We start from the raw sequence: 72,089 nt of genomic DNA, 5'->3' as shown, positions 1-72,089 counted from the left end.
GAGGGTGAAAGAGGGTGAAAGAGGGAGAAGGAGGGTGAAAGAGGGTGAAAGAGGGTGAAGAAGGATGAAGGAGATTGAAGGAGTGTGTAAGAGGGTGTAAGAGGGTGAAGGAGGGTGAAAGAGGGTGTAAGGGGCTGAAAGAGGGTGAAAGAGGGTCAAGGAGAGTGATGGACGCTGAAAGAGGGTGAAAGAGGGTGAAGGAGGGTGTAAGAGGGTGAAAGAGGGTGTAGGAAGGTGAAGGAGGGTGAATCAGGGTGAAAGAGGGTGAAGGAGGCTGAAGGAGGCTGAAGGAGGGTGAAAGAGGATGTAAGAGGCTGAAAGAGGGTGAAAGTGAGTGTAAAAGGGTGAAAAAGGGTGTAAGAGGGTGAAGGAGGCTGAAAGAGGGTGAAGGAGGCTGAAAGAGGGTGAAGGAGGGTGTAAGAGGGTGTAAGAGGGTGAAAGAGGGTGTAAGAGGGTGAAAGCGGGTGTAAGAGGCTAAAAGAGGCTGAAGGAGGGTGTACGAGGGTGAAGGAGGCTGAAAGAGGGTGAAAGAGGATGAAGAAGGATGAAGGAGATTGGAGGAGGGTGTAAGAGGGTGAAGGAGGGTGAAGGAGCGTGAAAGAGGGTGAGAGAGGGTGAAGGAGTGTGAAGGAGGGTGAAGGAGTGTGAAGGAGTGTGAAGGAGTGTGAAGGAGGGTGAAGGAGGGTGAAGGAGGCTGAAAGAGGGTGAAAGAGGATGTAAGAGGGTGAAAGTGAGTGTAAAAGGGTGAAAGAGGGTGTTAGAGGGTGAAGGAGGCTGAAAGAGGGTGAAGGAGGGTGTAAGAGGGTGCAAGAGGGTGCAAGAGGGTGTAAGAGGGTAAAAGAGGGTGTAAGAGGCTAAAAGAGCCTGAAAGAGGGTGAAGGAGGGTGTACGAGGTGAAGGAGGCTGAAAGAGGGTGAAAGAGGGTGAAGAAGGATGAAGGAGATTGGAGGAGGGTGTAAGATGGTGAAGGAGGGTGAAGGAGCGTGAAAGAGGGTGAGAGAGGGTGAAGGAGGCTGAAGGAGTGTGAAGGAGTGTGAAGGAGTGTGAAGGAGGGTGGAGGAGGGTGGAGGAGGGTGAGAGGGCAGGGTGAAGCAGGGTGAAAGAGGGTGAAGGAGGGATGAAGGAGGTTGAAAGAGGGTGGAAGCAGGGTGAAAGAGGGTGAAGGAGGTTGGAGGATGGTGAAAGAGGGTGAAAGAGGATGAAGGAGGGTGAAGGAGGGTGAAAGAGTGTGAAAGAGGGTTAGTGAGGGTGAAGGAGCGTGAAGGAGGGTGAAGGAGGATGAAGGAGGGTGAAGGAGGATGAAGGAGGGTGAAGGAGGATGAAAGAGGGTGAAGGAGGGTGACGGAGGGTGAAAGAGGGTGAAAGAGGGTGAAGGAGGGTGGGGGAGCGTGAAGGAGGGTGAACGTGGGTGAAGGATGGTGAAGGAAGGTGGAAGAGGGTGACGGAGGGTGAGAGAGGTTGAAAGAGGGTGAAGGAGGGTGAAAGAGGGTGAAGGAGGGTGAAAGAGGGTGAAGGAGGGTGAAGTAGGTTGAAGGAGATTTACCAGGATGCTGCCTGGTTTGGAGGGTAGGACTTATGAGGAAAGGTTGAGGGAGCTCGGGCTGTTCTCTCTGGAGCAGAGGAGGTTGAGGGGAGACTTAATAGAGGATTATAAAATGATGAAGGGGATAGATAGAGTGAACGTTCAAAGACTATTTCCTCGGGTGGATGGAGCTATTTCAAGGGGGCATAACTATAGGGTTCATGGTGGAAGATATAGGAAGGATGTCCGAGGTAAGTTCTTTACTCAGAGAGTGGTTGGGGTGTGGAATGGACTGCCTGCAGTGATCGTGGAGTCAGACACTTTAGGAACATTTAAGCGGTTATTGGATAGGCACATGGAGCACACCAGGATGATAGGGAGTGGGATAGCTTGATCTTGGTTTCAGATAAAGCTCGGCACAACATCATGGGCCGAAGGGCCTGTTCTGTGCTGTACTGTTCTATGTTCTATGTTTTATTTGAAATTCCTCATACATTTTCAGCGTGAAGTCATGTGTCCCTTCGCTCTGCAGGTAATCTCTGTGTTAACTCCGTGATGATACATTCCCAAAGACATTCATATGTACCCTGTGGTATCCCCTCTGGGATACTGACATTGCAAAATCGCTCATCTTTGAGTTTCTTCAAATTAACAAACACATGACGGCATTGATTGAGGTTGTGGAATATATTTAATGCTGATCACGTTAATTGATTTGTAACATTAGGGGCTATGTTACCCACCAAAGGTATTGTCATCTAAAACACAACTCTCAAGATCCCATATTGCCTCAGCGTTATCTTTCACCTGTCTGTGACCTTTCAATTATTCAATTCCAAATGTTAGAGTGTCTCTCCGGGCTGTTCCACTCTCTCCTGGGATATAGTTACCCTCTTTAACTCTGGGAATACACTGAATCCATTCAGGTCCTATAATTGTGACTCCAATTTCAGATTTAATCTGCAGTAAATTCAAAAACGTGGACCACAGCAACAGAATCTATCCCCTCCAGCTCCATGTTTCCCAGCAGCCCAGATGAGATGTCCCGAACCGGAGCACCAGTCAGGCAACACAGTCTTCGGGACTCTCAATCCTGGCCACAGAGAAAAGTGTCTATTCCCCTGATGAACTATCCCCATTTATAACTATATTTCCCTTTTCTCCTCCCTCTTGAATGTTCCCTGAACCCCCGTGCTATTGTTCAGTTGCTCAGCCTCCTTGCAGCTCCCGCCCACGTCCGCACAGGGAGCAAGTGTCACAAACCTGTTTGTTTCATCATTCGAAGGACATGAGCGTCCCTGGCTGACCAGCATTTACTGCCTGTCCCTAGTTGACCTTGGAGAGCAGTTGAGAGTTAAACACATTGCTGTGGCTCTGGAGCCACATGTAGGCCAGACCTGATAAGGACGGCAGATTTCCTTCCCTAAACGACGTTAGTGAACCAGATGGGGTTTTCCGACAATGGAGAATGGTTTTATAGTCATCAGTAGATTTTTGACTCCGGATATTTTTTAGTGAATTCAAATTCGACCAGCTGCTGTGACCAGATTCGAATGCGGGTCCCCAGAACATTAACAATATTGGGAGCCCTTCCTGAAGCTATCACGTCAGCAGGAACTGCTCAGAAAATTCCCTGAGTGTTCCTTCCAAGGCCTTACTCACCTTACCGCTGCTTCCGTTGGTCCCATGTCACTTTCTGAACTGTAATGTCTGGGGGACACCTGCCCGCACTGGACCTGTCGTAAGGGACCGGGCAGTAAGGGACACAAGATACAGCAATATATCTCCACCCACTTCCCTAAACTCCCACACTTAGCCCAACTCTCAGTGCTTCACTCTCTGCAGCTTGCACTCTGTGGAGCTCTCTGAGTGGGCACATTTCACAGGCCTCAGTTCAGTAGTTTATATTTGCCCGTGTCCAACTCATGAACCTGATTGAAGTCATTGCACCCCTCCCACTCTCGGCCTGAGTAACTGCTGAGGGCTGACTGCCTTGGAAGCCTTTTTTGGAGTTCCAATGCTGGGTCCGGTTCCTGCTGCTCAGCGTCGGGAGTGGGGTTCAGCAGACCGGAGCTCGCCTCTTCCACCATGAGTGTTGTGGCCCGAGTTCCCTTTATCGGGTGACAATGTGATCGAGAGGCTAAACCTACTGTGTCCATTTCAGACTCCGAGGTTCCCACTGGCGGAGATGGAGAGCAGGAGCCGGAGTGCCTGGGATTCTTTCCAAAGTTCCCGGTGCGCTGGGAATTGATTTTTCCTGCACGGCTTGGGGCTTCATGGCTTGCAGATGATTGAAGCATTCCCATAGGATGGTATCTCCCAAGCGGACTTGATAGGAAACTGGCCCTGTTCCAGACTCGACCGTGCCTCATAACCACGCGGATCCATTGCCATGATTCTTTACCAATAACCTATCACCTGCCTTTAGGTGCCTCTCCCGGCTGGTGGGATCAACACTGGGTGTCTTGATGCCTTGCGAACCTCCCACCCGTGGGAATATCAGACTCAACCCTGGGCAGAGTCATCTTGTCATGACCAACTCTGCTGGGGCTATTCTGGTAGTTGAATGGGTGGTTGGGCGGGGGGTGGGGGGGGGGGGGGGGGGGGGGGGGGTGGGGGGGGGGGGGGTGGGGGGGGGGGGTGTTTGGAGGGTGTTGTCCTGTAATTGAAGATGAATCTGGATGGTTTGGTGTCCAAGGAGGCTGTGGGATGTTTTTTTGAACCTGCTTTTACTATTTGGGCCGCTCTTTCTGCCAGGCCGTTGGATGATGGGTAATATGACACTGTCCAAACGTGTTAATTTCTGTTCAACTTCATCTAATGTACAAATTCCTGGCTGATGAAGGGTGGTCCATTTTCAGAAACTAACATTTCCGGGATCCCGGGTGTCAAGAAAGAGGTGTGAAGTTTCTCCACTCTTGTCCTTGTGTTTGAGTAACTCACCCTGTGTACGGCCATCCATTTTGAATCAGCATCTACCATTACCAGGAACATAGACCCCATGAACGGACCAGCACTGTCCATGTGCAGCCACGTCTATGGCCGTCCTGGCCATTCCCAAGTGTGAAGAGTAGTGACTGGTGATAGTTCTGCCCTTGTTGATATTGCCAACACTGACCCACGAGCAAATATCCGTCCCCATACCTGGCCACCAACAGGGCAACTTAGAGGATCTTCAGTTTGCCACTCCTGGGTGGCCATGGTAAAGTTCACCATGGGATGGTGACCCTGGCTCAGGATGACACTCTTGAACCCCATAAGCGTGTGCCATCTTCCACAGTCAGCTGCTCTCTGCCATTCCAATAAGGGTGCAATTCAGGCTGTAATGGCCTTTTGGATTCCCCCATCAGCACTAGCTGCTTCAATTCATTCAGGAATGGGTAATTTTGCCTCCACAGCCGAATATTATTGGCAGCCACTGGGAGAGTTTTGAAAAAGTTCATGATTACCATCTCTTCCATTGTGGGTACGACAAGTGTCTGTTAATCGTAGCCAACTCAAGGCATTGGTGTCAGTGACTCAGCCTCCTGGATAATGGTAGGCAGACAGTAATAAAGCCCACAGCTGGATATGGGCCAATGTTATGGGCTGCACCGCCATGCAGGTACTTCTGGAATTTCTTTCCCCGAACTGTCACCATTGACAAGGTGTCACAGTGGTTAGCGCTGCTGCCTCATAACGCCAGAGACCTGGGTTCAGTTCCTGGCTTGGGTCAATGTCTGTGCGGAGTCTGCACATTCTCACCGCATCTGCATGGGTTTCATCTGGTTTCTCCGGTTTTCTCCCGCAGTCTGAAAGACGTGCTGGTTAGGTGCGTTGGCCATGCTCAATTCTCCCTCAGTGTACCCGAACAGGCACCAGTCTGTGGCGACTAGGCGATTTTCACATTAACTTCATTGCAGTGTTAATGTAAGCCTACATTTGATACTTTATAAATGTTAAAATTCCTCTGAGTATGAATGGTTGAATATCGCTGGGAAACCTCATCTAGCTGTCAGTAAAAGTGCACGCGAATAAGTTCATAATTGGAAACAAGAATCCTCCTGCCAGCTTTGAAGCTAAGTCCTCAATCAGAGGGATTGGGTATTTATCCAGCTGTGAGAAACAGATTACCGTTTGTTTAAAATTTCCCAGTACAAAGTATTTGTATTCACTCTTGGGACTTGGGTGTCGCTGGCCGGCCAGCATTTATTGTCCATCCCTAGTTGCCCATGTTCAGAGGACAATTAAATGTCAACCACTTTGAGTCACATTTAGTCCTGACCACATAAGGACGACAGATTTCCTTCCCTGGGATATTGGTGAACCAGATGTGTTTTTCCGAAAATCGACAATGCTTTTATGGTCACCAGCTGATTCTGAATTCCAGATATATTTATTCAAATTCCACCATCTGCTGTGACGGGATTCGAACCCGGGTGCACAGAACTTTAGCTGAGTTTCTGTATTAATAGTGTCGTGATAAAACCACCAGTCCATCACATCCACACCCAGAGTGTACACACCCTGACTTCCGGTAACCTAGACACACCATATTATATACGTCTGCAGGGCTCCCGGATTGGACAGCATTAACTGTCTCAATCAGGGAGCTCATATTCCAATAACTCCACCTGATGGTTATCGTTAAAGTCATTAAGTATGTCTCTCTCTCTGTCTCTTTCTGTGCATCCCTCTCTGCATATGTATCTCTCTCTCTCTCTGCCTGTTTCTCTGTGTCTCTTACTGTCTCTCTGCATCGCCCTCATTCACTTTCTCTCTACACTCTTCCTTCGTGTCTCCTCCTCCCTCTCAGTCTCCCTCTCCTTCTCTGCCCCCCTTTTCTTATTTCTGTCTTTCTCTCTCTCTACCTTGCTCTGTCTTTTGCTCTTGCTGTGTCCATTGTACTCATTCAGTCTGTTTCAAATTCGCTGACGCTCTCTGTCTCTGTTTCTCTCTGCCTCCCTTTCCGTCTTAGTCTCCCTCTCTCATTGCATCCTCCCATCTGTCTCCCTTTCTCATTCCCTGTCCATCTCCCTCCCCATTTCCCCCAATCTCTGTCCCTGTTTTTCTCGCTCTGTGAGAGTCCCTATCTATCTCTGTCCTTTCTCTCTGTCTCTCTCTCTCTCTGTTTCTTTCACTGTATTTGTTAGAAACTCTTTCAAAATCTGTCACGCTCCATGTATTTATGCCCTTCCCTCTCTCTATCATTCTCACTTTTGCTCTCACTGCCCTCTCTCTTTATCTGTCACTCTGTCTCTGTGAGGCTGTTTGTTATTTATAGTTTGAAAGTCCAATAGGAAGATTGAGGGGTCTTGTAGTTGTAGTTTCCTCTCAGGTTCTAATGAGTTGAAGAATTGAAGTAAGGGGATATTTCAGCAGATTTATTAGCTGCTGCCTGAAGTGAGTCTGTGTCACAGACACAGGGGAGGCAGTAGTGTAGGGGAGGCAGTAGTGTAGTGGTATTGTCACTGGACTAGTAATCTAAAGATTCTGTGTAATGCTCTGGTAGCCTGGGTTCAAATCCCACCTTGGCGGATGGTGAAATTTTAGGGCGGCACGGTAGCACAGTGGTTAGCACTGCTGCTTCACAGCTCCAGGGTCCTGGGTTCAATTCCCGGCTCGGGTCACTGTCTGTGTGGAGTTTGCACATTCTCCTCGTGTCTGCGTGGGTTTCCTCCGCGTGCTCCGGTTTCCCCCCACAGTCCAAAGATGTGCGGGTTAGGTTGATTGGCCAGGTTAAAAATTGCCCCTTAGAGTTCTGAGATGTGTGGATTAGCGGGTAAATATGTGGGGGTAGGGCCTGGGTGGGATTGTGGTCGGTGCAGACTCGATGGGCCGAATGGCCTCCTTCTGCACTGTAGGGTTTCTATGATTTCTATGATTTCACAGCATAAATGGCAGTTTGTACAACAACTTGTGAGTTGCAGCATGAAGCCCAATTCCAGAACAAAATTATCTAACTATACCGACCCATAGCCCAAATAATACATCCGACGCCATATAGAATAAACCATTAATGTCGACCATAAGAAGATGAAATTGGCTGAGATAACAAACAGTAAAATGATGGATTTCCCGCGACTCTCCATCTCAGGGTCTCTGGGATTCTCCCCACTGCTGTGAGCTCGGAGTCTCCTGCGGGCTCTGCTGCTCACGAAAATGTGTCTGACGGTGAAAACGTTGAGCAGCAGAATCAGGACGAACGGGACACACGGGGTTAGAATGTTGTGGAGGAACTCGATTGTTGTCCAGACCGGAGAGAACACAACATCCATTGTGACCAAACAAAACCAGGGGTCGTTCACCAGCTGATATCCATTGAATAACATAAAATACCAGAAAATGTTCTTTAAACAGCTCAGCACCGTCACTGTTCCCAGAACCACAGCCGCCGATTTCTCACTGCAATATTTACTCTTCAGCTTGGGGCAGCAAATGGCCACAAATCGATCAAAGGTGAAAGTGACGGTGAACCAGACAGAACAGTCAGTGGCTGCATAAAGCAGGACGGCGTGGATGTTACACACGGGGAGCGACAGCAGGAAAACAAACTGTTCCCGATAAAGAATGGGAATGTGTCTGAATATCAGGTCGAGGATAACGACCAGCAGATCCCCCGCTGACATGGCCACCAGGTAACGAGTGACACATTTGGACAGACCACAGTTTCTGCTCGTCAGTGTCACAATTGTGATTATGTTCACTGTCAGGAAGGGAAATAAAGAATAAAATTAGACAGGATTCAGGGAAAGAAGTTACCATTTGGACTGAGGATGGGTTGAAATAAAAAAGAATGTACACACATAAAATCACTGAAATCTGTTTTTAAAAATCCAGCACGTCTTTTGCAGTGTGAGAGGAAAGTGGAGCATCCGGAGGAAACCCACACAGACACGGGGAGAAGGTCCAAACTCCACACAGACAGTGACCCAAGCCTGGAATTGAACCCAGGTCCCTGACGCTGTGAATCAGCAGTGCTAACCACTGTGTCACCGTGCTGCTCCATGGTCGCAACACAGTGGTGTACATTTGGGAGAGAACTTTCCGGAGAGTCCACAACATTGACCCTCACTCAGCTACAAGGATGAGGGAGTAAACCCTGACAGAAAATCTAGACTGGAGTCCTGTAGATGGTAATCTGTCGTCTCTCAGACAGTTTACTGACAACCCCTGCAACAGAGCTGGTATCAAAGAGGGCTGGTTTGACCCTTGCTTCTGGACAATACTAACAATTGGCAGAGGGAGATCCTGATGCCTTGACAGCACAGAATCTCTATTATATTTACACAGAACTGTACCCTGGAGAGGAGATCACAGCATTGTGGCCACTGTTGGCACAATACAGGAAAAAATAGTAATCTCACACTCAATTGGCACAGATCACAACTTCCAGTGTTTGCTTTCAAGAGTGTGAGAAAGCTTCAAGGTTCAGCGAATCGCTATCGTCCATAATACTCAGTGCGATTACTGCTGTCCCACTGTGGTCGACTGGACCAGTGCAGCTGCATGAGTCCTCTCTCGGCAGGAAGGTTGCCAATCTATGCACCAGGTAAAACTCAAACAAAGGCCAGTACCAAGGGAAAGCCAAGCAGGCTGCCTTAATGCCTATCGTCCAGTGACTCTGATATCCAATATTATGAAATGCATCAAAAGGTTAGTCATGGCATGAATCAGTTCCGGCTTCCCAGATTGCCTGGATCCACGACAGTTCACCGACATCCACAACAGGTCCACAATGCCATCTCCCTGGCCCGTCAGTGAACCCTGGAACACAGACTCGTGTTTACCGACTGCAGCTCAGCCTGCAACACCATTAGTCCTCCGAAACTCATGTCCAAAGTCCGTGGCCCTGGGCTTGGCTCCTGCCTCTGCAATTGGATCCTGAACTTCCTAATCCATCGACAGCAAAATTAAGGACAATCAACAACATCTCCTTCACAATCATCCTGAACAGCAGTGCTGATAGCGGTTCATTGAGAAATCAGAATGTGTAAATGGCAGAACAAAGGTGCAGACTGTCAAAGGACAACCTGAGGCATGTGGCTGATGGCCCTATGGGGTGGGGAGAGAAACAAGATGGAAAGTGAGATTTTTAAGTGGGTGAATAAAACTATGGATAAAATGAATATTTAAAATAATAATATAAAATGATAAATAAGATAAAAAAATAAGATAAATAATTCCAACGGTCTGTGTGGAGTTTGCACATTCTCCCTATGTATGCATAGATTTCCTCCAGGTACTCCGATTTCCTCCCACAGTCCAAAGATGTGTAGGTTAGGTGGATTGGCCATGCTAAATTACCCCTTAGTATCCCAAGATATGTAAGTTTGGGGGATTAGCGGGGTAAAAACATGGGGTTACAGGAATTGGGCCCGGGTAAGATGCTCTGACAGAGAATTGATGCAGACTCAATGGCCGAATGGCCTCCTTTTGCACTGTAGGATTCTATGAGAAAGAAATAAAATAAATGGAAATGGAATGGAGGAGTTCATGCTCTGAAGTTGTTGAACTCAGTGTTCAGTTTGGAAGGCTGTAAAAGTGCCTAACTAGAAGATCAAGTGCTGTTTCTCCAGTTTGTGTTGAACTTCATTGGAACATTGCAACAGGCCAAGAACAGAAATATGTCCTGGATCCTGGAAATATGCACCCTTCTCAGCCATGGTCACCACCATTTACATTATTTTGTCCTTTTGTTTATGACATCTTTGTCAATTACACTACCCTGACCCTTAGAGTATAAATCTCATCTTATTTTCTTTGTCTTCAGCTCTGACGAAGGGTCATCCAGACTCGAAACATTTACTCTATTCTCTCCCCACAAATGATGTCAGACCTGCTGAGATTTTCCAGCATTTTCTGTTTTTATTATGTAATATTAAGATGTTTGGGATGTTTGTAAGGGCATGAGAGCAGGATGGTGTGTTGAAATGGTAAGCGCCAGGAAGGTCTGGGTCCTGCTTGCAGATGGACCGAAGGGGTTTATGACTGCAAAGCAGTCACCCAGTGTACGTTTATTTGGCGTAGAGCACACTGGGAACAGTGAATGCAATAGATCAGATTAAAGGAGATGCACGTGAAGTGCTGCTTCAGCTGAAGAGTGTTTGGGCCCTTGGATGGTGAGCAGGGAGGAGGTAAAGGGGCAAGCGTTGCATCTTCTACGATTCCATGAGAAGATGCCATGGGTAAGGTGTTGGGTGTGATGGAGGAATGGACCAGGGTGTCCCGGAGATCTCTGCCGAATGTTGACAGGGGGAGTGAGGTGAAGATGTGTTTGGTGGTGGCATCATGCTGGAGTTGACAGAAATGGTGGAGGATGATCCTTTGAATGCGAAGGATGGTAGGATGAAAAGTGAGGACAAGGGGAACGTTATCCTGGTTCTAGGAGGGAGTGGAGGTGGTGAGAGCAGTCCCATGGGAGATGTGTCAGACACAGTTGGGAGCCCTGTCAACCACAATGGGTGGGAAACCACAATTAAAGAAGGAAGACATATCAGCACAGCCATTTTGGAAAGTGGTATCACTGGAACATATGCAAAGGAGGTGAAGGAACTGAGAGAATGGGAAGTTCTTACAGGATGTGGGTTCTTAAGAGCTGTAGTCAAGGTAGCTGTGGGAGTCATTGGGCTTGTAATGGATACTGGTGGACAGTCTATCAACAGAAATGGAGACAAAGAGGACAAGTAAGGGAAGTGTCAGGGATGGATCAAGTGAAGGTGATAGAGAGGTGGAAATTGGAAGCGACACTGATCATTTTTTCCAGATCCAGATGAGAGCATAAAGCAGCACGAAAATAGTTGTTGATATTCCAATGGAAGAGCTGTGGGAGGGGCCGGAGTAGGACTGGAACAAGGAATGTTTCACATACCCATACTTTTACATACGCTGCCCTCCACCCTATCACAAACCTCCTTGATGAAAGATCATCGAAAGCATTAACTCTGATAGATGCTACCAAAGTGTCTTCAGCAGACTCCTTCTATAGTTGCCAACTGTGATTAAACATATGCCTGGAGGTTTCACCACATAACGGGCCTGATTTTAACATCAAGTTGCGCCCATTTTCGGGCGCGAAAACTTGGTAAAGTCAGGCATGAGGCGAATAGCGTGATCCGTGCCCACCTCCACACCGGTTCCCCCTTTACCAAGGCGTGAAAATGGCCGTGATAGGGCCCGCACCCAAAATGGACCCGACGGCCATTTAAATGGGGCTGCACCCCAACCTTGCTGGCACTTCCCCCTTTACCACCGCATTTGACCATCCAGAATCAGCGTGAAACAGACATGCTCTACAAAAGTCCAATTCAGACGCTCCAGTTAGTGAGGAGGTAAGTGCTGAGCATCCGACAGCTCTCTGCTTGAGATGGGGGTGGGGGGGGGGGGGGGGGGGGTGAGGAGGGTGGGTCCAATGGCTCTCTGCTTGAGATCGGTGGGGGAAGGGGGGGGAGGTCCGCTGCCACTCTGCCTGTGATCAGTGAGGGGGAAGGTAGGGGAGGGGCCCGCGATCGGTCTGGGTGGTGGGGGGGATAAGGGGGCCAGTAATGTTGTGGGGGTGGGGCGATGTCTGTTGGGGACAGGGGAGACATTATCCGACCCAGGAGTGATGTGGCATTCTATAATTTTTTTCTGCGCATGCGCAGTTGGAGGTGCCGATCAGAGCTGCAGGATTTCTGACATGTTAAGCCCCGCCCACAGGGTTCTGCAGCACGATTTTGAATTGCTGATATTTTTTCAGGGAGAGTGCATATGGGGGCGCCTGAGAACAGGTCTAAAAGTCGGATCTAAAACACTCCCAGTTTCAAGTCAGCCCAGCACTTAGAATCAAAATGGTAAAATAAGGCCCAACATGTCTCCATGCTCCAGCCATTACTTGGCCAATACATCCATACTTGTGATGCAATAGCTTAATCCCTACGTCAACTGGAAAGCAAAAAGATTCATTATACCCAGTTGGAAGATGCTTGATTTCAGCCAAACAGTCTTTTCCTCTAATGGTCAATACTTTTATATCTGGTAAGAGAAAAGCTCAAAGAAAATGACAAAAAAATATTTTTAAATGTTTATGATTTTTGTTCCCCAGGATTGTACACAGTTGTGCCCTTGGGAGATTTAGCTTCCAGTTCTTGGAGACTCTAGGCCAATCCTGGAGGGTTGGCAATCCTTAAGTCCATGCCTTTTGTTTTCCTTCTAACAACAGAGGCACAGTGGCTAACACTGCTGCCTCACAAGCCAGGGACCTGTGTTCAATTCTGTCTTTGGGTGGTCGTTTGTGTGGCGTTTGCACGTTCTTCCTGTGTTTGTGTGGGTTCCCTCCGGGTGCTCTGGTTTCCTCCCACAGTCCAAAGATGCACAGGGTAGGTGGATTGACCATGCTAAATTGCCCCAAGGGAATTAGCAGGGTAAATATGTAGGGTTACGGAGAGAGGGCCTGGGTGGGATTGTTGTCGGTATGGGCTAAATGGCCTCCTTTTGTACTCTAGGTTATATATAACTCTTCACTGGTTCAAAACATTTTACATTTTCTAATTTTACTCAGTCCTGATGAACGGTCACAGAACTGAAAGGTTAACTCCATTTCCCTCTTACTCTCTCTCAGACAGATGCTGCCCAGTACTTCCAGAATTGCCTGGATTTGTTCCGCAGCGCAGAGGTTAGCACTGCTGTCTCAAACCGCCAAGGACCCGGGTCCGATTCCCAGTTTGGGGTCGCTGTCTGTGCGGAGGCTGCACGTTCTCCCCATATCTGCATGGGGTTTCCTCCCAAAAGACTGGCTGGTTAGGTGCATTGGCCGTGCTAAATTCTCCCTCAGTGTACCCAAACAAGCGCCAGCGTGTAGCGACGAGGGGATTTTCACAGTAACTTCATTGCAGGGTTAATGTAAGCCCACTTGTGACGCTAATAAATAAACTAAAAACTTTTTTAAAAAAAAGTGTTAATGTAAACCTACTTGGGACAATAGTAAATAAATTTAAATCTAGGGATTCTATAACTCTTCACTGGTTCAAAGAACAAAGAAAATTACAGCACAGGTACAGGCCCTTCGGCCCTACAATGACAGTGCAGCCCCTCTGAACTAAAACCCTCTACCCTTCCGGGGACCATACCCCTCTATTCCCATCCTATTCATGTACTTGTCCAGACGCCCCTTAAAATTCACTATCGTATCTGCTTCTACTACTCACTGCTAGTTCAAAACTTATTATATTTTCTAACTGTACTCAGTTGTCCTGATGGGGCCGGTCAGAGACCTGAACAGTTAACTCCATTTCCTTCCCTCCCTCAGATGCTGTCGCCTCCTTCCAGAATTTTCTGGACTTGTTCCAACGGTCACTGAATGACCCACGCGCCGAGCCCCATTGTGGGGCTTGTCGTCCCCGCAGCGTCACAATTATGCCGCAGTGGATGCCGGGTGTTGTAGTCCGCGCTGCCTTTCCATTCGGGCAGGCGGGCGGGAAGGGACTACATCTCCCAGTGGCCACTGCGAACCTACGCGCATGCGTACCTCCCTCCCCCTTCCTCGGGATCTTGCGGTGAGGATTTATCTTTCGGAAAGGATTAGAGAGAGAAAGAGAGACGCTGAGAAATATCTATTCCCCAGCTCTCCCCCCTGTCCCCCCCGCAACAAAAAAAAGGTTGTGGGAAAATGTCTCGTCAGGCCAATCGAGGTACCGAGAGCAAGAAAATGGTAATTCGAAATTCTGCGGTTACTGAGGCCGAAAGCAAGTGGAATGGAGTGTTTAATCTGTGAGCGCTGGGCCTGGTTTGGAGCTGTTGATCTAATTCAATGTATTTCCCAATGGCTGGGGCAGGCCCCTTCATACTTTGTTCCTGACAACCGCATCTAATATGCATCGAGATACGCCTATCGTGTTTTAAGTGTTCATCTTTCTTTGATATACCTTTTTTATTTCAATTCAATCAAATCAAATCCAATTCAGAGTCTCAACAAGTTGAGACATTCCCGATCCAAGCTGACAAGACAGGGCTCTCACCTCCTGTCTTGGGCTTGATCTTTGATATATCCTTAAGTATGTACAGAATAGGGAGTTTGCCTGAGCGCAATCATCCCCATCACTATCGGTAGTTCTGCCCTCATCTAATTCAGTCTTATCTTAGCCTTGTACAGTTTGATTAAGTACAAGATATTCTTTTTGCAATCTGATAAGGGTGGCATAACATTTAGCACTGCTGCCTCACGGCGCCAGGGACCTGGGTTCAATTCGAGCCTCGGGTCACTGTCTGTGTGGAGTTCGCACGTTCTCCCCGTGTCTGCGTGGGTTTCCTCTGGGTGCTCCAGTTTCTTCCCATAGTCCAAAGATGTGTCGGTTAGGTGGACTGGCATGCTAAATTGCCGCTTAGTGAAATGAAGATTAGCAGGGTAAATATGTAGGGTTACGGGGATCGGGCCTGGGTGGGATTGTTGCCGGTGCAGGCTTGATGGACTCCTTCTGCACTATGGAAATTCTATGATAGAAGCAACTTGCATTTATTTACAAGCTTGAAACCACATCATAAAAGTGCAGGTTCAAGTGAGTGTAATCATTTTCAAGTTCTAGTATTTCGGGGCCCATACATCTTCACTAAAAATTGAAACATAATATTGCATGTAAACCTGGTTTAAGACACTTCATGGGCTGTTTGTTAACAATCAGATCTGGCCTGTGAACACATTTTTGGTTGTTAGGGCTGGGTTGCCTGGGTATGTTGTGAAATAACAAACGATGATGATTTAGTCTATTGGACAGAAAAGACTTGTTTGGACATCAAAATGTTAAAGCCATTGATCGTTTGAAATAGAAATCAAGTTTGTTTACAAATCTTCCATTGAAATTAAAGCAATTTGACTGTAATCTTTGAACATGAATCCCAATTCATTATAACTGGAGAAAATCTTGTAACCTTCTCTGTTATGTCAACTTACTGATATAAACTATAACGTGACCCAGTTAGTTTTTCTGACTTTTCTACTCCTGTATTTGCTCAGTCCAGCCTTTTTGCTTCATGCATACCTAGCCAGCATCTGTATTTTTCCTTAAACACTTACTGTTTGTCATTCAGTTAATTTTGAATTTTTGTAAAGAAAGAGGTGCATTTTAAGCTTGTCAAATCTAATGTGTCTCAAATTTGAATAATGTTTGTAGGTATGAAAGCTGATCATCAGCATCTCCATTGCAATATTTTGGGTTGAGTGAGATGGGAAAATAGCACAAAAGTATTGGCAACCAAAGACCATTGTTTGTCACTTTTTAAGGGTTTAATTTAGATCTTTTTAACAGAATGTAAATAAGTAACAAACAAATTGAATCCCAGAAAAAATTACTTCAATGCAAGTATTGTATTTTTCATAGGGTAACTTTGAGACTTTCTTCTGCCCTTTTTGGAATGTAATGTACAGAGGATGTATTATTCTTAGGCAGTCCCTCAGTGTCGAGAATGACTTGCTTCCATACTAAAATGAGTTCTCAGGTGATTGAGGAGTACAATACTCGATGTACAGTCTCTGTCACAGGTGAGGCAGATGATTGGAGGAGCAGGCAAGTGGGGTGCCTGGGTTGTCACATGCTCCTTTCATTGTCAATGCTTGGCTTTAGCTTATTCTTGGCGACAAAACTCAGTGTTCAGCTTCTTGCTAAATGTTTTTCCTCCAGTTCGGACAGTCTTAGACCAGGCAATCCGAGGTGTCGGTGGGGATGTTACACTTTTTAAAGGATGCTTTGAGAGTGTCCTTGAAGTGTTTTCTTTGCCCTCTTGCCATAATAACATTCACTTTTTCTTACAAAATATTCTGAATCTGCTTTGTGGGTCATTAACTTGAACAATGATGTCAGTAGTATGAGAAGAAGCCTGCCCACTTTGAATATACAAGGAGCCTGATGGTTATTCGTGTAGATGTAAAAGCCCTTAAACTAAATAAAATGCACTAGTTTTAAGCATATGTCTGAGATTTTTTTCTGCCCCCCTCAACTTTTTCAGGAAGATTTAGTGAATTAGAAGAGGCCTTGAGCGCTGGTGATCAGTTTAGAAAAATAAAAAAATAATATGATGCTTTCACTGTTAAATTCATATTTTTAACTGAATAATGTTACAAAAGTTTTAAATAACTGTCACATGCAGACTAATTGTGATCATTTAGCTGTTGACAATTAGATTACTATCATAATTTTTGACATTTTCTTCCCATATATGTGAATCCATATCACACATCTGTCTGTCTATTGCTGCCTGTGTGGGCATGAAACAATGGCAGTCATAGTTATAAACCAGCTGCAGCACAAGTAATTCCTGATTTTTGATCTTTTTGGAAGAATCTTCATATTTCTTCAAATGGTAAATTATTTGTTTGGAACATAGTGTACTAACTTCGATAATTGTCCTGTTTATTTTATACCTAATGTCAGTGTATATATACTAATTTTCAGGACGGTTTTGAATTTGATAACTTGCAATTTTATCATTGGTTTCACCTGAGTCTTTTTCTGCACAGGCTAATCTGTGGCTGGAATTAAAACATAATATTCAGTCCTTTTATGTTAGTACTGTTTATCGTGTTTATCTAATGTTTGTGGCCCTGCGCACACAGCAACTAAATTACTGTGGCTAAAAGCCATAAATACCTGTCAAGTTTTTTTCTTGCATAGGTTATGGAGATTGGAGGGACAAAATATTGGCACAAGTTGAAGTATGTCAGCATAATGTTTGTTTATGAACTTTAAGTTTTAGGTCATTTTCGATAAGCACTGTCCATGCACGCATGATTTAAAAAAATAAATCAAGAATATGCTTTGCTGAAATTTCTATCAGTCAAAATTGATGAACTTCTCTAAACTTCATTAATCAATTCAGTACGTTCAGAACCAAATTCTCAATGTGTTGGGGTTAAAACTGATGAGTTACCTAATTTGCTGTATGTGCAGGATTGCAAGATCTTCTGTTATATTTTATCCAGATAATATATCATTTTGATGTGTACTTCATTGTGTACAAGTTTTGCTTTGTGTGATGTCACTAAATCTCAATTCTGTCTTTTTCCTGTCTCCTCTGCCTAACGCACTCATTCTATAGTACTGGTATTTGCCATTCATTTCACCTTCTGCATCTCTGCATCTCATGGTAGGTGTTAGGAATACTAATCTCTTTGAAAATGGGTTTGCTGCAATGCACGTTTTCATTTTGCTTTGATTTGCTTCATGGCTATCCCTGTGCAATGTAGAGTTTCTCCTTAAATTATGAAATGTGAAGTGAAGTTTGTAATGAGTTCAAAACCTGATTTGATTTGATGTTTTGCTGTGGGAATTAAGAAAATGAATTTGGTTAATTTACATTGAAATTGCTACATCAAGCCTATGAGAAATGTAGCTGTGATATGGAAACTACATTTCTGATTTAAGGAGAGTTTAAAAAAATCATGTGTGTATTCCTCCTCACTATCCTGCTGGAATGGTGGTGTGTATTTATTTGTAGATACCTTGAAGGAAAATATATGATTGAGTTTGGCTGTGGTCACCTGTGGAGTGAATGTGCGTTTGCAACTTCAGGTCTGGTAGCTGGAGATTATTTTTCCTGTTCTGAGGCCATCTATAATCCTAAAGCCATTGAACTTGTGGTGGGGTTTAAGAGGGCAAATGAACATGCATTTGTTTTGGGGAATCGAGATATTTTCTAGTTTTTTTTTCCAAAATTGACCACTTTTTGTTTTCTGTTTTATTGCCTCTCACAGAAATTAGAATTACTGGTAATTGGAGGAAACACTTCACCTGGTTACAGAATCGAATACAATAGAAGGAATCTTTTCACAATTTCCCTTTTTGTATGTGAGGGTAGGGAAAGAAGATGAGATGGAATGCAAGATTGACTTTAGGGTTACCCAATAACTCACTGAGTTTGAATGCATAGCCCAGTTAATTGAATCAAGGAGATCCTGTGATTCCTGGTTTAGAACTATAGAAAAGGCCATTTGTCCCATCTTGTCCATGCCAGTCCAAGGACACCCCAGGTGTCCTGTCTAATTTCACCTTCCTGATCGCTTCTCGGCCTTTTGGCTAAGATCAAGTGTAGTATCGGATCTGCACTTGGTTGAGGTCATGAGGTTACGCTGAGGCTTCATATGTTTCATATGAAGCAATTTTTAAAAGCGGCATCTCGGCCTTTTGGCTAAGATGCAAATGAGCCCAAGTCTTGGAGGAGGAACCTCCCCCTACTCCAATCAGCTTGGCTCATGTAGATCAGGCCCAGGACAGGGTGGCTTAGTCACCCGGCCTGTCTTGTCAGCCTGGATCGGAAATGTCTCAACTTGTTGAGACTCTGAATTGGATTTGATCTGATTGAATTGGAAAAGTATTAAAAAAAAACCCGGCTCATAGCCCTGTAGTTTACAGCACTTAAGGTGCAGATTCAGGTACTTGCTAAAAGAGTTTAGGATTTCTGCCTCCACCACCAACTTGTGCAGCGAATTCCCACTACCTCTGCATAAAAAGAAAATCTTCCTTATGTCCCCTCTATACCTTCTGCCACTTTTCTTGAATCTGTGTCCCCTGGTTCTGGAATTCTTCGCAAAGGGAAACAATTGTATCCTGTCCACTCTATCTCTTCCCCTCATAATTTTGAATATGTCAATCAAGTAATCCTTCAGCCTTCTTTGTTCCAAGGAAAATAACCTCAACCTATCCAATCTCTCCTTATAGATACACTTTTCTATCCCTGGCAACATTCTTATAAGCTTCCTCTGCACTCTCTCCAGAGTAATTATGTCCTTTCTGTAATGTGGTGACCAGAACTGCTGAGTTAATTAATGTAAGAGTTTTAACAACACCAGGTTAAAGTCCAACAGGTTTATTTGGTAGCAAATACCAAATAAACCTGTTGGACTTTAACCTGGTGTTGTTAAAACTCTTACTGTGTTTACCCCAGTCCAACGCCGGCATCTCCGCATCATGAGTTAATTAATGTCAGACATTCGGCAGTACGATTGGGTCAGAGGGGAAAGTATTGGGGAGGGTTTCTACATCACATTGTTGTTCAGCTTCTTGGTGAGGATTGGATTAGGATTCCCAATGATGTCCCATGATTAATTAGCCTTCCAGTGCTTAATGTTGACACTTGTTTATAACCAATGACCACTTTGGTAAATTGCTGAATGGTGACCAGCGCCAGGAAACTGTACCAAATGCAGGAAGGGGTGAAGTGAAATATCAGCCGCAATGCTGCATTTAGCCTTTGTTTGCTGCACTTCAGATCTTTGTGATGATCGTTTAGAGCATAATGAGTTGAGTTCATTAAATAATACTGCAACAAGTAAAAAAACAAATGTTTATAGCAGTAACACATTCTATGATCTCATTGATCTAATATTGTTATTAATTGAAACACTCAGCAAGCGAATAAAATCGTGATCATATTGAAATTGTGGCAATCCTGCTACTGATCTGTGCTAATCACTTGATTTGTCTTTCAGTTTTGGTGCTCATCAATGCTTATTGTATAGTATGTGTTTAATAGGCTTCAACCTTACTCATCTCCATTTATGGGAACATTTTGCACCAATGACACTTTAAATGAGCGGGGAAAAAGTAACAAACACGAGTTTAGACCAAACATGCCAGTGGCATTTTCTGACTAATGCAGGGATATAAATTTCTCTCTGACCCTCTTACATTAAAAAAAACAATAATTTGTGTATTTTGTTATGACTGCTTCCTACAACACTTCCCTCATCACACATTGTTATAACACCACAATCCTCTGACTTAACATCCACATTCATTCCCATGAAATATATATATGCATGTTATCTCAAATACACAAGACAATGTCACAATTGGAAGAAAATATTAATGCTTCCTTATTTTGCTATTTGGGAGGATTACATTTCTAATGGGCAACTCCCTTTGTAATAGTTGAGTCATTTACCTGGAATATTTAACTTCTAGCAGCCGTGAAACTGGAATACTACTTTTGAAATTGTATTCTGGTAGAGTTAATATGATATGTAAATAAAAATGTTTTATGCTGTAGATTTCAAAGCCAATCACATTTCTTAAGTTGCTCCAATTTCTTGCGCTAACCTGCATTAGTGATGCTGTGGTGGTAACCAACTGTTGATTGAATTGCTCAACCTGAACATTTGTCCTTTGCAGAAATTCATTAAAAATGCATAGAATTTTGGCCAATTATTCGCATTCTTTTTTTTCTGTATGGCTGAGGGGGTGGTATGCTCAGTGTTGAGGTTAATATTCCATTCAGTGACTGTATCTGGCTCCGTGTGAATGCTTGTGATGCCACTATAATGGATCCCTCATGGCAGAAGTTCAGTATGTGGGTGATGGTCTGCCTTGGATGGCCACAGTCACAATTTTAGCTGTTCCTCATATTCTGTTTGTGAAGCAAGTGAAACATCTTCCCTGGCTCATCTTCAATTGGTTGAGGATTGGTCAGATATTCCATAGAAGTTTGAAAGTTGGGACTTGACCCTCGCGTCAGTTACCAGGTTGCAGTTATTGATGTTTGCAGTCAACCAGGAGGTGTGCCATCGAGAGGTAGGACAATCGCATTTGTAGATGTATTTTGTGTTCCATTAGAGGCTATAGGATTTCAGATGAGTACAAGAGATTTTTTTGAGGTCCTGTGTCAATGTGAGTGCCTAGTTGCCAGTGCGCCGGCGGTGTTCTTTGAGGACAATGTTTTATTTGCTTGGGAATAACCTTCATGACTTCCTGGAGGTGAAATCTACCATGGTTGTATGGCACGGTTCCTGAGTAGCAATGATGAGTTTAGCGAGGGACATTTTTCCCCTTTGAAAATAAACTAAGTTTCAAAGCCATCACTAAGGTTGTGTAATTCAATCTCCACAACATTGACCTTTGCCTCAACCACAGACCATCTGCTGCTGAAAATCTTATTTGTCCTTTTGTCGCCATCAAACTTGATTGCTCCCATCATCCAGAAAGTTGCACAAGAACAGACCAATGAATTTTGAGGTATAGGGACCAAGCAGACTGCGTGGAAATAGGGCAGTGACTGAGGAAAATTTCAATAAATCAAAAGATGAAAATTTACATGTGCAGTTTATTGCATATGTTAATATCAAAATTTGAACATTTCTTAATTCTATTTCATCATTTGTTTAGTTGACAATACGCTTGACACAATGGCGGTGTTTATTCAGTTTTGTGGCAATTTATTAATGCATGAAAGTTGTTAACAAGGCTCACTTGTGATACACACTTAATAAACAATAGTGTAACTGAAGTATTGAATGAACACGATTATATAAACTAGTTTGACCTGACCTATTGTTTTTCAATATTTCAGGGCAGTAATTAATGATTATGAAGCAGTGTCTACTTACAGACATTAGACAATACCTTTGATTTGATTTATTATTGTCACATGTATTAGCATACAGTGAAAAGTATTGTTTGTTGCTATACAGACAAAGCATACCGTTCATAGAGTAGGAAACGAGAGAGTCTAGTCTTACAGTCATAGCTAGGGTGTAGGGAAAGATCAATTTAATGGAAGGTAGGTCCATTCAAAAGTCTGACGGCAGCAGGGAAGAAGCTGTTCTTGAGTTGGTGACCTCAGACTTTTGTATCTTTTTCCCGACAGAAGAAGGTGGAAGAGAGAATATCTGGGGTGCGGGGGTCCTTAATTATGCTGGGTGCTTTGCCGAGGCAGCGGGAAGTGTAGACAGAGTCAATGGATGGGAGGCTGGTTTGCGTGATGGATTGGGCTACATTCACGGTCTTTTGTAGTTCCTTGGGCAGAGCAGGAGTCATACCAAGCTGTGATAAAACCAGAAAGAATGTTTTCTATGGTGCATCTGTAAAAGTTGATGAGAGTCGTAGTTGACATGCCAAATTTCCTTGGATCAGTAGAAAACTTCAGGAAGGAAACAGAAAATTAAAATTATGTTTGTGTTTATTTTGTATTTAGTGAAGGCTGTTTCCCATCTCCCACTTCCTGTCCATTTATTCTGTTGGCTAAAGGTGACCTCTTAGGTGGTTGTATCCAATATGTTCCTTGTAATTAATGTAATAATTGGTTAGTTGGTCAAGGAGTATTTCTTGTTAGACAAGTTCCTGATGGCCACAGTGTTCAACAAACCATTTTGATTTTTGAGGGTAAGAGCTATAGAGGTTGTTGATGCAGCTCTTGGTGTTTCTGAATGTTTTGCTCAACTTCTCTTGCTTCCTCCACAGAATTCAGAGCTATTTACTCTGACCTATGGAGCTCTTGTTACCCAGCTGTGTAAAGATTATGAAAATGATGAGGATGTCAATAAGCAATTGGATAAAATGTAAGTGTATTTGAAAACTTAAGTCACTATGCATTGGGCCAACAGTTCCTTTTGTACTTGCCAGACTTACTTTAATCTTCCCTTTCCAATGTAAACGATTTATCTTCTACACTAAACTTTTTCTGTCATTGATAGCACAAATAAGTACAGTTTGTTGTAATTAGGTTAAAATGTAATTTGTAATCCAGTGAAAAATCTTGCACTGCATGAAAGCGGTATATGGCTTTATTGTTTTTCAGAATTAATATTCTTTACACAATGCATGGAGTCTCGCCCTTACTGAGAACAGTAAAAATGATGCATTGAATTATTAAATGATTAACAATAGATTGTAGAACAGTGTTCCATCTGTTTCATTGTGTCACAGGTTCTTTATTTTAGCATTCAGATTTTCATTAAGTCACAAGCTCCATGTGTTAAGATTATATTTGCACCTGTCATCTCACTTTTCATAATGTCTGCTTTTATGATATATAGTCAGTTCCATTTGGATAAATATTATATCCCATATCCAAGAAGTGCTTGATGTCCATTCTGACGCACACCAGTTTGTTAGCTTCAGACTGAACTACTGATTTGATTTAATGTATTATTGTCACATTTATTGGTATACAGCGAAAAGTATTGTTTCTAGCACACTATATAGACAAAGCATACCTTACCTAGGGAAGGAAAGGAGAGAGTGCAGAATAGTGTTACAGTCAAAGCTAGGGTGTAGAGAAAGAGCAACCTAATGCGAGGTAGGTCCATTCAAAAGTCTGATGACAGCAGGGAAGAAGCAGTTTTTGAGTTGGTTGGTATGTGACCTCAGACTTCTGTACCTTTTTTCCCAAAAGAAGAATGTGGAAGAGCGTATGTCTGGGGTATGTGGAGTCCTTCATTATGTTGGCCGCTTTTCCGAGGCAGCGGGAGTGTAGACAGTGTCACTGGATGGGAAGCTGGTTTGAGTGATGGACTGGGCTTCATTCTCCACCTTTTGTAGTTTCTTGCTGTCTTGGACAGAGCAAGAGCCATACCAAGCTGTGATACAACCAGAAAGAATGCTTTCTATGGTGCATCTGTAGAAGTTGGTGAGAGTTGTAGCAGACATGCCAAATTTCCTTAGTTTCCTGAGAAAGTAGAGGCATTGGTGGGCTTTCTTAACTATAGCGTTCGCGTGGAGGGACCAGGACAGATTGTTGATGTTCTGGACACCTAAAAACTTGAAGCTCTTGACCATTTCTTCCCAGTGTTGATGTAATTTAGTACAAAGTAGGACAGTCTGAATCATGTAAACGTAAGACAACATGCACAAGCGAGTTTTATCAGTTCAGCTGTTTGATTCCTCTACCGTTGAACTGCACTTGGGGTATATTTGGGCGTACAGGGAAATGCCACTCTTCCTTAATGGATAATAGAAAGTGGCAGGAAATCAATACCTAAGTTTTGGGTGATTTACGAAAGGTTACGGCAATCGCCTAAACATGGGAATGAAAACCAGTGGAACAGAAATTACATCATCAAAATTTGACCTTTCTAGGTTGAGAGATTACTTTGTCAAAATTGGTGTTGATTGCGATGGGGTGATCTTAAAGTTTTGATCTCTGAAAATTTGATGAATAGTTGGGAAAGTGTGATTAAGTGGGTTTTGATCTATGAAATACCATTGGTGAACCAAGGTTGTTTTGTTATAGCATAGGTAGTTTCCCCACTCAGAAAAAACTTATTATGAAAAGCCTGATCCTGGATTCCCTCGCACCTTCTCCCTTCCCCTTTGTTGTTCCTATGAAATGATTTTTAAATACCTGCCTACTGGTCTTCATAAGACTTTAAAAATCATTTTAAGTGGCAGTAACTATTTTGTAATTCATGCTATGCCCTATTTGTATGTGTACAATTTTAGAGAAGTGAAATTTTGTTTCTTCACTAATGCAGTTTAGCATGAAAAGTGAAGGCAGCTGGATGAGAGCAGTTTAAATTGGTGAAGGATTTGGAATAATGGCAAAGCACTGATGTTTTAAGTTACCAAAAGTTCAATATTTAAAATCGCAACAGCTCTATTTTATTTTGATTGTTTGAGAAACCAAGGTGAAAGTTCAAGGCACAGCTCAATAAATTCAGAGTTAAATTGGGACATAGTGTTACATTCAGTTTAGATTTTTTTTAAGAATTGAAGGAAAGTGAAAAGGAACTAGAAACTCTGCATTCCATTTTTTCATTAGTTCGTGGGATGTGGGCATTGCTGGCTGGGCCAGCAATTATTGCCCATCCATAAGGGCATTTAAGAGTCAACCACATTGCTGTTTACAACAAAGCTAATTCCATAAGACATAGGTTTTGTTTATTCTGACTACCTGACTGGCATGACCATTATGCCTTGGATTTTTTGTCTCAATTTGTGTTGCTGATAGCAGTTATATGTTTTGGCAACAAAAATTGTTTTCCCACGTAGAATGTTTCACTAAGAATGTTACGAAATGTATGCACATCAAATTTAAAGGACAGGACCTGTTTAAAGCAAATATTTTCTGCTAAATGAACAATATTGGTTTACCTTGTATTTCAAAATAGGGGCTACAACATTGGTGTCAGACTTATAGAAGATTTTTTAGCTCGTTCTAATGTTGGAAGATGCCATGATTTCCGTGAAACTGCAGATGTAATTGCAAAGGTAAATTACAAATTTAGCATGGATTAAGTCAAATTAAACCTGCTTTCAATTTATATGACCAACTCACAGCAACAGGTAAACAGAGCATGAAATGAGCAAAACTATTAGAAATTGTAAAGCAATAATAAACTTGGAAAAATAAAACTGCTGCAGAATCATGCTGTGGGAATCGATGCAAACAGGATGGAAAACTCAACAGACCATTTAAAAAGGTCTATTGACCTTGGGTGGGAATTTCCGGTCTTGGAGCAGACGTGGCCAGAAAATCCCACCCTGCATTTTAAATGCTAGCATTTGAGCTGTTGTGAAGAATGAAATAGTGGTCAATGGTTCAATATTATAACCTATCCCTGTAAAACCAACAACTTAAAAATAATTCCCAGTGACCAGTGGAAAAGAATTCCACAGTATTTCCACTTTTAAGGCTTTTACTGTACATGCAAACTAAAATCAGCATTGACTAAACATTACATAGTAGGCAACTATTACTCTAAACCACAGAATGCTTATTGATGTCTAATCATGACTACACCATATAAATATGTTACAGCACGCTCTGCAGAATTGGAGTCTTTACAGGAAACAGTTGAAAGTCACTCCCACCTTCCAATGGGTGCATTTCTCGTTTTGCTGAGTCATAACATCCAATAACCTTTGAAAGTCCTTTCCCTCAAATCTCTGAGTGTTCCCAAATGAACCCCCAGCAACATGGTTTATACCAATGATTATTCCCTGGAGGAAACTTTGAGTCCCAAAATATGCAAGTTTTCCATCTCTTCAAAGAAGGAACATCTTCTTACCCGCATTCTATCTTGTGGATAACAGAAAAATTAGCCTTTTCCATCTGCAGACTGCAATAACTGCTCCTTGACTGCCTGGGGCTTTCTTTCTCTCTGCTCAACGTCTTTGAGACAGTATGTCTGCAAAAGTAAAAACACCTGCCTCTCCCTTTGTACTGGGGTGTTAAATCTGGTATGTTTGTATGCATATATTTCAGTCGCGTCCGGCCTAGGCCTCTGGTCCCCATGGTAACTAAGCAAGCTGGTTGTTGGGCAGAAATTGTAACACATGCCTCTCTTATTCTCTATTGTACCTTAAATTAGAGAGACAGGCAATAACCATCTTAGTAAACATTGGATTCATAACACACAATTCCAAGCGTTGGCTGGAATTTGCCAGCTCCATACCAAATGCAATGCTGTAATTACTATAGTTTGGATTATTTGGCTTGCTATACTAGCTGGATTATCAAAATTGGAAGGATCCCAGTTGATATATTTAGATGGGATGATCTCAGAATGGAACTTTGGTTCAAAAGACCGTAACTTTTTACTTTTTTTTTGAAAACATGAAGGAACAGAGTCACAGGGCTGCTAATTAGTTTTAACAACAAACATTTATTGAACATGAGAAATTTTATTTGCCCCCCCCCCCCGCCAAAACTCCAGATGATTCTTGTACAGTGAGCCATCTTGTTTCACTAAACTCTGGCTTCCAACAAGTGATTTGAAATTCAGCTTTCAAAAAGACACACTTTCAAATCTTCTTTTCTTTTAAACAATGCTTGCCCCCAGTTGCTTCTATCAATCCCTTCAAGATTATTTTGTCTTGACTGCACGAATTCTTCACAATAGCTTTAACTATTGATGCCCAGACTGTATTAAGATAGCACCAAACTTTTGATTTACCTCCGAAGTCTGCTTTCCTACTTTAAATCTGGTTGCTGCAGTTGTCTCTTCGATTCAGAACACTTTATCTTTTCCATTGAATTCTCCTGAACAGTATCTTGTTCACCTTGGGTCTCTTTTTCCTTAACTTCATTTTTCCTAAGACATTTGTTCTGTCCCAATTCCCCGATTGTCTGGGCTTTATCTGGTTGTTTGGGAAGGCTGCCTTTTTGCAGCCCCCTTGTCCTGTCCAGCTTTTCTTCTGGTTAAAGTCCAACAGGTTTATTTGGTAGCAAATGCCATTAGCTTTCAGAGCCCTGCTCCTTCGTCAGATGGAGTGGATATCTGGATATCCAACGCCGGCATCTCCACGTCATCAGCTTTTCTTCTGACAGAGCTGAACAATGTTCACTCCCTGGCCTCCTAACTTCAACTGCAATATATTCACCTAAAAACTAAAGTCAAAAAGTCTTCCTATCTTAAAAATACTCCTGGTTGTTAAGCAATGACTTCTACTTCTCCACAGCTTTTATATACTTTTCACACCCTAACCCCTGTAAGCACAATAGAAACACAGTTTGAATTGAAACTAAAACCCCCACACATACAAACACCTTTGTCCAGCATGAATCTAACTTTAGCTTTACTTTCCTTACACCGAAACACTAAATCACACCTACTTAAAACTATACCTTATTTTGAATATTTTAACAATGCAAATTTAAATCCCTTAAAACTACCTTTGTTTTCCTGACAGTGGTAATATTCAATTTGGATTTCATTGGATTTTGCAATGTATTATAATGTAAATTTTATTGAAGTTGTTAATTTTATGCTTCAAATTCTGTGATTATTTGTATTACTTAATGACTATCTGAGACATCCTGTTACATGGTCATTGACACAGAAGAAAGGGGTTTTAAAATTTGGTTCACGGAGAGTGAATGGTTGGAGGAGTTCTACATGGCTCTTCCATGTTCCAGCATTCCTGCATGGGCTAAATTTGCTCTGCTTCCAGGTTTTTATGGCAGCAATTGCTAAGGTGATCAGGTTATTATATAGGTTACTTATTTCTCTGGTTATTTGTTAACTTCCCTTGTGAAAGTTATTGGGCCAAATTTTGTGGTCAGCTGTGAGAAAATATCACCACACTGACAACTAACTGCCCATATGTTTTTCATGTGCTCTTCAGTCACAGAATTGTTCTGGCACAGATGGAGGCCATTTGGCCCATAGTGTCTGCATCGGTTTTTTTATGATGGGGTGATGAGGGGTAGTACAAAAAGAGTCTTGAATTGAAGACGTTTTCAAATCCTCAGTCTGATTCAGCAGAAGGTTCACCAAGCCGATTCCTAGGATGAAGTGGTTGTCTCATGAAGAAAAGTTGAATAGGTTGGGCCTATACTCATTAGAGTTTAGAAGAATGAGGTGTGATCTTATTGAAGCATATAAGATCCTGAGGCTGTTTGACAGGGTAGATGCTGAGAGCATGTTTCTCATTGTGAGGGAATCTAGAACCAAGAGTACAGTTTGAAAATCAGGGGTCTTCCATTTAAGAACGCGATGAAGAGGAATTTCTTCTTTCAGAGGATCATTAGTCTTTGGAATTCTCTTCCCCCGAGACAGTGGAGTCATTGAATATATTCAAAACTGGGTTTGATAGATTTTTGATTTCGAAGGCAGTCAAGGGCTCAAGGAAAGTGGAGTTAAGGCTCCAGTTAGATCAGCCATGATCCCATTGAATGGTGGAGCAGGCCTGAGGGGCCAAATGGTCTACTCCAATACCTTTTTCCTATGATCTTTTCCAATCAGTGCCGCAACATCCAAACGCCATCTGTGAGCAGACCCAACAGGTATTGATATGCATAGTCTTAAAGCAGGATGTATAAATTTACAGGAAGAAATCAAGATTGGGAAAAGAAAGTTGGCATTACAAGAGAAAAGTAAGAGATAGGAAAAGTATAATAAAATAATCATTTTAATTTAAAAGAACCACTCCATCAGTAACCTCCGAATGAATGAGGCTCCAAACTTGTAAAATTAAACTTTCTGGGCAAAGAAGTTGTTTTGACAGTAATTATCATTTGCTGCACTGTCAAAAATCCATTTAGACTCAAATGCACAAGCCCTAACCTCTGGCTGTTTTAATGGGTAAGGACCCCAAATTCACATTTTTGCATGTATTTTAATGCTGATGATCTGTCACAGCCTTTGGAGGAGCATGCAAACTTAGACTGCAACTTCTGGTTTCTAACATTTAATCATGCATGTATGTGACGTGCATGCTTCAGAGGTTCCTGTCATCGTTATAATGGAGACACGTTAGTTTCACTTTTTTTAATGCATACTCCAAGCCTTTATTTTATTGATGGTATAAAGTCGTTAAAGGTGCTTTGCATTTTAATATATTTTGTAAATTAACAGGTTGCTTTTAAAATGTATCTGGGTATAACTCCCAGTGTGACCAACTGGAGTGCAGCTGGTGATGAATTTTCATTGATTCTGGAAAATAATCCACTTGTGGACTTTGTGGAATTGCCAGACAACCATTCAAGCTTGATCTACTCTAATCTACTCTGTGGAGTTCTGAGAGGTGCATTGGAAATGGTAAGCATTGTGAAATATCCTTAACAAAAAAATCAATCCATTAAATAGAAATCAATAAAGAAGAAGAGGTGACAGCCCATGATGGGGCGTATCCCTTTTTAATATTCTTTTAATCAAACAAATAAACAATGTGTGTGTGTGGGGGGGGGGGGGGGGGGGTGTAGTAGTGACAGCGCCAGTGGAGTAATATATTTATACTATTTTAAGAAAAATAAAAATTGATAAATTAAACAAAAATGGTAGGGGTGTCAGCTCTTGGGGTAAGCATTTTGATATCTTTGTGCAATTTACACCATAATGCTCATCTCACTAAATCTGTATTGCATAGGTGTTTGTTTCAGTAATGGACCTTTTATTATCATCATTATTATTCGTGGTATCTCTGTCTTGGGAGACGAAGGACTGAAAATCCATAATATATATCAGTTTGAGTTACCAATAGCCAAAAATAGGGAGCTAGGCAATAAATTAAAAAATAAAGAAATGTCTTATCGGGAAGGAAACCTGCCATCCTTACCTGGTCTGGCCTACAGGTGACTCCAGACCCACAGACATATGGTTCACTCTTACATGTCTTACAAATGTAATTGACTCTTACATGCACTCAGTTGTATTCGATCATGACAAAGGAAACAAAAAGCAATGGAACTGGATGGACCACCCAGCATTGACCTAGGTACTAGAAATGGCAACAGCAAACCTAGCCCTGTCGACTCTGCAAAGTCTTTCTTATTAACATCTAGTCAAGCAACAACCTGATGTAGTCGTACTCACAGAATCATACATTAAAATCATGTCCCAGGCACAACCATCACCATTCCTGGGCATGTCCTGTCCCATAAGCAGAACAAACCCAGCAGAAGTGGTGACACAGTGGTATAAAGTTGGGAGGAGTTGCCCTGGGAGTCCTCAACATTGATGAGGACATTGAAATCCTCATCAAAATTGAAGTCTCATGCCACCAGGTCAAGCATGAGCAAGGAAACCCCCTGATGATTGCAACATACGGTCTCCCTTGACCACCGCACAGTCCTTGTGGAGGTGAAGTCCTGTCTTCACATTAAGGATACCCTCCATCATGTGGTGTGACACTACCGCAGTGCTAAATGAGATACATTTTGAACAGATCGAGCAACTCAAGATTGGTCATCCATGAAGCGCTGTGGGCCAATATCAGCAGCAGAATTGTACGCAATCACGATCTGTAACCTCGAGGCCTGGCATATCCTCCACTCTACCATTCCAACCATGGGATCAACCCTGATTCAAAGAAGAGTGCAGGAGGGCATGCCAGGAGCAACACCAGCTGTCCACCTGGTGAAGCTGTAACACAGGACTACTTGCATGCCAAACAGCATAAGCAGCAAGTAATAAATGGAGCCAAACGATTCCACAACCAACAGATCAGATCAGACTCTACAGTCATGCCACTTTCTGCCATGAATGTTGGTGGACAATTAAACAAATCATTGGAGGGGGAAACTCCACAAATATCCCCATCCTTAAGTGATGGAAGAACCCAGCACATCAGTGCAAAAGATAACGTTGAATCGTTTGCAACAATCTTCAGCCAGAAGTGCCGAGTGAGTGTTCCATCTGTCTCCTCCGGAGGTTCCCAGCATCATAGATGTCAGTCTTCAGCCAATTCAATTCATTCAGTGATATCAAGAAGCAGCTGAAGGCTCTAGATACTGAAAGGCATTGGCCTTGACAATATTCCAGCAATAATACTGAATACTTGCTGCACCCTAGATGAGCTGTTCCAGCACAGCTACAACACTGGCATCTACCCGGCAATGTGGAAAATTGCCCACATGTGTCCTGTACACAAGAAACAGGGAAAAATGCAACCCAGCCAATTACCTCCCCATCAGTGATGGAAGGGGTCATCAACTCAGCAATAACCTGGTCATAGAGGCTCAGTTTGTGCTCCACTATGGTCACTCAGCGCCTGACCTCATTACAGCCTTTGTTCAAACATGGACAAAAGAGCTGAATGCCAGAGGTGAGATGAGAGTGACTGTTCTTGAATTAGGGCAGCGTTTGATCAAGTATGGCATCAAGGATCCATAGCAAAACTGGAGTCAATGGAAATCGGGGGGAAAACCCTTCACTGGTTGGAGTCCTACCTGACACAAAGGAAGATGATCGTGGTGTTTGGAGGTCAATCATCTTGGGTCCAGGATATCATGGCAGGAGCTCCTCAGGATAGTACCCCAAGCCCAACCATTTTCAGCTGCTTCATCAATGACCACTTTCCATTATAAGGTCAGAAATGCGGATGTTCATTGACTACACAAATGTTCAGTACTACTCGCAACTTCTCGGACACTGAAGCTGTCCATGTCCAAATACACCTAGACCTGGACAATACCCAGGCTTGGGCTAACAAGTGGCAAGTAACATTCACACCAGGCAAGTGCCAGGCAATGACCATCTCCAACAAGAGAGGATCTAACCATCACCCCTTAACATTCAATGCCATCGCTAAATCCCCCACTGTCAACATCCTGGGGGTTAGCATTGACCAGAAACTGAACTGGATTAGCTTTATAAATACTATGGTTACCAGAGCAAGTAACTCCCCTCCTGACTCCCCAAAGCCTATGCACCATCTCAAAAGACAAGAGCAGCAGATACCTGGAAACATCACCTAGAAATTATCCTCCGCGTTACTCACCATCCTGACTTGGAAATATATTTTGTTCCTTCACTGCTGGGTTAAAATCCTGGAATTCTCTTCCTAACAGTATGTGGGTGTACCTACAACTCAGGAACCTTCTGAAGGGCAACTAGGGATGGGCAATAAATTCTGGCCTAGCCAGTGGTGCCCACATTCTGTAAACAAATTTTTAAAAATGGACCTCAAAATGTAGGAATCCAATCCAGGATTACTCCCAGTGCCATGTGTTTGTGAAATCAGCAAGAGGAGAACAGACAAGATGAATGTATGGCTGGATAGATGGTGTAGGAGAGAGGTAGTTAAATTGCTGAGGCATTGGGACCAATACTGGAGAGGTTGGACCTGTACAGGCTGGACTGATTGCACCCCAGCCAGTCTGGGCCAATATCCTGACAGGAGTATTCACTAGTACTGTGATGGAGGGTTTAAACTGGATGGGCACCTGAGTGGGGAGGCATGAAAGGGAGGCAAAGAAAGAAATGAAAGATAAAAAGGCAAAAGTGGAAGGCAGAAAAAACGAGGGCTAGCAGCAAATAGCGCCCAAGTACAAAAATAGACGTGTAAAAATGAGAGGTCAAAAGGCACTGTATCTGAATGCACAGAACATTCACAATAAGGTGCACAAATGGATGAAAACAGTACGATATTACGATTATGGAGACATGGCTGTAAGGTAACCAAGACTGGGAAGTGAACATTCAACGGTATTTGATATTTAGGAAGGACAGTCAACAGGAAAAGGAAGTGGGGTGACGTAGTTAGCAAAGTGCAATAGTGAGAAAAGGTATTGGCTCAGAAAATCATGATGTTGAATTAGTCTGGTTGGAGCTAAGAAGCAACAAGGGGAGAAAAACATTAGTGGGAATTACCAATATACCCCCAAACAGTAGTGGTACGGTAGGGCATGGCATTAAACTGGAAATTAAGGATGCGTGTAGCAAGGGTTCTACATAATCAGGAATTACTTTGTGTTGGTTGTCATCTTCCAAAATTCTGTAGAGTCTGGAACAGTGCTCTCAGATTGGAGGGTGACCAATGTAACCCCACTATTTAAGAAAGAAGGGAGTGAGAAAACAGGGAATTACAGACCAATTAGCCTAACATCATTAGTGGGGAAATGGTGAGGAGCATGTTAAGAGGCTTCAAGGCCACTTAGACAAGTTCAGTGAATGGCAAACACATTGCAGATGCGGTATAATACGAGAGTCTATTTGAAACAATATAAATACAGGATACTTAGATAAAAGCAATGGGATTAGACAAAGTCAGTATAGACTTATGAAAGAGAAATCATATTTGACAAACCAACTGGAGTGTTTTGAGAACTTAAATAGTTAAGGAATGAAAATAGAAATGGTGTATGTGGATTTTTAAAGTTTCACATAAAAGGTTAGTATGCAAATGGTGGTAATAGCATGGATTCAGAATTGGTTAGCAAACAGAATAGCAATACATAGCCCTTTTTCAAAATGGCAGGCGATGATGACCTGTGGTGCCACAGGGATCAGTGCCTTGGCCCCAGCTATTCACAAGTTTGCTAACGACACAAAACTGGATCAGAATGTGAGTAGTGAGAGCATGTTAGGAGGCTTCAAGGTGATTTAGACAAGTTCAGTGAATGGCAAACACGTTGCAGATGCAATATAATCCCTACAGTGCAGAAAGAGGCCATTTGGCCCATCAAGTCTGCACCAACAATAATCCTACCCAGGCCCTTTCTCCGTAACCCCACATATTTACTCTAACCAACGCATCCCGGGATACTAAGTAGCAATTTAGCATAGCCAATCAACCTAACCTGCACATCTTTGGACTCTGGGAGGAAACCCACACAGACATGGGGAGAATGTGCAAACTCCACAGACAGTGACCCAAGCCGGGAATCGAACCCAGGTCCCTGGAGCTGTGAGGCAGCAGTGCTAACCACTGTGCCACCGTGCTGTCTGTGGCTAACTGTGATGTTATCCATTTTGGTAGGGAAAACAGCGGCAGAAAATTTAAATGATAATCGATTGGGAAATTTGATATGCAATGATACCTGAGGTGTCCTCATGCACCAGTCACTGAAAGCAAACAAGCATGCAGGTGTAGCAAGCAGTTAGGAAGGCAGATAATAAGAACATAATAACTAGGAGCAGGAGTAGGCCATCTGGCGCTTTGAGCCTGCTCTGCTATTCAATAAGATGATGGCTGATCTTTTCTTGGACTCAGCTCCACTTACTCGCTCGCTCACCATAATCCTTAATTCCTTTACTGGTCAAAAATTTTTCCTTGCCTTAAAAACATTCTATGAGGTAGCCCCACTGCTTCACTGGGCAGGGAATTCCATAGATTCACAATTCTTTGGGTGAAGAGGTTCCACTGCAACTCAATCCTAAACCTGCTCCCCCTAATTTTGAGGCCATGCCCCCTAGTTCTAGTTTCACCTGCCAGTGGAAACAACTTCCCTGCTTCTATCTTATCTATTCCCTTCATAATCTTGTATGTTTCTGTAAGATCTCCCCTCATTCTTCTGAATCCTAATGAGTATAACCCCAGTCTACTCAGTCTCTCCTCATAAGCCAACCCTCTCAAGTCCGGAATCAACCTAGTGAATCTCCTCTGTACTCCCTCACATGCCAGTATATCCTTTCTCAAGTAAGGATACCAAAACTGTGCACAGTACTCCAGGTGTGATCTCACCAGCACCTTATCCAGCTTCAACATAACCTCGCTGCTTTTAAACTCCATCCCTCTAGCAATGAAGGACAAAATTCCATTTGCCGCCTTGATTACCTGCTGCACCTGCAAACCAACCTTTTGTGATTCGTGCACAAGGACACCCAGATCCCTCTGCACAGCAGCATGCTGCAAATTTTTACCATTTAAATAATAGTCCATTTTGCTGTTATTCCTACCAAAATGGGTGACCTCACATTTACCAACATTGTACTCCATCTGCTAGACCCTTGCCCATTCACTTAGACTATCTATATCCCTTTGCAGACTTTCAGCGTCCTCTGCACATTTTGCTCTGCCACTTATCTTAGTGTCATCTGCGAATTTTGACACATGACACTTGGTCGCCAACTCCAAATCATCTATATAAATTGTAAACAATTGCAGTCTCAACACTGATCCCTGAGGCACACCATTAGTCACTGATTGCAAACCAGAAAAACACCCATTTACCCCCACTCTTTGCTTTCTGTTAGTTAACCAATCCTCTATCCATGCTAATACATTGCCCTTAACATTGTATACCTTTATCTTAACAAGCAGCCTTTGGTGCGGCACCTTGTCAAATGCCTTCTGGAAATCCAGATACACCACCACAGATTCCCCATTGTCCACTGCGCACGTGATGTTCTCAAAGAATTCCACCAAATTAGTCAAACATGACCTGCCCTTCATGAACCCATGCTGTGTCTTACCAATGGGACAATTTATATCCAGATGTCTCGCTATTTCTTCCTTGATGATAGATTCAAGCATTTTCCCTACTACAGAAGTTAAGCTAACCGGCCTATAATTACCTATAATTATATCATAAGGGACAATTTTGAGCCTACACTCTGCGGGAATGGCAGCACATGCTCAAAATCTGGCTAGTATGACATCACACTTTACAACAGGTCTACATACAAGTGCCATTGGTGGGAAACATTCTGCTTTTCACTCTAGAACCAATACTCTACTCTGGCCATTTGTTTGATAACATTTCACCCATAGCCTGTATTGCAAGAGGATTTGAATACAGGAGCAAGGATGCCTTACTGAGCTCTAGTTTAAAGTTTATTTTATTAGTGTCACAAGTAGGCTTACATTAACACTACAATGAAGTTACTGTGAAAATCCCCGAGTTGCCACGCTCTGGCGCCTGTTCAGGTACACTGAGGGAGAATTTAGCATGGCCATTGCACCTAACCAGCACGTCTTTCGGACTGTGGGAGGAAACTGGAGAACCCAGAGGAAACCCACGCAGACACAGGGAGAACGTGCAAACTCCACATAGACAGTGACCTGAGCGAGGTATCAAACCCAGGTCCCTGGCGTTGTGAGGCAGCAGTGATAATCATTGTGCCACCGTGCTGCCTCTACAAGTCCTTGGTGAGACCACACCTGAATATTTTATGCAGTTTTGGTTTCCTTGCCTAAGAAAGGATATATTTGCCATAGAGCAGTGCAGCGAAGGTTCACCAGATTCCTCGGATAGCAGGATTTTTGTATGAGGAGAGATTGGGTCAACTCGACCTGTATTCACTGGAGTTTAGAAAAATTAGAGGGAATCTCTTTGAAACATAATGCTAACAGGGCTGGACAAACTGGATGCAGGGATGATGTTTCCTCTGGCGGGGGAATGTCTAGAACAGGAGGTCACAGTCTCAGGATACAGGGTAGACCATTTAGGACTGAGGTGAGGAGAAATTTCTTCACTGTGTGTGGTAAACCCTTGGAGTTCTCTATCACAGAAGGTAGTGGGGGCCAAGTCACTGAGTATATTTAAGAAGGAAATAGATTTCAAAAGGCATCAAGTACTATTGGGAGAGAACAGGTATTCTCCGATCTCGCCCACAGATTCTCTAGTCCAGCTGCAGTAAATGGAGTTTTGGCTGGGTGCCAGATTGTCTGTTCTCGCTGGCAGTGGTGGTGGGGTGAATGAGATTGGTGTTGACATGGATCAGCCACAATCACATTGAGGCGGTGCAGGCTCGAGGGGCTGAATGGCCTACTCTTATTTTCTATGTAGATGGAAACCTGATGCAGTAAAGTTAATGTTGTAATATTCAATACATTAGGTGGCCAGAAGTAAATTGAACATGGGTTAAAACTAAAATAAACAGCTGTAAACTCTGCCAAAACCACTAACTAGTTGAATCAACAGTACTGTGTATTCTCTCTTTAACTGTTTCTGTATTGTCAGGTTCAAATGGCAATTGATGTGAAATTTGTCCAGGACATACTCAAGGGTGACAATGTGACAGAAATCAGAATGAAATTCATTAAAAGGATTGAAGAAAATCTTCCAGCTGGAGAAGAATAGCATTTCATAGTGCAGTATTTTCCTGGACAGTAAGAAGACATTCTCTCAATACTGTAGATTGTTGCATTGTGAAGTTTGTTTATTGGCAAAAGTTTGACATTTAAAAGAGCAGGAATGGAAATTAATTTATTTGCCATGGAATTTACCTAAAGAGACTCCTTAAACTGAATACAGCGGTGCATTCCTGTGCTCAAGCCCTTCCACCTTTTTTGAGATCATATTCATAAGTTTGTGTTTTTCTGTAATCTGTATTTCTGTGGATTACAAATTTCTGTTTGGGGTCTGTGAAATAAAAATGCTCCTTCACCTGTTCTTCAGACATAAACCCCATGGGTTACTGTTTAAGAATGCAATGTTATTATGTACGAGATGGCTATTGCTCCCTCTGCTCCACCCTATCTTATTTTACAGTCAAAACCTTCTCAGAATGCCTAAGAACCATATCATGAACATGTACCTTTGTTTCTGGTTGCTGACATCGTGGATTTGTGGAATTTTATGCTGGTTGTAATGTGGAGATGTATGGGACTTGAAGAAACCTTGAAGGCCACCTTAAAATGGTAAATGTTGGAAATATATTCAGAGAAAGGACAGGTTACATATGTTTTGGGAAGCTTGGTGGAGTTTTACCATTTTTAGTATTTTCATTGTTTCTGGTATTTGGATTTTTTCTTCTCTATTAGTATGGTTGCTAAGCTCATTGACGGTGCTTTATATCCTGCATCATGGAGATCTGATTCTGCTTCTACATTACGTTGCTTTGCTGAGAATTGAATTTGGTATAGATTCTACTCCAGTGTAAATCTTATCCCCCAATTCTAAGAATTGAGATGGTCCAACTAAATAACAAACAGATCTATGAATTTTTTTCACAGTAATGCTCCAAAGTAAGAGCATCCCACACATCCCTTCCTAGTGACACATTATATAATCTTGTTTGGATTATAATGATGGTACAAAGCTGCAACGTTGAAAGTGGGTGTGTGAATGCAACTAGGGTGACACGACTAGGGGGTTCCAAATTGTTTTGAGCAAATACTGTAATCCATAGTCTGACTCTGGAAGGCTTATTATTTTCTGCTTGGTTGTGGTAGATGCAGGAAATGTTTCAACAGAAAGCTAAGTATGCTTTGAGAGTTCAGAATTTAACACATTACCCATTTCCAAGACTGCATCGTTGGAGTGTACAAAATGCTGAAATCAGTTGCTGGGAAGAGTGATGGCATGGTGGCACAGTGGGTAGCACTGCTGCCTCACAGCGCCAGGGACCCAGGTTCAATTTCAGCCTTGGGTTACTCTCTGTGTGGATTTTGCACATTCTCCCCATGTCTGCATGCGTTTCCTCAGGGTGCTCCGGTTTCCTCCCACACTCCAAAGATATGCAGGTTAGGTGGATTGGCCATGTGAGGGGGATTCGTGGGGTAAATACATGGGGGTTGTGGGGATAGGGCCTGGGTGGGATTGTTGTCGGTGTAGACTCGATGGGCTGAATAGCCGCTTTCTGCATCGTAAGGATTCTATGACTTTATGGGTCCATGATGTAATTAACTTGTTTATCTTTTGAAATGTTTCTGATCTGGCAATTGCTTTTACAGGTGTAACTTAAAGTGCAAATTAGAACATAGTACTGGCATTCTAATATATTCTGTTGTTTCTAACTCTGAATCTCATTGTCTAACATTTCATGATGTTGAAAATGTGCATATTTACTTATCCGTGTGTAATAGTAGGCCAGTGAAAGGTGAATGGAAAATGCACTTGTTCAAGTTCTCAAGAGGAGAAGAAAGAGAAATGTGGTTCAAATTCCAAGAACCAGATTTAGTTGATATTTTTCACTGTACCCATGTCATTCTTTTTAATAGCACTCGGTTAATTAGTTGTTGCCTGATGGAGAAAGAAAAAGTTTTCATTGAAATTATTTCTTTAGAAGCAATGTACTAATATGCCCCTTTTCACTTAATATTATGCTGCAGTATAATATTATACTTGGAGGATCCAGATCTGTGGACAAAATGAGAGGGGGCTTGTAATAAAACTGAAACAAGCATGATATTTCTGCTTACATGCAACTTGGAGAATTTTCTAACCTGCAAAGATTATTGAAAAAATATTTTTGAAATTTACAATCACTGTCCAGTTCCCCATGAATATGAACACTAGATTTAGTTAGGAATATACTTGTAGCTATTTTGTTCATTTATTATAGGTTCTGCCTGCACTAGAGTTAATTTGAAGCTAAGCCAGTTTGCTTTTGAAGGATGAAAATGAAATTAATGATGAAACCCACAGCCCACCAAACCTGCCTCCAGAACTGAAACCTTGGTTCAAATCAAAAGCAGTAAATGTGCAGCATTGCACTATGCAGGGGATGTAACATTTAAAATGTGAATTTAATAGCTAATAAATATAAAAAGTTGTATCAGTTGTACTATTTTAAGATAATTAAAACTTTCTTCAAGGGACATAGTAAAACGCAACATGAACTGGAGGAAGACATGTGGCTGATGGCCCACTAATATCATTTATTTTTTAATCTAGAAACTTTCAATATTTATCCAACAAAATTATATTGAAATGCATGAACAAAGTTTTCATCAACAAACTCCGCTTTACAATAAAAATTAAATTACTCGAAGGATATATTTTATCAATGAGATTTAAGGCCATATCTAAAATAGTTTACCAATGTATCGAAGATCTCCAGTGAAAAAAGCTCCACTTCTCAAGCTTCCTTTTATACATAATACACAATTTGCTTTGGAGTTCATTTGGTCTTTTGAAGGAAAAGAAGAACATTAGTACGTTTCTAAGTTAAGGGTGAAATTTCAAAAGATATATGGATGCCAGTAAGTCTTATTGGCCCAGTTAATTAGGAGCAACAATCAATAAAATAAACTAAGTCACCTGAGCAGATGCATTGAGGAAGAGTGTTGTGCAAAGATTGTACGGTGCCCTGGTCAAATTATAGCAATGTCTCCTGATGGTATAAGCAGGACATGTTCAATCCTTTGAAGTGATGTATTTAATTCTCCAACCACGGAAGAATGTTTTACTTTATCTTTGTACAGTTGTTATCAAATTAATGATGGTTTCTGGCTCAGTACCGGAAGAAGAAGCAAAGCCATTCAATTCAAATAAAAACCTTTTTGTGTGATTTGTTCAAGTCTATATTGTTGACAACTCTTTTTGAATTAAACTAAAGTTATTTAAATTCATTGAGTCCTAGTCATTTTTAAAGGTATGTTGCAACTTACATTAAAGAGCAGTTTCCATCCTTCAGAGATAGTTGGGCCAGAAAACTTAAGATGGGCGAAAGGGAAAACAATGTGTTGTTTTTTATCAGGTACAAATTATTTTCTACTGATCGAGTTAGGTAAATTTAACTACTGTTAAAATTATGTTTTGTGTTATTACTATTTGCTTGTTTTTAAAATTTGGATACACTTACAATTTGAACCTGGTCAAAAACCAGTCATTTTACACTTTCCAAAGACAATGATCATATGAAACACCATAAAAAAACTTGAAAAGAAGTCTCCTTTCATTGCCTACCGCACTACCCATTTAACTAGAAATCTGGGCAAATTTGAACGGTAGAGAGCCTACTCACCACCAAAGTTGGTTGGAACACAAAAGCCAAAATTAGCTGGGTCTTTAAACTAGAACCAAGTAAATCATAATGATGTAACCGGGTTAAATAAGGAGCTCTCCATTAGATTTCAAGCTGGAGGTAGTTTTAAGTTTTACCATAAACTTTGTTTGTCTGGGTTGTGAATAAAATATGCATTCCTGGTGGCTGTCTGAAGTTTGTCATTACAGAGAACCATTCGGAGACAAACGTTTTTTAACATATGAGGACATTATACTTGTAAAGCAAATGGAAATCACTTGACACTTCGTGAAAACAGCTGGAAGTAATGTTCAAAATTGGATTCTTATCTAGTTTTTATTATGTAACTCAGGTGAGGTGCAGTCCACATGCCTAAAAACTCCTCTGGGCAAGCAACATTTCTTACAACATATGATCCAAAAAATGTCATTGTATGAAAGATATGAATTTTGGCAACCAGCTTGAGTTCTTTATCTTGGTTCTGAAGAACTGGCAGCTGGAAATACTGGTGGTTAAATATAACCAAATGCCCAAATTGTGGACCCTTGTTCATGTTTGCTATTACTAAAAAAAAATGCAAAGCGTGGTATTATTTTGCAGCAGGTGTAAGTTAAAAATAGAATGTAAATTATTTAGATGAATTTTCTGCTACTGTTAATGTTCACTTTTAATAAGCTTAATTTGTAGTTTGTTGATGAAGTGTCAAACTGCAAGTGTCTATTTACCACAAGTTTAAGATGAGAGAAGAATCATTGGGTGGAATTCTCAACCTGCCCCTGTGGCAGGTTTAGGGGCGGGCAGGAACCAAAATGTCAGAAACTTGCCGCTGTCAAATTACATGGCAATTCTCCCAATGGTGGGTTGGTCATCCCATGGGCAGGTGGTGCGATTGCCATTTTCATCTCATGAATGCTCAATGAAACAACTGGCTGCAGGTATCCTGTCAGGCCTTCCATTCTTGCATCACACCAGTGGGAAATCATGTCGGTGTCAAACATGATTGCACAAGGTGGCCCTCCGTTTTCCAGAGACTTTGAGGTCAGTGCAACAACTTTCTGCCACAGAGTTGCACTACTACTGGTGAGTGTTCACTATTCTGACAAGGCATCTCCATGCCGAGCTGGTCTTCATGGACAACACTGTGCTGTGGGGAGACCTGGGAAGGTTTGTAGTTTTTTTTTAAAAGGCACTTACCTCCGAGGTTTCGACCTTATTCTTCCAGCGGAGCAGGCAGAGAAGGGAACGATTTTGGAGAGGAGAGCTGGAAGGTAAGCTGAGTTTATTTTAATTTACTTTTTCGGAGCTTTTATTTCAGAGCAGCAGGAAACCGGAAGTCGGCCATGGGGAGACCTGGGTAATTTTGTTTTACCCAATAAATTTGAGCGGTGAGGAAACCCGAGACACTTCACGTGTAATGTCTCCCACCGTCCCTCCTTCTCTAACCTAAAAAAAAGACTCTGTGTGAGAACAGGTAAACTTTTTCTTTTTCTAACATCTTGTTGGGAGTTTGGGTGGAAAGGATGGCAGTTAGAGCAGTTCAATGCTTCTCTTGCAGGATGTGGGAGGTAATGGTAAGGGACACCATTAGTGACCCTGCTGACTTCACCTGTGGGAGGTGCACCCAGTTCCAGCTCCTCACAGACCGCCTTGGGGAATTGGAGCTGGAACTGGATGAACTTCGGATCATTCAGAAGGCAGAGGGGGTGACGGATAGCAGTTATCGGAAAGTGGTGACACCTAAAAATGAAGCTAGCTGGGTGACAGTCAGGAGAGGGGAGGGGAGGAAGCAGTCAGTGTAGGGATCCCCTGTGGTTGTTCCCCTCCAAAATAAGTATACCGTTTTGGATACTGTGGGGGGAGGGGAGGGATGCCTTCCAGGGGTAAGCCACGGTGACCAGGTCTCTGGCACGGAGTCGGGCTCTGTGGCTCAGAAGGGAAAGGGGGAGAATAGGAGAGCAATAGTAGTGGGGGACTCGATAGTTAGAGGCACAGACAGGCGGTTCTGTGGGCGCGAACGAGACTCCAGGATGGTAGTCTGCCTCCCTGGTGCCAGGGTCCTGGATGCCTCTGAGTGGGTAGAAAGCATCCTAAAAGGGGAGGATAATCAGACAGATGTCATTGTCCACATTGGTACAAATGACGTAGGCAGAAAGAGCAGGGAGGTCCTGCAAGAGCTAACTACTCTGATCATTCGGACTCTGATCTTTGGGTAAGCGTTCTCCAAGGCGGCCTTCACTACGCAGAGTTGCTGAGCAGAGACTGATAGCCAAGTTCCGTTCACATAAGGACGGCCTCAACCGACCCCCACTTGCCTGGGCTTGCAAAATCTCACTAACTGTCCTGGCTGGAGACAATACACATCTCTTTAACCTGTGCTTAACCCTCTCTCCACTCACATTGTCTACCTTTAAGACTTGATTACCTGTAAAGACTCGCATTCCAACCATTATTTTATAAATTGATTTTGTGTCTTTATATGCCCTGTTTGTGAACAGAACTCCCACTTACCCGATGAAGGGGCAGCGCTCCGAAAGCTAGTGGCTTGTGCTACCAAATAAACCTGTTGGACTTTAACCTGGTGTTGTGAGACTTCTTACTGTGTTTACCCCAGTCCAACGCCGGCATCTCCACATCATGATTTTATTGTCCCATACAATATCAGAATAATGCATTATTGAACAAAATGGGGACACTGTTTAAAGGATGTTAAAAGAAGAGATTGTAAAATTTGATGGCATAGTGGCATCTGAATGTCCTGGTATGTGAACCTCAAAGCTACTACAAGTAGTTAGGACAGCAAATTGAAGTTTATTGTAAGGGGAATGGAAGTTTTACTGCAGATGTACAGGGCCTTGGTAAGACCACATCTGGAGTGCTTTCTACGGTTCTGGTCTTTTTGGAAAAAATATATAATTGTATCAAAAGAAATTCAGAGAAAGTTCACTCGACTCATTCCTGTGATGAGAGACTTATATTATGAACAAAAGTTGAACAGATTGGGCCTGTACCTCATGGAGGTTAGTAGAAAAGGTGGTGATTTATTGAAACAGAAGATCCTGAGTGGACTTAATAGGATAGATACCGGGGGATGTGGGAGAGTGTAGACATAGAGGACACAGTTTAAGAATAAGAAGTCTCCCTTTTAAGACAGAGATGAGGGTCATTAGTATGTGGAATTCTTTTCCTCGGAAAGCAGTGGAGGCTGGGTCATTGAAGTCATTTAAAGCAGAGATAGACAGATTTTGAGGGTGTCGCGGGTTAGGGGGAGCAGACAGAGAAGTGGAGTTAAGACCACCAGCAGATCATTCATGATCTTATTGAATGGTGGAGCAGGCTCAAAGGGCTGCATGGTCTATTCCTGCTCCTGAATCTGATGTTCCTATGATATTTTCATAAACAATTATTCTCCCTAGACCCCCATGTAATATTGATGATGAGAATTTAGTTATATGTTGTTCATCCCTTGCTGCAGTCTGATAGATGGGAAACTTCATTAAAGGGTTCAAAAAAGGCAAACAAACTTGATTTGATTTGATTCATTATTGTCACATATATTAGCAAACAGTGAAAAGTATTGTTTCTTGCGTGCTATACAGACAAAACATACCGTTCATAGAGAAGGAAACGAGAGAGTGCAAAATGTAGTGTTACAGTCATAGCTAGGGTGTAGAGAAAGATCAACTTAATGTAAGGTAGGTCCATTCAAAAGTCTGACAGCAGCAGGGAAGAAGCTATTTTTGAGTCGGTTGGTATGTGACCTCAGACTTTTGTATCTTTTTCCCAACGGAAGAAGGTGGAAGAGAGAATGTCCAGGGTGCATGGGGTCCTTAATTATGCTGGCTGCTTTGCCGAGGCAGTGGGAGTGTAGACAGAGCCAATGGATGGGAGGCTGGTTCGTGTGATGGATTGGGCTACATTGATGACCTTTCGTAGTTTCTTGCAGTCTTGGGCAGAGCAGGAGCCATACCAAGCTGTGATACAACCAGAAAGAATGTTTTCTATGGTGCATCTATAAAGATTGGTGAGGGTTGTAGCTGACATGCCAAATTTCCTTAGTCTTCTGAGAAAGTAGAGGTGTTGGTGGGCAGATCAACTGATGGGGGTATTTGCAGACATCTTCAACCTCTCTTTACAACAATCTGAGGTCCCTATTTGCTTTAAGAAGACGACCATCATCCTGGTACCTAAGAAAAGCCAAGCAGCGTGCCTTAATGACTATCGTCCAGTGGCTCTGACATCCATCATTAAAGTTAAAGTTTATTTATTAGTCACAAGTAAGGCTTCCATTAACACTGCAATGAAGTTACTGTGAAATTCCCCTAGTCGCCACAGTCCGGCACCTGTTCGGGTCAATGCATCTAACCAGCACGTCTTTCAGAATGTGGGAGGAAACCGGAGCACCTGGAGAAAACCCATACAGACACGGGGAGAATGTGCAAACTCTACACAGACAATAACCCAAGCCGGGAATCGAATCTGGCTCTCTGGCATTGTGAAGCAGCAGTGCTAACCACTGTGCTACTGTAACGGTTGGTACGTGACCTCAGACTTTTGTATCTTTTTCCCGATGGAAGAAGGTGAAAGAGTGCTTCAAATGGCTAGTTGTGGTACGAATCAATTCCAGTCTCCTGGACTGCTTAGATCCACCACTGTTTGCAGGTCCACGGCAGACCCATTTCCCTGGCTAAGCACTCAACCCTGGAACACCTAGGTAATAAAGACACCTAAGACAGACTCCTATTTATTGACTACAGCTCAGTATTCAACACCATTATTCCCATGAAACCCATGTCCAAACTCCATGGCCTGGGCCTCGGCTCCTCCCTCTGAAACTGGATCCTAAACTTCCTAACTTACAGATCACAAACTTCACCACTAGATGGTAGCATTGCACTGAATAATGAATTTTATTGATAAATTCTCTACATATTTCTCAGAAATATCCCTAAAGTTAGGATAGAGATGTATCACTGATTCAAAGTGGTACATACTTAATTATGTAGAATAAATGGGTGCAGGCATTGATTCAAAAAACAATATGATTTGTAAAATAAGAAGCAAATTCACCAGAATGATATCAAGAATGAGGGGGTCCAGTTTATTTCTTTTAAGTTTATTAGTGTCAAAGTTGGCTTACATTAACACTGCAATGAAGTTACTGTGAAAATCCCCTAGTTGCTACACTTGGGTGCCTGTTTGGATCAATGAACCTAACCAGCACGTCTTTTGGACTGTGGGAGGAAACTGGAGCAGCCAGAGGAAACCCACGCAGACACGGGGAGAACGTGCAGACTCCGCACAGACAGTGACCCAAGCCGGGAATCAAACCCGGGTCCCTGGCGCTGTGAGGCAACAGTGCTAACCACTGTACCCTTCGTGTGGAGAGATTTAAAAAACTGTATTGTACTTTAGAGCAAAGAAGGTTAAAAAGAAATTTAATAGTGGTGTTCAGAATTATGAAAGGTTTTGATATTTTGCTAGCGTGAACCTTTCCATTGACAGTAAAGTGAATAATCCGAGAACAAATTTAAGATAAATCAGATGGGGAGGCGAGATTTTTTTTTTACACAGTCATTGGGATTGGGAATACACACCTGAAATGCTGGTGAAAGCAGACTCGATATTAAGTATATCTTTTATTACTGCTACTATTTGCTTGTTCCTCATTCATTATTTTTTGTATTTAATGAAGTGCTTCCATACACAAACATGATTAAAAAGGTAGTTTTAACTGTTATATTAAATGTTGGATTATGAGGAAAACAGATGGTAGCAGGCTCGATGGGCCGAATGGCCTCTTTCCGCACTATAGGGATTCCATGATTCTATGACAACTTGGAAAGCTCTTTCAAAGAGGTAGCAGAGGCACAGTGCAGCAAACGGTGCCTCCTTTGTTAGAGGATTCAATGGTTAGAATGATTTGAGATTTATATATAATAACCACTTCATTCATTTCAAAGCTAATCTTCCACCATGCAGGGCACAGTGTTAACATGAGTAGGAAAATTCAAGCACAGCTTTAAAATGCAGTAATCATTTGACACCTGTAGTGTACAAACAGAAATTGAGCTAACGCTACAATGCTGAAGTTAAATTGTTGGCCAGGACTTAATTGCTTGCCAATTAAGTCAGAATGATTTGATTTGATTTGATTTGATTTATTATTGTCATATGTGTTAACATACGGTGAAAAGTATTGTTTCTTGCGCGCTATACAGACGAAACATACCGTTCATAGAGAAGGAAACGAGAGAGTGCAGAATGTAGTGTTTTTAAAAGAGTTAGAATGAAGTTTTAGAAGCATAGAATTAGAAGGTATGCTGGGTACCGCTTGCAAGAAGTCGCCTCGTTCCAGAGCCATCCTGGAATGAGGGAGAAAGGCCATTCTATTTGCATGTATAACTGGAGACATCATCCAGAGAGGAGAAATACCACACCATAACAGGAAGTTAGTTACAGGTATATAATAAGCTGTGAACCTAATATTCAGGAGCAATGTTTAGAGTGGTTCAATGAGGTTTTGACTGAGGTATATGCAATGTGGGAAGATGATTCCAAAGGATCTTAAATAACTCTTGTTCTGCTTTGTGTGGTTTTGAAAATAACCACCACAAATAATCTCTACTGAATTTTTCCAATCACAGGAGGTGTCCAAGGTAACCTCTGGATCTACCACAAATTTGGATCTTTTTAACATGGGCATCGCTGGCTAAGCAAACATTTATTCCCTATCCCTCATTGCCCTTGAGAAGGTGGTGGTGAGCTGCCTCCTCGAACTGTTGCAACCCATGTGGTGTAGGTACATTACTACTTAGTAGTACATTACTACTAAGGAGGGAGTTCCAGGACTTGACCCAGCGGCAATGAAGGAACGGTGATGTATTTCCAAGTCAGGATGGTGAGTGGCTTGGTGAGTACCTGCAGTGCATCTTGTTTACATACTGCTGCCACAGTATGTCAGTGGTGGAGGGAGTGAATGTTTGTGGATGGAGTGCCAATCAAGCGAGCTGCTTTATCCTGGATGGTGTCTAGCTTTTTGAGTGTTGTTGGAGCTGCACTCATCCAGGCAAGTATTACATAATAGTCCTAACCTGTGCCTTGTGGATGATGGACAGGCTTTCAGGAGCCAGGAGGTGAGTTACTTCAGGATTCCTAGCCTCTGACCAGCATGTCCCAAAGTTTTATGCGACTGGTCCACTTCAGTTTATGGTCTCTTCCCCCTCCCCGCACCTCACCCAGGAAATTTTCAGTGGTAATGCCATTGAATAGCAAGGGCCTATTAGATTCTTGGAGATGATCGTGGCCTGAATATTTTCCAGGTCCTTCTGCATTTGGATATGGACTGCCTCTGCATCTGAGTCGTCGCGAATGGTGCTGAACATTGTACAATCATCATTCTGATGATGGAAGGAAGGTCATTGGTGAAGCAGCTGAAGACACTACCCTGAGGAACTCCTACAGTGATGTCCTGGAACTGATATGATTGACCTCCAAAAACCACAACTGTCGTCTTTTGTGCTAGGTATCTCTCTAATCCATGACTGCAGTGTTGTTAGGGCTCCTTGATGCCGCACTCAGTCAAATGCTGCCTTGATGTCAAGGGCAGTCATTCTCACTTAACCTCTGGCATTCAGCTCTTTTGTCCATGTTTGAACCAAGGCTGTGATGAGGTTAGGCGCAGAGTGACCATGGTGGAACCCAAATTGAGCGTCCATGAGCGGGTTATTGCTGAGTAAGCGCCACTTGATAGTATTGTTGATGACTCCTTCCATCACTTTACTGATGACTGAGAGCTAGATTGTGGTTAAGTACAATTCTACTGTTGCTGCTGGTCCACATTGCTCCATGGTTGCCCAGTATTGAGTTGCTCGATCTGTTTGAAATTTAGCACAGTGGTAGTGCCACACAACACATTGAAGAGTACCCTGTATGAGAAGATAGGACTTTGTCTTCAAAAGGACTCTGCGGTGGTCACTCCTTCCAATACTATCATGGACAGATGCATCTTGGGCAGGCAGATGAGGTCAAGTATATTTTTTTCTCTTTGTTCCCTCACCACAGCAATTTCCTTTGGCACTTGGCCTGCTCATTCAGCAGTGGTGTTATTGAGCCTCACTTGGTGACGTACATTGAAATTCAGAGTGCATTCTGTGCACTGAATACTGATGGGTGGTACTGTTGCTTGTTTACAGGACTTTCCTGGGCAATTTTCCACATTGCCAGGTGGATGCCAGATTTGTAGATGTATTGGGACAGCTTTTCTAGGGCTATGGCAAATTCTGGAGCGCAAGTCTTCAGTACTATTGCTGGGATATTGTCAAGGCCCATAACCTTTACAGTATCCAGTGCCTTCAGCCGTTTCTTGATATCACGAGGAGTGAATCAAACTTGCTGGAGACTGACATCTGTGATGTTGGAGACCTCCGGAGGAGACAGAGATGGATTGCAAAAACATCAGCTTTATCTTATGTACTGATGTGGTCATTAAGGATGGGGATATTTGTGGAACTTCCTCCTTCAATGAGTTGTTTAATTATCCACTGCTATTCATGATTGGATATAGCAGGACTGCAGGTCTTGGATCTGATCCTTTGGTTGTGGGATCACATAGTTCTGTCTGCCGCTTGCTGCTTATGCTGTTTCACACGCAATCAGTCCTGTGATGTAACTTCACCAAGTTGACACCTCATTTTTAGGTGCCTAGTTCTGCTTCTGACATGCCCTCCTGCATTCTTCATTGAACCAGGGTTGATCGCCCATTATGATAGTAATGGTAGCATGAGGGATATGCCGGGCTATGAGATTACAGATTGCGGTCGAGTACAATTCTACTGTTGCTGCTGGTCCACATTGCTCCATGATTGCCCAGTATTGAGTTGCTCGATCTGTTTGAAATTTAGCACAGTGGTAGTGCCACACAATACATTGCAGAGTACCCTGTATGAGAAGGTAGGACTTTGTCTTCAAAAGGACTCTGTGGTGGTCACTCTGACTGATACTGTCATGGACAGGTGCATCTTGGGCAGGCAGATGAGGTCAAGTATATATTTTTTCTCTTGTTTGTTCCCTCATCACAGCAATTTCCTTTGGCACTTGGTCAGCTCATTCTGCAGTGGTATTACTGAGCCTTGCTTGGTAATGTACATTGAAATTCAGAGTGCATTCTATGCCCTGAGTCCTTCCTCCAAGTGACATTCTACATGGAGGGGTACTCAGTCATCAGCTGAGGGGGTGGTGCATGGTAATCAGCAGAAGGTTTCCTTGTGCATGTTTGACACGATACCATGAGATTTCATGGATTCTGGAAGCAATGTTGAGGACTCTCAGGGCAACTCCCTCCCGACTATAGACAGTGTGCCGCCACCGCCTCTGAATCTGTCCTGGCAGTGGGACAGGCCATACCCAGGGTTGGTGATGGTGGTGGCTGGGACATTATCCATGAGTATGACTCCGTCAGGCTGTTGCTTGACTGGTCTGTGAGACAGCTCTCCCAATTTTGGCACAAGCACCCAAATGTTTGTAAGAAGGATTTATAGGGTTGACCTGGCTGAGTTTGTCATTGCCGTTTCCAGTGCTTAGATCGATGCCAGGTGCTCCGCCCTGTTTCATACAACTGAATAGTTTGCTGGGCCATTTCAGATGCCAGTTAAAAATCAACCACATTGCTGTGGATCTGGAGTCCACATCAAATTTCCTTCATTAACGAAGTTGTAGTGGAATTCAAACCTTGGCCGCCCAGGTCTCTGGATTACTAGCCTAGTGACAGTAAAACTGACTTTGATTCTATTATAAAACCCTCACCTGTCAACAAAATCACAATTTTAATAAAATTGTAAATATTCTTCTCTCTCTTCCGAAGGCATGAATTACTGAATTATTTGATGAATTATAATGCTGTGTATTTGTGCTGGTTCTCTTCTGATAACTTTTTAGTCAAACATCAATAAGCATTGGTGAATTATGATGTGAACTTGAAGCCCGAGTAAAGACAGAAAATGTCGAAAATACTCTAGCAGCACCCGTGGGGAACATTACACATTGAGAGGCAGCTACAGGATACCAAGATGCCAGGTCATGTGTTTAATGACATAATTGTGCACTGTGCACAACTATACATCAAGCTGATTGTCCATTTAATATTTTTAAAGAAACAATTTCTTGTTTCACTACTGTACAACTCAAAGGGTGAAATCAAATCTCTGTGTACATGTGATTTGGCATGATTTTAAAACTACCTTCACAAACCAAGTTTAGTAACTTACAAAGCCTTCCTCATCTCCTTGCATGTTTTGGTGAGGAGTCAGATTTTGGACTGGTTAGCTTTGGTTCAATACTCTCATGATCCTGTTTGTTCCTCAGAAATTGCTACTTCGGACTTTGAACTCTGAATTGGTTCACATTCTGGCAAGAGCTCATGAACAAATGGATCAAATGGGCAGCACGGTGGCACAATGCTTCGCACTGCTGCTGCCTCACAGCACCAAGGACCTGGGTTCGATTCCCGGCTTGGGTCACCGTCTGTGTGGAGTTTGCACGTTCTCCTCGTGTGGGTTTCCTCCGGGAACTCCGGTTTCCTCCCACAGTCCAAAAGACGTGCTGGTTAGGTGTATTGGCCATGCTAAATTCTCCCTCAGTGTTACCCAAGCAGGCGCTGGAGTGTGGCGACTAGTGGATTTTCACAGTAACTTCATTGCAGTGTTAATGTAAGCCTACTTGTGACACTAATAAATAAATTTTACTTTATCATTCTCAAGTTTTGGTTCATGTCTCGCTAGGGTGCACATCAACATTTCTTACCTTTCCATCAAGTTCAACCGAGTAGCTTTTAGTTCCACAAACTTCTGCTACATTTTCCACATCTTACTTGTATGTTTTGTGAGGTGGGTTCAATAGAAAAATGCTCACAGGAACATAGGTAAAAGGAGCAGGCCACTCAGCCTGTCGAGCCTGCTCCGTCATTTAATACAATTATCGCTGATCGGACACTTCAATGTCTTTTACACCCATTATAATTTCTCTTGAAACTGCAGCCCCTTTGACTTGTGTCATTCTGATATCTTTGATTGAACTGTTTGCATTCAACTTTAACAGTCAATTCTGGTAGAACTAGAATCATACAACTCCTGTTTCATGCTAAAGTTTGAGCACCCAGACAGCGCTTGTTTCATGATTGCCTCTTTAACTATTCTTTCTTTATCTATCCCACCAGATCTTTCAGCTGCTTCATTTCATTCACGATAGTAAGGGGGACTAAAGGCATGTTTGATACCGTTTGCTCCCTGAACTTTTGCAATAAAGCAGAATGAAATTGAGGGCCATTATCTGAGACACACTCTTCAGGTAATCCATTGCCAGCAAAAATGGACTTTAATTCAACCATGGTTCGTTCAGAATTGGTGTTTGGCCCATGTGCTTTACTTTGATCTATTTTGAGCAGCTACCATTGAGCACCAAGGAATTGTCATTCTTCTTTTCACAGAAGTGCACTGACACGGTGGCACAGTGGTGAGAACTGCTGCCTCACAGCGCCAGGGACCCAGGTTCAATTCCGGCCTTGGGTCATTGTCTGTGTGGAGTTTGCACATTCTTCCCGTGTCTGCGTGGGTTTCCCCTGGGTGCTCCAGTTCCCTCCCACAGTCCAAAGATGTGCGGGTTAGGTTGATTGGCCATGCTAAATTGACACTAGCATCAGGGGGATTAGTGGGTAAATGTGGGGGGTTACGGGCCTGGGTGGGATTGTGGTTCAGACAGGCTTGATGGGCCGAATGACCGCCTTCTGTACTGTATTGATTCTATGAAGAACTCTTGGAAATGGCTGATCCACCCATGACTATAAAGGTATTTTTGACGGCTTATTTCTACAGTTTCGGTAGTACACTTGTTATCATTTATTCCAGGTCTAGACCAGGCCAATTAACAAATGCTCTTATAAATGATTTAGACTTGAATGTAGGAGGATTGATCAGTAAGTTCTCGGATGATATAAAAATTGGTTGGGGGGCAAATAGTGAGGGGTATAGCCAGAGATTACAGGAGGATATAGACGGGCTAGTCAAGATGTCAAATGGCTGAGTGGCAAATGGAACTCAATCCAGCTAAGTGTGAGGTGATGGACTTCGGCAGGACAAAAAAGACAAGGGAATACATGATGAACGGCAGTACCCTGGGAAGCACCAACGATCAGAGGGACATTGTGTGCATGTACATTAAGGTAGCAGAACAGTGGTAACAGGATAAAGTGGTTAAGAAGGCATATGATATACTTTCCTTTATTAGCCGAAGCATTGGCCACAGCTAGAGTATTATGTGCAGTTCTGGAATCCACCTTAGAGTAATAGCACTGGAAGGGATGCAGAGATGATTGACCAGGATGTTGTCTGTTCTGGAGAGATTGGATACACTGGGGTGGTTTTCCTTGGAGCAGAGGAGACTGAAGGGGGACGTGATTGAGATATATAACATTATGAGGGGCATTGATGGAATAAACAGGAAGAAACTTTGCTGGAAGGATCAATGGCTGGGGGCATAAGTTTAAGGTAAGGGGCAGGAGGTTCAGAGGGTATTTAAGGAAAAGACTTTTCACCAAGAGGGTGGTGAGAGTCTGGAATTCGCTGCCTGAAAGGGTGGAGGAGGCAGAGAGCCTCATTATAATTCAGAAGTATTTAAACGTGCACTTGTGATGTCAAGGCATACAAGGCTATGGGCCAAGAGCTGGGAAATGGGGTTAGAATAGTTAGGTAATTGTTTTTGACCGGCACAATGCGATGGGCTGAAGGGCCTTTTCTGTGCTGTGGACCTCTATGATTCTACGACTATGACTCTTGCTATAGATTTCATACTGCGTGTTCAGTGTACAGTTCTGACAGAAACCTATCCATTAAGTAGTTAGGTACCATCATTCTATGACCCCCAATGATACAACCCTGAACATATGTCAAATCATGATGATTATGGAATGCTTTCAGTTTCTTACTATCTCTACATACAATTCTTGGGAGATTGGTGATGGATACTATTTGTTATCCAGTGCTTGATTGTGACTTTGCAGTTGCTACATAATCTAAGACTTGGACACTACAGTAAGCCCCGTTTTAAGTTGCCTCATTCAGCATTGCTTTGCTTCAGCATCCTGGATAATGGGGCCAGTATGCACGCTTAGCTTTGGGATTTCCGCTTTACTTTGTAGCTTGATTCGATCTTGTTGCCCATGTCTGTAACATACTGAGAGGTTTTTGCAAAAAATGACAAACTCCAAAATGGCCAACCCGTGTGTTTATGATTGTGAACAGCGCAGACTCACAACGTAAGAATACATCACAGAAACAGAGTTTATGGGTGGGATTTTACCGCTTCGCTCATCCTGAATCCCTAAAATACCGCCCAAGGTCAACAGACCTTCCCATTGTCCATCCCTCGCCCCCTCCGCTTCACGTGGTGGGTGGGGCAGTAAAATTCTGGCAAATGTTTCAGCTCAATGGCATCTTGTCAGAACTGTTCTCATCCAAAGTTCATTTTGTGCACTCCCAGCAAATGTCAGTAGAGAACAAATATCGGTAGAGGGCCCCTTGACATTCCTCCCAATGTTGGATGTTGAGGGCCAATTATAATTCCATTTATTAGAATAGACAGGAAGGAAAAGGTGGTGGGGTCGCGCTATTAATAAGAGATAATATCAGGGTAGTACTGAGGGATGACATAGGCTCTGAGGAACAAAACGTGGAATCATTATGGGTAGAGATGAGGAATAGTAGAGGGAGAAAGACACTAGTAGGTGTGGTATATAGGCCCCCAAATAATAATGTTGAGGTAGGGAGGGCTATAAACAAGCAGATAAGGGATGCGTGTAAAAACGGAACGGCAATAATCATGGGGGACTTCAACATACACATTGACTGGCAGACTCAAGTCGGTAAGGGTGGAATGGAGGAAGAGTTCTTAGAATGCTGTCGGGATAGTTTCCTTGAACAGCATGTTACGGAACCGACGAGGGAACGAGCTATTTTGGATCTGGTATTGTGTAACGAGGTAGGTAGAATTAAGGATCTTATTGTGAAGGACCCTCTTGGGTCTAGTGACCACAATATGGTCGAATTTCTGATTCAGATGGAAGAGGAGAAAGTTTGGTCCCAAACCAGTGTCCTCTGTTTGAACAGAGGGAAATATGATAGGATGAGGGATGAATTGGCTAAGGTAGACTGGGAGAGCAGGCTGGCAGGTAGGATAGCTGAGGAACAGTGGAGGATTTTTAAAGAGATCCTTTTCAGTTCTCAGCAAAAATATATTCCAGCAAAAAACAAGGATTGTAAGAAAAGGGAGAACCAGCCGTGGATAACGAAGGAAATAAAGGAGAGTATTAAAATAAAAACAGCTGCGTACAGAGTGGCCAAAAATAGTGGAGAAACAAGTGATTGGGAAAAATTTAAGAAACAACAAAGAGAGACTAAGAAAGCGATAAAGAAAGGAAGGATAGACTATGAAGCTAGGCTAGCAATTAGTATAAAAAATGATAGTAAAAGTTTTTATAAATATATAAAAAGGAATAGAGTGGCTAGAGTGAATGTTGGACCCTTGGAGGACGAGAGGGGGGAGTTAATAGTGGGAAATGAGGATATGGCTGAGTCTTTAAATAAGTTTTTTGTGTCGGTCTTCACGGTGGAGGACACAAATAGTTTGCCAAATATTAACGATAGAGGGTTGGCAGCAGGAGGAATACTTAATACAATTAATGTTACCAGAGAGGCAGTGCTGGGTAGACTAATGGGACTGAAGGTGGACAAGTCCCCGGGTCCGGATGGAATGCATCCCAGGGTATTGAAAGAAATGTCAGAGGTAATAGTGGATGCGTTAGTGATTATTTATCAAAACTCGTTGCATTCTGGGGTAGTGCCGGTTGATTGGAAAACGGCTAATGTTACGCCGCTGTTTAAAAAAGGAAGGAGACAAAAGGCGGGTAACTATAGGCCGGTCAGCTTAACGTCTGTAGTAGGGAAAATGCTGGAATCCATTATTAAAGAGGAGATAGCAGGGCATCTGGATAGAAATGGTTCGATCAATCAGACGCAGCATGGATTCATGAGGGGAAAGTCCTGCTTGACGAACATGTTGGATTTTTATGAAGATGTGACTAGGGCGGTTGATGGAGGAGAACCGGTGGATGCGGTGTTTTTGGATTTCCAAAAGGCGTTTGATAAGGTGCCCCATAAAAGGCTGCTGAAGAAGATTAGGGCACACGGAGTTGGGGGTAGTGTGTTAAAGTGGATTGGGGACTGGCTATCTGACAGGAAGCAAAGAGTCGGAATAAATGGGTGTTTTTCCGGTTGGAGGAAGGTAACTAGTGGCGTGCCGCAGGGATCGGTACTCGGGCCGCAACTATTTACCATTTATATAGATGATCTGGAGGAGGGGACGGAGTGTAGGGTAACGAAGTTTGCAGACGACACAAAGATAAGTGGAAAAGTGAATCGTGTGGAGGACGGAGAAGATCTGCAGAGAGATTTGGACAGGCTGAGTGAGTGGGCGACGATATGGCAAATGGAGTATAGCGTTGATAAATGCGAGGTTATACACTTTGGAGGAAATAATAACAAATGGGATTACTATCTCAATGGAAACAAATTAAAACATGCTACCGTGCAAAGGGACCTGGGGGTCCTTGTGCATGAGACGCAAAAGCCCAGTCTGCAGGTACAACAGGTGATCAAGAAGGCAAATGGGATGTGGCCTATATTGCGAGGGGGATAGAATATAAAAGCAGGGATGTCTTGATGCACCTGTACAGGGCATTGGTGAGGCTGCAGCTGGAATACTGTGTGCAGTATTGGTCCCCTTATATGAGGAAGGATATATTGGCATTGGAGGGAGTGCAGAGAAGGTTCACCAGGTTGATACCGGAGATGAGGGATTTGGATTATGAGGAGAGGCTGAGGAGATTGGGTTTGTACTCGTTGGAGTTTAGAAGGATGAGGGGGGATCTTATGGAGACTTATAAGATAATGCGGGGGCTGGATAGGGTGGAGGCGGAGAGATTCTTTCCACTTAGTAAGGAAGTTAAAACTAGAGGACACAACCTCAAAATAAAGGGGGGTCGGTTTAAGACAGAGTTGAGGAGGAACTTCTTCTCCCAGAGGGTGGTGAATCTCTGGAATTCTCTGCCCACTGAGGTGGTGGAGGCTACCTCGCTGAATATGTTTAAAGCGCGGATGGATGGATTCCTGATCGGTAAGGGAATTAAGGGTTATGGGGATCAGGCAGGTAAGTGGTACTGATCCACGTCAGATCAGCCATGATCTTATTGAATGGCGGGGCAGGCTCGAGGGGCTAGATGGCCTACTCCTGCTCCTATTTCTTATGTTCTTATGTAACCAGGACTGTGACCAGTCAACACAGCGTTGAATTAAACTCCTGTGGTCTCACAATGTAGTGTTCGCAATTAAATGCTTCAATTATGTTAAAAAGAAATTCTAAGGATCCAATTCAGCATTTTATCATAATTGGTTTAGTCCATGTTTCCATTTAATGAAAGCATTGTGGTCTTTATGCTATTTAATCTGAAATGCAATTTTTGATTAAGTTGATACAATTCGCAGATTATCTCAGGTTTTGTTGGTGATTTTAAGCTTGATGTGGTCAGATGTTGGTTTCTTTAAAGAAACAATATCTGTGGACGGAATGGAATCTTTTTTTAAACCCTGCATTTCTAGCAAGATACAGGACCTGGGAAGCACCAAGGATCAGAGGGACATTGGTGTTCATGTACATTGGCCTCTTGTATAATAGGTTCATTCAGAGGTATTCTTTATCTGTGGCCTATCCTCTATAGAGGATAATATGGTCATTGGAGTTGAATATGTGGGTTTTTAATTAAAGTCTTTAAACCTTTAAAAAATGCTGCAGGCAGTTACTATATCCTTCAGGAAACTCTAGGTGCAATTAATGTACAGCTGCAAGAAATTTAAAATTGCAACAACTAATTCAGCCAATTTATTTTAGCAGCAGATGATATACGTGATAACATGACAACATAAATAGCTAGACGGAGTTCAGACTTTGATGTTGCTTTTTCTAAGAGTATTTTCGAACTGTTAAGTATTGAGTTTGATTTGCCTGGTACTGATAAGCAGTGGTCTGTGTAATATGAGCCAAGGGAAGCAAATTATCATTAAAGTTCATATTTTTTTAACTGAAAGAAGGATTTTCTCAAGATTAATTCCAAAAGCTCAAAACATGTCAGAATTATACTATTTGTATAAAGAGCTCACAACTGAGGAAACGTTTCCTTGACTACATTTTAAGTTTAACATACTGTTAAAACTTTAGTTAAGTTCATGACTTTTGCTCCCCATATTTTCTCTTTATTACTTTCCCCCTCCCAGTTATTAATTGTTATTTTTGCTTAATTTCCTGTGCATCTTCTCTCCATTTTCTCACCGTGCATTCACTCGTTTTCCAACATATCTCTTTTTCGTACTACAGCTATTTGCTGTCGAGTTGTAAGGGTGGCATGGTGGCACAATGGTTAGCACTGCTGCCTCACAGCGCCAGGGGCCCGGGTTCAATTCCCCCTTGGGTCACTATCTGTGTGGAGTCTGCACATTCTCCCCTTGTCTGCATGGATTTCCTCCGGGTGCTCTGGTTTCTTCCCACAGTCTGAAAGACGTGCTGGTTAGATGCATTGGCCAAGCTAAATACCCCCTCAGTGTACCCGAACAGGCGCCGGAGTGTGGCGACTAGGGAATTTTCACAGTAACTTCACTGCAGTGTTAATGTAAGTCTACTTGTGACACTGATAAATAATAAATGAACTGCAGTCTCTGTTATCAAGTATGATATCTGGCCAAGTTGCATCAGCTTCTCTTTGTTTCATGATAACACAAAGGAGATATTTTCTACTTTTAAGTTTGTGAATGACCAATTTTTAAAACATACTGCAAATTTTCCTCAGGTACTGCTTATATATTCATATTGATTGGGGTTTTAACTCTCTCTTCCATTGCAGATGGGTAATAGTTAATCTTTTGTGGTCAGAAGTGGAATCCTTGTTCTCCTGTGGCTTACTCCCTCCCCCTCCAAACCTTTTTCCCTCTGTGAACTTATTCCCTATTCCTCTCTGCCTCTGACCTTTATTTTCTTCAGCAAACTTCTTACTTCATTTAATTCTCCTCCTACAGTGAATAACTCGGAGTAAATCTGGAGTACAAAATGGGTGCCTTTAGCACTGTTTGTAAGGATTTTGATTGGTTTGCGGTACCAACTGGTTAACATGTCGCAGTACCATATGGTCAGCACAAAGCATAATTGGGCTCTGATTCTTTCTCCAGTCCATACTAATCACATTAGCAACTTCACAGGCATGTGACAGTGTTGCTATATTAATAAAAACTTTAAGGAGTGTGCTCATGTTTAATAAAAATGACACGTTAATCAATACACTAGCATACGTATGAAAAATTAGATCAATGGGAAATTATTACCCTGTTGCTATGATTCTGCAGAAGTGCAGCAATAAAAGCCAATTAATAGCTGCCTTGTTTCTCCAGAGGATGCAGTGAAAGATCAATTTTTTTTTTCCTTCGGTTGCTATGGCTTCTCATGATATTTCCAAAGTCGAATATCTGGAGTTTTTAAAGTCAATTTTTAGAAATATGTTCATTACCAGTGGCCAGTGGAATATTATCAGATGTCCAGTTATACAACCAATGTCTCATATCCTACCCCTTTATACAATAAGGTAAATACCAAGTTATTCGCAATTGACTTACAGTATTCAATCATACACAATGGGTGGAGTTTTATTGCCGCTTTACGCCCGTTTTGCATGCAAAAATGCATCTGGAATTAGACATTGACCATCTCTGCCCCCAAACCCAAACTGAATGTCTTTGATTGCACTCGTCTTCAGTAGTGTGAATTCCCAACTCCCTTATCATGGGTAATCTTGCAATGCCATGACACCAGGACGTGACCGGACTTGAAATACAGCTTCGGCCAGAGGAAGTGAGAATCAATGTGAAAGATTCAGCTCGCAAACCTTGCAGTGGACGAGGACAGTTTGCTTGGTCCTGTAGGAATGCACACTTAAGCCCATTAATGGACTGCATAGAAAGATGGGGAATGTCCTATACAGTTACTGAAAATGTTTTCATTTTTGCTGCAAAGTTACAAATCCTGTGATGCTGATTTAAAATCAAGCCTTGGACCTTTACCATTGAGCTAAATTGTTTCACAACAGTTTAGCCCTGACAATTTAATCATTCAAAATGGAATGATTCAATGATTTGAATGAAGCAATGTCAATAACGAAGCATAGTGAGAGTTTAGTACCAAAATGTTTGAATTATCTAGTAATTTGAATTTAGCAATTATAGGTTTATTAGACCGTATACATTTATGTTACTCGCTGTTTCTCTTACTCTGGGAATGGGGGGGTAGAGGTTATGATCAAATCAGCCATGATCTCATTGAATTGTGGCAGGTTGGTTAAGAAGGTTAAGGCTCATGGGATACAAAGAGAGGTGGCTAGGTGGGTAGAGAACTGGCTAGGCCACAGGAGACAGAGGGTAGCAGTCGAAGCGTCTTTTTCCGGCTGGAGGTCTGTGACCAGTGGTGTTCCGCAGGGCTCTGTACTGGGACCTCTGCTATTTGAGATATATATAAATGATTTGGAAGAAGGTGTAACTGGTGTTATCAGCAAGTTTGCGGATGACACGAAGATGGCTGGACTTGCGGATAGCGATGAACATTGTCGGACAATACAGCAGGATATAGATAGGCTGGAAAATTGGGCGGAGAAATGGCAGATGGAATTTAATCCAGATAAACGCGAAGTGATGCATTTTGGAAGAACTAATGTAGGGGGGAGTTATACAATAAATGGCAGAGCCATCAAGAGTATAGAAACACAGAGGGACCTAGGTGTGCAAGTCCACAAATCCTTGAAGGTGGCAACACAGGTGGAGAAGGTGGTGAAGAAGGCATATGGTATGCTTGCCTTTATAGGATGGGGTATAGAGTATAAAAGCTGGAGTCTGATGTTGCAACTGCATAGAACGCTCGTTAGGCCACATTTGGAGTACTGCATCCAGTTCTGGTCGCCGCACTACTAGAAGGACGTGGAGGCTTTAGAGAGAGTGCAGAGAAGGTTTACCAGGATGTTGCCTGGTATGGAGGGTCTTAGCTATGAGGAGAGATTGGGTAAACTGGGCTTGTTCTCCCTGGAAAGATGGAGAATGAGGGGAGACCTAATAGAGGTGTACAAAATTATGAAGGGTATAGATAGGGTGAACAGTGGGAAGCTTTTTCCCAGGTCGGAGGTGACGATCACAAGGGGTCACGGGCTCAAGGTGAGAGGGGCGAGGTATAACTCAGATATCAGAGGGACGTTTTTTACACAGAGTGGTGGGGGCCTGGAATGCACTGCCAAGTAGGGTGGTGGAGGCAGACACGCTGACATCGTTTAAAACTTACCTGGATAGTTACATGAGCAGTCTGGGAATGGAGGGATACAAACGAATGGTCTAGTTGGACCAATGAGCGGCACAGGTTTGGAGGGCCGAAGGGCCTGTTTCCTGTGCTGTACTGTTCTTTGTTCTTTTGTGGAGCAGACTCAAGAGTTTGAGTGGCCTACTCCTACTTCTAATTTTATGCTCGGATGTACTCTCTTGTTATTGTCTTGCTCCTATTTTTGCTACTGCTTAAATCATTTTGTCCACATTTTGTCCTCTGTATTCATTAGTATAACCTGTTCCTCCCTCTTGTCATCTTCTACGCTGCATAATCCTCTACATCTCCACTTTTCTTTTCAATGGCTCGCTGCTGCCTCTTTGTTTCTCTTTTTTTCCCATTTCCCTGTCCTTTTTCATCCCTCCAACTTTCCTTGATTCTTTCCATTCTTCTGTGTTCTCTTTCTATAAAGACTACATGACAGCTAAACTGGTTGCCATGTGTTACTTTTGCATTGGCAGACTGCAAATGAGGTGTGCTGGACTTCTGTGTTTACCATAAACCTAAAATATATTAGATATCTTTCTTGCCTTTTCTGTGTTGTCTTATTAAGACATGTTTTTAGTGCTGCTAGTGACTGACTACTTTGATTCAAGTCTGGCTGCCACCTTAGTGGATTTTAACAATTCTTTCAAAAGCATGAGTTTGATTTCATATCCTTAATTATTACATTTCCCCTAAATTCTGTGTACTTTGAGTAATGGTGTTGCAAAGACAAACTGTCTGGCAAGCTTTCTTGAGTTTAAAACCAAAAGGGGTTTGTTTTATTGACTCAGATAAAGATATAAAAATACTCGTTAAGGTAAACCCATGCATCTCAACCTTCACAACCCACACACAAACATGCAGAATTACAAGCTATACAGAAGGTAGTTACTTTTGAGTCAAATTAATATTCAGTGCTAAAAAGTTAAAGAAAGAGTCCACTGTTCATAGAAACACGGAAATATAGAAGGTAGGAGCAGGAGGAGGCCATTTGGCCCTTCGAGCCTGCACCGCCATTCATTACAATCATGGCTGATCATCCAATAGCCTCCTCCTGTTTTTTTCCCATAACCTTTGATCCCATTCGCCCCAAGTTCTATATCCAGCCGACTCTTGAATATTCAATGTTTTGACAACTACTTCCTGTGGTAATGAATTCCACAGGCTCACCGCTCGTTGGGTGAAAAAATGTCTCCTCACCTCCGTCATAAATAGTCTACCCTGAATCCCCAGACTGTGACCCCTGGTTCTGGACCACCCCACCATCAGGAATATCCTCTCTGCATCTACCCTGTCTAGTCCTGTTAGAATTTTATAAGTCTCTATGAGATCCCCCCCCCCCCCCCCATTCATCTGAACACCAGCAAAAACAATCCTAACCTAGTCAATCTCTCCTCATACATCAGTCCCGCCATCCCCAGAATCAGTCTGGTAAACCTTCGCTGCACTCCTTCGAGAGCAAGAGCATCCTTCCTCAGAAAAGGAGACCAAAACTGCACACAATACTCTAGATGTGGCATCACCAAGAGTACTTTGCAGCTATCTGTGACTATAGCAGAATTTGTTTTCTCCATGATGATCTTAAATTTTCAGTGGAGTTGAAACCCATGAAAAAACTGTAATTGCGAGTGACAATTTGTTTTTAAAATTTAATCCATCTTTTCCAGAATTCTATGAACTTTGCACCTTAGGTTCTTTTTGATGGAAATTCTCTATCTCTGTGCTGGATTTTTAAACCGTAAACAATAAGGCCTTAACTTAAGAGAAGAGAGAATTACTGCCCTTTTGGCAGATTCTTCCAACTAATGTTTTAGCAGCTTATCTGTTGTGCTCAAAAGATATTTTAAAAATGGTTATTCCAGTCACTTGATCCTCATAGTGATATCAGAAGATGTTTGTCTAACTGATGTCATGGCCAAGGTAATTCAATTCTGTAATGTCCCAGCTATTAGCCCGTTTGATGAGATAGACAAAACACCTTTTCCTGTGACTATTGTCCTACTAGGCTTTCAGTCTCCACTTGAGCCTTATCGATGAGCAAATGTAAGATCCAGTGTAGTTTCACTAAATCTTTTGAAGTAATTCTTGACATCAGCAGGTGTGAGATTCCATAGAAAGATGTGATGACATATCTGAATTGGAATTCCCATTGGAACCGGTCAACTTGTAATATCAGATGTCAGGTGACTTGTGGCAGCCAGCTTAAGTCGGTGTCAGTTTTTAAAAAAAGTCCTTTCTAAATGGTTCAATATATGTTTGATCAGCCACTGAAATTAAAGCTTAAAACCACTTGTGTACAAATCATATCATTGCGACAACATAGATTGTGAAATGCAGTTAAAATGGGAAGAAAAAACATTTTTAAAAGATTACTGGATACTATAATAAATTAACAGCATAGCCATAGTGGACAAAGATTAGTTTATGTCAAATTCATGTAAAGAAAATCTATGGGAAAATTAGAGAGAGCTATTATAAGACAGATATGAAAACACACTACACAGGACATTAAGTAAATATCAGTGCTTGAGAGAAAACACTCATCAAACCATTAGGCTTTATGCACATTAAAATAATTTGATGTATGAAAGACATTTTTATTGGTCATAAGGAGTGAGTTCAAGAAGAATCACCTTTTACTTTGATTTTCCTGTAGACTTTCCAAAATATTTGTTCCAACACATTTTTCCCAGCTTTTTTAAACTAAGTTTGAGGGTAGTTTTGCTTATGCTGTCTGATAACTGGGTCATTACTGCCTGGTCTCATTTCCCTTTAGGCTTTCAAGAATTGTCAAAATGAGATTTTTTTTCCTTCAAAATTCCATCTGTTTGCATTGTATTTGACCTATCGAAAAAGTAAAATTACATAATTCTCACTTTTTATTCTTTCATGGGTTATGTGGGTGTCACTGGCGAAACCCATCACTCATTGCCTTTGAGCTGAGTGGCTTGTCAGACCATTTCAGAGTGGAGTTGCTATGGATCTGGAGTTACAGGTCAGCCAGGCCAGGTAAAGATGGCCGAAGTTCTTTCTTCAAGAACAACCGTGAAGCAGATGGGTTTTTAAAACAATCAATGATGGTTGTCATAATGAGCATTACTGAGCCTAGCTTTCAATTCCAGATCTATTGAATTTAGATTCCAGCAGCTACCTTGGTGGGATTTTGAGCCTGTGCTCCCAGAACATTAGTTTGGGCTTTTGGATTACCAGTCCTGGTGACATTACCACCACGCCACCATCTCCAACATACCATATCTCCTCAGCTCCAGTTTCACCTTTAAGTGCCAATGGCTTAGAGACCTCAATCAGTTGTAAACTTGAATACTATGCATTAACTGCCTGATTTAACTCATGTTGCCAGCCATCTGAAAACCTCTTTGCTCATGTTGTTTTTTCAATATGAGCATTTTGCTTCCCATGGCACTTCAGCTAGGAATTTCAGTGATAACTGGAAAAATGGAATTGCAACGACAGGGAAATAATTTGAACAATAGTTTGGATCTTCAGTCAGTTCTTCAGTAAGCAATGCCAGAGAGGCAAAATGCAAAGGTAGACTTTAAGGGGATGTGGGCATCACTGGCAAGGCCTTTGTTGCCCTTCCCTAATTGCCCTTGAACTGTTTAACCATTTCAGAGGGCAGTTAGGAGTCAACCACATTGCTGTGGGTCTGGAGCTACATGTAGGCCAGTCCAGGATGGCTGATTTCCTTTCCTGAAGGACATTCGTGAACCAGTTGGGTTTTTACAGCAATTGACAATAGCTTCCTGGTCACCATTAGGCTAGTTTTTGAATTCCAGATTAATAATTGAAGTTAAATTCTATCATCTGCCATGGTGGGATTTGAACCCATGTCCCCAGGACATTAGCCTGGGCCACGACTTTTTTCCAATTCTGACTGCAATCTTAGTGGATTTTAACAATTCCTTCATAAGCATGATTTCATATTCTGAATTGCTACATTTCCCCATAAAGTCCAGTAATCTTACCACTATGCCATTGCCTCCCCCTTTGGGTTTTTACACATCAATTATGTGACAAACACATTTGTATTTCTGGTCCTACATTTCAGGTTTTCCCCAAGATTATGCACTTTAAATTATTCTCCCAAGTTATAAAATGTCTTCAAAGTGCATAAAGGCTTTAATTTTAAGAGCGGTCACAGTCAAATTCCCCTGAGAACTTTTTATTGAAGAATGTCTCAGGATGGATAAGCCATTGAAATAAGAGATAAAATAGTTGTTTGTTTTAGTAAGATTTAGACATTATTTTAATTGTGTTATAAATCAGGCACAGATTGGCTACAATTTTGAGTCTAAAGGTCAGAATTATTTTTGCAGTTCTGGTTACACTTTTAGCAACAATCAGATTGTTTGAGAAAATTTTGTTTGAGGCGATCTGTTTCAGGAAATTCTGAACTAGAAATCTGTAGTTACCAGGTATGACACATAAGTAAACTTACATTAAATCCGTTTTCATAATTTAAACAAAACCTTTCAACAAAATGATTCTGAAACATCAAGCATTGTTCTGCACGTTAGCAGTGAGGTGAAAACATTTATAGAAAAATTAATCCTTAGGATTTTTAGCATTGGTCATATTTATCTCAAGTGAACAAAAACTTGCACTGTAAACCATTATGCAATACTTCAATGAGGGTGGCACAGTGGTTAGCACTGCTGCCTCATAGCACCAGGGACCTGGGTTTGATTCCTGTCTTGGGTCACTGTGTGGAGTCTGCATGCTCTCCCCGTGTCTGTGTGGGCTTCCTCCGGGTGCTCTGGTTTCCTCCCACAATCCAAAAGACTTGCTGGTAAGGTGCATTGGCCATGCTAAATTCCCCCTCAGTGTGTCTGAATAGGCGCCAGAATGTGGCGACTAGGGGATTTTCACAGTAACTTCACTGCAAGTGTTAGCGTAAGCCTACTTGTGACATTAATAAATAAACTTAAACAGTTACCTCAACTTCAGCTCCTCACACTCCACTCTCTGTAAGGACTCCAACCCATTCTTCCAGTTTCTCCACCTGTGTTACAGCTGTTCTGTTGCTATCCCCTTTGAAAATGGTGCTGCTGACATGTCTGCTTTTTTCCTTAACCAAGGTCTTCCCCACCTTTTGGGTGACAGGGCACTCAACTTGGTTCAAACATTTCCCACACCTCTGCCCTTACCCCTTCCCCTCCCTCCCAGACACATGATAGGGCTCTGCTTGACTTCACATTCCACCACATTAGCCTCTGCAGTCAAAGGATTATCCTCCACCATTTCTGCCAACTCCAGTACGATGCTACCATGAAACACATCTTCCCCTCACCACCCCACCCCCTCTGTCAGCATTCCATCGGGGCTGCTCCACTCCTTTCCCCTCCCACCCCCCAACACCCTGGTCTACGCTCAATCATGCTCAACTCCCCATCCCCTTCCCACAGCATCTTCCCTTGCATTCACAGAAGGTGCAGCACAGGCCCCATTACTTCCTCCCTCAGTTCAAGGCCCTAACAAATCCTTTTGAGTTAAGCAGCATTTCTGTTGCACTTCCTTCAATTTGGTCTACTGTATTTGTTGCACCCAATCTGGTCTCTACATTGAAGTGACTAAATGTAGACTGGGTGAACATTTTGCAGAACACGTTCATTCAGTCTGGAAGCATGACCCCAATCTTGCGTACCGTTTTAACTCAGCAACTTGCTCTCATGCCCACATACCCACCCTTGGCCTGCTGCAATGTCGCAGTGAAGCCTAGCACAAGCTGGAGGAGCAGCACCTCATCTTCCAGTTTGGCACGTTACAGCCCTTGGCACTAAATGTTGCATTCGGAAGCTTTAGATTGTGACCTTTCTCCTCCGTCTTAAACCCCTTTTATAAATATCCCATACATATATTGCCTCAGTGCAACCCCCTCCTCCTCCTCCCAGATCAGGTCATCTGTCTTTGGATCTTAAAGTTGCTCAGCTCTATCACATTCTCCCTCTCGTCAGTGCTGATGAAGAGCCAAAAGGACCCGAAACGTTAACTCTGCTTTCTCTCTCCTTACAGTTACTGCCAGACCTGCTGACTTTTTCCAGCATTCTCTGTTCTAGTTTCAGATTCCAGCATCTGCAGTATTTTGCTTATTCTTGTCACTGGTGTTTTATTGTTTAGTTTGGTGTTCTTTTCTTTGCCTTCTGAAATGCTTTGGGACATCCTTCTGCACTAAAGGTAATATTTAGACAGGCATTGTTTTTGTTGATAATATCATCAAGATTCAGTTTTTGACTAATATTTAAAATAATGGACAGGACCTAATCACATACATTTTGACATTCGCCATCATCCATTCACAAACATCCTTTATTTAAAAGGATTTCAGATGGTTAGACACTTTTAACTTTTACCAGTTGCAGAAGAACCTTAACAATGAAAGCTTCACAAAGTCGGTTAAAATGGTTTAAACTGTTCGTGGAGTTTTACCATCATCTACATCAATGCAGAAAGTCTTCACTGGGGCAGGTTTCAGTTCACATTAACAAAGCATTCAGAATCTTGGCTGCATTCTATTTTGATTATTGCCATTTGACATTGGAAGCTTATGTTAAGGAAAATATGTCAGAACGCAATGACAAATTTCTGCCGCTGTATAGTTTTTCCGAGCCAGCCTTCCCCTTAATCTAACTGAACAAAAATATATGTTTGGAAGGTTAGTATTTCTGGAATGTAAGATAGACAAAAGGAAAATGTGCAACAAAAAAAAATCTCAGTGGTCAAACCCTTGCAGACAAAGGATCTTTATTCCCTCGATCGTTTGCCTTCATTGCTTCTTTCAAAAGTGTTGGCAGTATATGAAAGCAACTGGTTTTGAACATTTTTATGCAGTTTAATGTTTTCAGCCCAAGTTTTACCATTTATAGGTTTGTCTTTCAATGGCATGTAGTCCTACATTTGTTTTTCATAAACACCACATGAGAGCTGTTTAAAGGTTTATGGGAGATTCCTGTGCATTTTTTATACTTATTGAAAAGCGTTAATATTGTGTTTGATTGACTTATTAGGTAACAGTTTTAAATTGAAGGTGATTAACTAAATAAACAACATTGCTTCTAGTTTCTCCCATAATTTATCATTCACATGTTGCTTGCTAGCTCAGTTGACTTTAGCTCAACCTAATGTCTCATCTACTGTACAAAACAGGATGCCAGATTTATGAGCAACCTCTGATGTCGGCTCAGTATGTTAAACAAGATGTCCTCAAAAGCCCTCAACTCCATGGCCTGGACCATTTTCAGCAACTTGTGAACAAGCTGGCCATTCAGAATTCACATGCAGGAAAATATGATTACAACTTCTCAGCAGCCGATCTACTCTCTCACAGACACTTGCACCAATGGGGGCAATTCTCCCAGTCCACTGCGCTGCTCTAGCAGTAAGAAAATCTAACAACACCGGGTTAAAGTCCAACAGGTTTATTTGGTAGCAAAAGCCACGAGCTTTCGGAACAGGCTGTCCCGACGTCAGGTGGGTGGGAGTTCTGATTACCAACAGGGCACAAAGACACAAACTCAATTTGTATGAATAATGATTGGAATGTGACTCTTTACAGCTAATCAAGTCTGAAAGGTACAGACAGTGTGAGTGGAGGGAGCATTAAGCACAGGTTAAAGAGATGTGTATTATCTCCAGACAGGTCAGCTACTGAGATTTTGCACATCCAGGCAGGTTGTGGGGGTTACAGATAGTGTGACATGAACCCAATATCCCGGTTGAGGCCGTCCTCATGTGCGGAACCTGGCTATCAGTCTCTGCTCAGTGACTCTGCGCTGTCGTGTGTCGTGAAGGCCGCCTTGGAGAACGCTTACCTGGAGATCAGAGGCCGAATGCCCGTGACCGCTGAAGTGCTCCCCAACAGGAAGAGAACACTCTTGCCAGGTGATTGTCGAGCGGTGTTCATTCATCCGTTGTCGTAGCGTCTGCATGGTTTCCCCAATGTACCATGCCTCGGGACATCCTTTCCTGCAGCGTAACAGGTAGACAACGTTGGCCGAGTTGCAAGAGTATGTACCGTGTAGCTGGTGGATGGTGTTCTCGCGTGAGATGATGGCATCCGTGTCGATGATCCGGCACGTCTTGCGGAGGTTGCTGTGGCAGGGTTGTGTGGTGTCGTGGTCACTGTTCTCCTGAAGGCTGGGTAGTTTGCTGCGGACAATGGTCTGTTTGAGGTTTTGCGGTTGTTTGAAAGCAAGAAGTGGGGGTGTGGGGATGGCCTTGGCGAGATGTTCGTCTTCATCAATGACACGTTGAAGGCTCCGGAGGAGATGTAGCTTCTCCGCTCCAGGCTCCGCACTGTGTCCCGTGTTTGTCTTCTGAGGAGGTCGGTGCGGTTTTTCGCTGTGGCGCATCGGAACTGTCGATCGATGAGTCGAGCGCCATATCCTGTTCTTATCAGGGCATCTTTCAGCGTCAGGAGGTGCCTGTTGCGATCCTCCTCATCCAAGCAGATTCTGTGTATTCGGAGGGCTTGTCCGTAGGGGATGGCTTCTTTAACGTGTTTAGGGTGGAAGCTGGAGAAGTGGAGCATCGTGAGGTTATCCGTGGGCTTGCGGTACAGTGAGGTGCTGAGGTGACCGTCCTTAATGGAGATTCGTGTGTCCAAGAATGCAACCGGTTCCGGAGAGTAGTCCATGGTGAGTCTGATGGTGGGATGGAACTTGTTGATGTCATCATATAGTTGTTCATCCCCTACGGACAAGCCCTCCGTATACACAGGATCTGCTCGGATGTGGAGGATCTCCAGACACTGTCTGTACCTTTAAGACTTGATTAGCTGTAAAGAATCACATTCCAATCATTATTCATGTAAATTGAGTTTGTGTCTTTGTGCCCTGTTTGTAATCAGAACTCCCACCCACCTGACGTCGGGACAGCCTGTTCCGAAAGCTAGTGGCTTTTGCTACCAAATAAACCTGTTGGACTTTAACCTGGTGTTGTTAGACTTCTTACTGTGTTTACCCCAGTCCAACGCCCGCATCTCCACATCTCTGCTCTAGCAGCGCAGCAGACCGGGAAACATAAGCGGAGGCCATTTAGCGGGCTTCCCACGCTGGGGGCCACGGTCTCCGAGCGTCTCCAGCCGCTGGATTTCTGGCGTCGTCGGCTCCATGCCAGAAATCAGCACGGAACTGATTAAAATATTTGAACTCTAATTTAAATCCCATTAAGTTAGGGATTTGCCTGGAACAGCCTGGCCCACGGGAAGTGTCCAAGGGCAAATTGACACTGCCCGCCCTGACCAGGGAATTTCAAAGGTTTCAGAGGACAGAGTCAATAATGACTTTCCTATCCCAGAATGCTGTATGAATTCACCATCTTGAAACTGAACAGCACCTTTCCCAGGGCAGCAAGGACAAATGAAGGCACTAGGCCCCCATCCCGAGGGAGAGGCCCGAGGTCAAGTCCTCTTCCCCAGCCTGAGCCCACCCAATCCACAGATATCCTTGGGGGACCCTCTCTCTCTCTGCAGCCTGGCAGCAGCAGAGGGGCACATGGGCACACCGCTTTGCATAATCAACATGCTCTTGACGGCTTTGGGCGGGATCCTGATTGGGGGCAGCCAGGAGCGTCGCAATGGGTTTGCTGCCCGGCAGGAATCCCATTTTAGTCCCGGCAGGCTGTCAGGATTCCCCCCAGGGGCAAGCAGGCTCGGTGAATCCCAGCCAAAGAAAAAAAAAGTGATAAATTATTTTCTATAAATACGCATACAAAGAATAATAATAGTAATCTACCCTGAAATGTGCAGTAAAACAAAGATAAACCTCTACTAAAACCTTGATTTTTAACTCAGGATGATAAGTAAAAATGGAATCAATCTGAGGCTCCCCAATGTGAGGACTGGACCATGCCAACTCCCAAGTTTCATCAACAACATCATCCAGCTCCAACACTTTCCTGAAGTCAGCAACAATGACGAGGATAAAAGCAAATCATTGCTGGTGCAGGAATCTGAAACAAAGATGTTGGAAAATCTCAGCAGGTCTGACAACATCTGTGGAGAGAGAACAGAGCCAACATTTCGAGTCTGGATGACCCTTCATCAGAGCTAAAAAGTGAGTTGAGATTTACACTGCTGCGATGAAGGTGTAGAGGAGCTGTTGGGGCTGGATAGCGAGCCAGCAGTTGGTGGAGATGGGAGAGATTGGCAAAGATGTCATGGACAAAAAGACAAAGAGAATGTAAACGGTGGTGATCATGGCTAAGAAGGGTGCTGATAGCAGCACATGACGAGATCAGAATGTGTAAATGGCAGAACAAAGGTAAGCAGAGTGTCAAAGGACAACCTGAGACATGTAACTGATGGCCCGAGTGGGGTTGGGGGAGGGGAGTCAGTGGCAAGGGAAAAAAGATGGATAGCGAGATTTTTAAAAAAATGAAAAATGAAACAATGGAAGAAACAGAAATAGATTTTTAAAAATAAGAATGATAGGAGCCTACATGCAGCAGCGGGGTACATGGAGCAACCACTCCATCAGAAGCATCAAGAATCTCAAATAAGTGTTAATTGGAGTTCAAGAGAAAAGCCCTTCATTGACTGGATCTAGA

General features: G+C 42.7%; 1 protein-coding gene and 1 pseudogene across 2 annotated transcripts; both read left to right on the top strand.

The window, feature by feature from the left end:
* Nucleotides 1-13,984: 13,984 nt before the first annotated feature.
* On the top strand, nt 13,985-40,643 carry LOC144509303 (trafficking protein particle complex subunit 3). Of its 2 annotated transcripts, XM_078237946.1 has the most exons (6): nt 14,024-14,189; nt 17,567-17,614; nt 22,702-22,799; nt 25,350-25,449; nt 29,541-29,723; nt 37,310-40,637. In XM_078237946.1, exons 1-6 carry the CDS (start codon nt 14,148-14,150, stop codon nt 37,427-37,429), a joined length of 591 nt encoding a protein of 196 aa, XP_078094072.1. In that variant the 5' UTR covers nt 14,024-14,147; the 3' UTR covers nt 37,430-40,637. The 2 variants fall into 2 exon arrangements, with proteins under 2 accessions (XP_078094073.1, XP_078094072.1); XM_078237947.1 differs by lacking the exon at nt 17,567-17,614 and having other exon boundaries at nt 13,985-14,189; nt 37,310-40,643.
* LOC144509594 (U2 spliceosomal RNA) lies at nt 18,524-18,728 on the top strand (annotated as a pseudogene).
* Nucleotides 40,644-72,089: the final 31,446 nt, after the last annotated feature.

This window comes from Mustelus asterias, chromosome 21 (assembly GCF_964213995.1).
Source record: "Mustelus asterias chromosome 21, sMusAst1.hap1.1, whole genome shotgun sequence".
NCBI classification, from domain to species: Eukaryota; Metazoa; Chordata; class Chondrichthyes; order Carcharhiniformes; family Triakidae; genus Mustelus; species Mustelus asterias.
The sequence above is the reverse complement of the archived record's forward strand: the minus strand, read 5'-3'. Positions and strand labels throughout refer to the sequence as shown.

Excerpts from the sequence above, each read along its gene's own strand:
- LOC144509303 (XM_078237946.1), top strand. The coding sequence starts at position 14,148 with ATGTCTCGTCAGGCCAATCGAGGTACCGAGAGCAAGAAAATG. Across the intron at positions 14,190-17,566 it reads GTACCGAGAGCAAGAAAATG|TACTGGTATTTGCCATTCAT; the intron begins GTAATTCGAAAT and ends CTCATTCTATAG. Across the intron at positions 17,615-22,701 it reads CTGCATCTCTGCATCTCATG|AATTCAGAGCTATTTACTCT; the intron begins GTAGGTGTTAGG and ends CTTCCTCCACAG.